The sequence below is a fragment of the Mesoplodon mirus genome, assembly GCF_964341445.2.
Source record: "Mesoplodon mirus genome assembly, contig: HAP1_SCAFFOLD_551, whole genome shotgun sequence".
NCBI classification, from domain to species: Eukaryota; Metazoa; Chordata; class Mammalia; order Artiodactyla; family Ziphiidae; genus Mesoplodon; species Mesoplodon mirus.
The window spans coordinates 165330-235799 of NW_028295459.1; the positions used below are offsets into that span (position 1 = coordinate 165330).

The 70470-nt window shown below is 45.9% G+C and overlaps 7 protein-coding genes across 7 annotated transcripts; all 7 read right to left on the bottom strand.

The window, feature by feature from the left end:
- Positions 1–1365: 1365 nt before the first annotated feature.
- Positions 1366–3371, bottom strand: LOC309797478 (uncharacterized protein C2orf78-like; the record flags this gene model as incomplete). Its single annotated transcript, XM_082645999.1, has 1 exon — positions 1366–3371. The coding sequence occupies exon 1, from the start codon at positions 3256–3258 to the stop codon at positions 1366–1368; it is 1893 nt and encodes a 630-aa protein (XP_082502125.1). The 5' UTR covers positions 3259–3371.
- Positions 3372–3378: 7 nt separating this feature from the next.
- LOC309797479 (uncharacterized protein C2orf78-like) lies at positions 3379–11024 on the bottom strand (the record flags this gene model as incomplete). Its single annotated transcript, XM_082646000.1, has 2 exons — positions 3379–5126; positions 11015–11024. 2 exons carry the CDS (start codon positions 11022–11024, stop codon positions 4354–4356), a joined length of 783 nt encoding a protein of 260 aa, XP_082502126.1. The 3' UTR covers positions 3379–4353.
- Positions 10704–13466, bottom strand: LOC309797454 (uncharacterized protein C2orf78-like). The gene has a single exon (XM_082645978.1). It carries the CDS (start codon positions 13379–13381, stop codon positions 11489–11491), a length of 1893 nt encoding a protein of 630 aa, XP_082502104.1. The 5' UTR covers positions 13382–13466; the 3' UTR covers positions 10704–11488.
- A 602-nt stretch (positions 13467–14068) lies between these two features.
- LOC309797480 (uncharacterized protein C2orf78-like) lies at positions 14069–15274 on the bottom strand (the record flags this gene model as incomplete). The annotated part of the gene is made up of 1 exon (XM_082646001.1): positions 14069–15274. A coding segment is annotated over one exon (798 nt), but the record flags the coding sequence as incomplete, so codon positions are not given.
- A 6332-nt stretch (positions 15275–21606) lies between these two features.
- On the bottom strand, positions 21607–27918 carry LOC309797482 (uncharacterized protein C2orf78-like; the record flags this gene model as incomplete). The annotated part of the gene is made up of 5 exons (XM_082646002.1): positions 21607–23501; positions 24622–25368; positions 26340–26469; positions 27079–27195; positions 27883–27918. The coding sequence occupies 5 exons, from the start codon at positions 27916–27918 to the stop codon at positions 21607–21609; spliced, it is 2925 nt and encodes a 974-aa protein (XP_082502128.1).
- Positions 27919–31179: 3261 nt separating this feature from the next.
- On the bottom strand, positions 31180–33703 carry LOC309797455 (uncharacterized protein C2orf78-like). Its single transcript, XM_082645979.1, has one exon. It carries the CDS (start codon positions 33616–33618, stop codon positions 31726–31728), a length of 1893 nt encoding a protein of 630 aa, XP_082502105.1. The 5' UTR covers positions 33619–33703; the 3' UTR covers positions 31180–31725.
- Positions 33704–34656: 953 nt separating this feature from the next.
- On the bottom strand, positions 34657–35511 carry LOC309797483 (uncharacterized protein C2orf78-like; the record flags this gene model as incomplete). Its single annotated transcript, XM_082646003.1, has 1 exon — positions 34657–35511. A coding segment is annotated over one exon (798 nt), but the record flags the coding sequence as incomplete, so codon positions are not given.
- Positions 35512–70470: the final 34959 nt, after the last annotated feature.

Genomic DNA, 70470 nt, shown 5'->3' on the forward strand with positions numbered 1-70470 from the left:
TGAATTTTATGGCATGTGAATGACATCTCAAAAAAATAATTTTGAAAATGAAAATTGCCAGTTTTCCCATTTTCACTATCCACTATCCACTGCCTCCATCTCTCCCTTCTCCCCACGTCATTCCTTTTGACGCCCACCCCTGCCGCTCTCTCCCAACCTCACTCCCTCGAGCTGCCCCACGAGGCCTCCCAGGGAGCCCCTGAACCGCTGGGCGCCTGCGTCCTGTGGCTGTTGGAGCGGCTGCCCAGTGCGCGTGCCCCCACCGCTCTCACCCGTGAGAGTGGACGCTTCCGTCGGAATTTTCTCGTGCGTTTCAGTTGATGGTGATGTTTACAGAAGGTGGCACACCCCCTGGTCAATGGAGGAAGCCCCTCAAGTTAATACTTAGGCCTGTCCAGAAGTTTGATGTCGTCCAGCAGTAACCTCAGCATGCTGTGCTCTGAAAGCCAGGTTGGACGCCTGCAGGCACTTGCAAATACTGAGGACTTCAGAGGCATTTGGGCCTCAAAGTGAGGCCTTGTACCTCCACATGCGATGTGACCTCAGCCCTTTGCTGCACGTCTCTAAGTGAAGTGGCACAGGAATACTGGCCTTGCCTGTCGTTGCCAGGATTAACTGAATAGTGCATTAGCTGCCCTGGTGCTTAGGTGTTGAGTACATGGTGATTTACATACCAGGCCCTATCCCCTAGGATAACTCTGAGCCCTAGCCACCTCTCTGGTAGATTTCCCTATACCCCCACTATAATCACACCTGCATAAGGCAACTCAAACCTTTCCGAGATGTGTCCTGAACCTCTTGTTTTCTTAAATACCTGTGTGGTGGTTGTGAGACTTAAGGCCAACCTCCCCAAGAGACTTTTTCTATTTCTCCTAGTAAACCTAGACTCACCTTCCGTCATCTTCAACTCTACTCACATTTTGTTCTTTCAGCCCTGACCTCTGACCCTGCTCTTTACTTCTGCCATTTCCTCCTCACTCCTGCTTCCTTTCATAAATCCATAAATCTCTTCTGGCCTTCCTAGCCCTGGGCCACGTTCCTTCCTCTTTCCTCAGTTTTTACCCCTTTCCTCCCCTTTCCTTCATTCTCCCATCCAACTTTCAGTGCTTCCTTTCTCATGCAGACTTTGATTCCAACCCCATCAAAAACAAAACAAAACACAAAAACTTAAAGCACGCCACAGTTAGCAGCATCTCAAAATTCAAAAGGTTTATTACTCGTCTATTAATTCGATGACATTCATTTATTCAGTTTTATTGTTTTAATAAATATACAGAAATAAAAACAGAAATATATAATTAGAGAATAAATAGAGGAATTTATACCTGGTGCCCAAGGTGGCACCAACAATCCTAGCAGCTCTTACTATAAATATCCGTAGTAGTCAGCGATTTCCATTTCCTTTTGCCTCTCAATGAAAACTTGCAGTTTCCCCAAAGAGGTGTATTTGGCGGCATTCTCACGTTCTTGTTGAGCCCGCCTCTTCATGGCCTCCCGCTCTGGTCTCTGCTCTTGTTCGATGGGCTTTGACATGACTGGCTCAGAAACGTTGGGTTCCCTCCATGGTCTTCGTTGCTTGCTGAAGTCTTGGAGTAGAAATGGGGTTTGGAGCTTGGGTGGGGACCGGCACTTAGTCAGAGCAGGGGGAATAGGCCCCCGCTGGAGAAAAGCGAAAGATGAAGTTTTGTAGGGTGCAGGCCTAGGAGCAGCAGGCTGAGGGACACTAGGATGGATATGGGCGGTCCAACCCGGTTGGGTTGGGTTGGTCACAGTTGGCTGAGCTGGTTTGGCAGGACCTGGCAAAGAGGCAGGAGCTGGCTGGGATGAACTGGCTGCAGCAGGTTGAGCTGAGTTAGAAGAAGCAGGCTGGGCACGGTCCGCCACAGCAGGCCGATGTGAGGCCAGAGACTGTGGCCTCCGAGGAGCAGGTCGAGCTTGAGGCTTGTCCCAGGCAGAAAACTTGACCTTCTTAGGTGGAGGCAGCTCATACTGGGATGGAGATGGACACTGTTTTTCAGCACTGCTGTCTGGTTTCTGGGCTTTGACTTGAGTTTTCTCAGGACTCTTACCCTCACGTGGGGTACGCCGCCATGGCTGGATAGCTGGGGGTGGCTGGGGGTCTTTAGGGTTGCTTGAATTTCCCAAGACCCGACAGGAAGAGAGCCCAGTTCTCTTATCATTCTTCTTCCCCAGTGCATGAAAAACCTTCACAGACTCCAGCATGCGCATGCCTAGGGAGGTTCGAGGCTTTTTAATGCTCTCATGGATAAGCTCAGTTTGGTGTTCCTTTCGCTTCGTCTTGGGAATTGTTGGCTTCTCTTCTGCCTTGACTTTGTTCCCTGACTGCTTCTTCTCTTCAGCCTTCTTTCTTCCTCTGGTCCTTGTGGTCTTTTCCTGCCCGTGGCTCTTAGTTTTGCTGATCTTTCTGGATGCAGCTTCCTGAGGGTTGCCTTTAGAATGCTTGGCCGTGTTCACAGGAGCCCTGCCACTGACTGCAGCATTGCATAGAACCACTTCTCCCCCTAACAGGCACTGTGGATTCTTTGGCTGGATTTTGGCCTTGGGAGCACCACTGATAGGCTCAGAGGCTTTATGTTTGTTCTTCCTGGGTTGATCAGAGGGATCCTTTATGACACTTGGCTTTTCCTGCACCTGATTCACTTTAATGACCCTGGTGTCTTTGGCTTTGATCACGTTGGGACCTTTGGATTGATGAAGATCTTTCAATGAATTAAAGAGCTGGGGAAGGTGACTATGCTCCGCCAGTGTAGTAGTGTCTGCAAAACCACTGCTAGATTCCATCCCATTTTCAAGTGTCCCTAGGTCCTCAAGACTCAGGCTGTCCTTTCCCAGATGAGCATTTTCAGAACCAGGCTGCTCCTCTTGGCTGACGGGGTCAGTGCAGCCCGGGAGCTGGTGAATATCAGGGATTTCTGAAGGGAGTAGTGGAAGCTCTTGGTTTTCTCTTGGGATCTGGTAGGCATCCAGAGGCTTTGAAAGCTTGGTTGTACTAGCCTCCAAGTTCTTACTCTCTATTTGTCCCTGCCTTGGAGCTGGAGGCAGGGCCAGGAGACTACTGGCACTCTGGACTGGAGCTGTCCCTGAAATGTCCCCAAGTTCGGGTGGTGGATTTCTCTCAAGTATCTGAATACTTCTGCTCCTGCAGGACTCGGGGAGTTCTTGAGTTTGTGTCACACAAAATGTCTGGATTGGAGGTTGCCATCCCAGGGAAGTTTTCATCACCAGGGAAGTCTCCATCCCTACAAAGGAGTCAAGGTAGAAGTCAGTCCCTCGTAAGTGAGATGCTCCCCCTAAACACCAACACAGCAATCATGTACCTTTCAAGGTATATGATCGCTGTGTTGGTGTATAGGGGCAAGATGGGCAAGGCATTTCTACTAACTCTTCTTAAGGACCATGGACAGTGTTCTATGCTACGAGATAAGTGGTGACTGTTGTAATTCTTACTGGTGATCATTTCCTGTCACTGATTCTTGGTTTTCTTTGTATTTCACAGGATTGTTATAAGTCAATTAGAAAATGAGTCTTATTTTTCAAAAATGAAATGTTTTACAAAGCCTAGCATTCTCATATAGAGTCCGTTCAATTCTCCCCACGTTCCTGAGAGGCTAAGAACACTTCACACCATGAACTAGGAGAGGGAGTAGAGCCCTTCCTGATGAAATAGATAAACAAAGACAGAGTCTTAGCCTGCTTGCTCTGGACAGGATCTCGGACCCTAAGGTCTTAAATCCTGGTATATATTAAGGAAGTGAGGACAGTTAAACTGGCACTATCATAACAAGAGTTCTGAAACACCTTCCAAAGAGACTCTAGCAGTAGATTAGGGAAGGGAGAGATACAGTGTGGTAGTACAGGGGGAATGATCGGCTACAGCGGTGAAAAATGTGGTACCTATTGGTATGCTCTTGGGGTTCTTGTACATGTAGCATAGATGACCTTTACAGTGTCCCTCCCACCTTCCCACCTGCAGTAGGTGTTCTTTTTTAAAAAATTTATACTCATTTATTTATGTTTTGAACTTATTTATTCTGTGTATGTATTTTTTTTGGCTTCACTGGATCTTCTTAGTTGCTGGGCTACTCTTAGTTGCTCCATGGCATGTGGGATCTTCCCAGCCCAGGGCTCGAACCCGTGTCCCCTGCATTGGCAGGCGGATTCTTAACCACTGCACCACCAGGGAAGCCCTAGGTGTTCTTATGTAGAGTCTAAATACAGACAGCCCTGAGCAAAGGTAGTGGTTATTAAAGACTCAGGATCTAAATGCTACCTGTCTATACACCACTTCCCAGCTGTAGATTTGACCCCATTTTTGAATGCTGACCTCATTGTTCAACTTTCTTGCTGTTTGTACTCACCTGGAAAACTTGTTTCTGTGATGTGGTGCGCAGACACAGGGTAGTAGATTCCAGAGGTGGAAGCTGGTGGTAAGATATTGGTGGGCTGAATCTCCTTTAGTACCATTACCATTTCTGGTTGCACAGAGGCCCTACTTCCTGTGTATGACACAGAGCCATAGGACTGCAGGCAGGAGCCAAGTTCTCCATACAGTAAAGACCCCAGTGTGCCGTGGTTATAGTAAGATACCTGGCTTCCTTCCTGGTAGGGAAGTGACAGGCTATGTCCCTGATTTGGAATCTGAGATGGCGTTCCCTGAGCAAGGTTGGCAGAAAGTGATGGATATAGAGGGGCCATGGTATTGGTGTCTGCAGTTTTATCATACTGGGCTGCCAGAAGCATGGAGGAAGCAGCTGTGTGCTGGTCAGTGAGTGCCAGAGTAAAGTCTCCGAGTGAAGAAGAATTCTTTTCAGTGCTTCCTGTGATGCCCCACTCAGAAACACCTGGATAGGATGCAGCTGAAGTGGAGATCTGGCTCTGGTCAGTAACTCCAGATAACATAGTTGTGCTAGAATGTTGGGGAAGGTAGGCACTACCCATGTGTGTCTGGAAAGAGGTGGCCGTAGCTGATGCCGAACTGACGGCAGGAGCAGAGACTCTGGAGAAGTTGCAGACACTTGCTGTTAGGGAAGCTGCATTGCTCACCACAGGAAGAGAGTGCTGCAGAGAATTCAGAGTTCCAAGTACAGATGGATTTTGGCAATTTTCTGTAAGAACAAGGGGGTGACGAAAAAATCAGGGAGACTGATAAATTCTCACTATGCTTGAGGAAGGTTCTTGCTATCAGGACACCTCTACTGTCAATACTTACTGAGAATCCAAAAATCAGACAGTTATGATGGTTGTAAGGACTGAGCAGTTTTACACTCTTCTGTATTAACTGCCTGTGCTCCCATCTTGGGCACAGATGGGCAGAAGACCCAAGTGGTATGGTTCAGACATTGTTCTCTAGGATGGAAGCAACCTTCTCCCTGCCCTATCTTTCCCTTCAGCCTGCACTAGTATTGACTTCTATGCTGTTTCCTAGACTGGAAGCATTTTAGAACTAGGAGGGCCTTAGAGAACTTCTATTTTCCCAGTCTCACTTCATGAGGAAGGAAACGGAGGCTCAGAGAGGTCAGGTTGACTTGTTCAAGTTCTCTCATTATGTTAGTATCCTTACCAGGTTTCAGAACCTAAGTATCCTGACTTCCTTGCCAGGACGCTGCTCTGAGCATGACACTGCCAGAAAGCAGGAGAAATAGAACTTATAATATAGGCATTTTCTTTGTCCGTTAGAAAACAGTATGGCTATTAATTACCCTTGTGATCTTCAGTGTCTCACTTTGCTTGTGCAGTTCCCACGCTCTTACCTAGAGTTCACATATAGCTCAGCCCAAGTGGTAAATTTAAAGAGTCATTTTTACCCTCTTCAAGCCTGGTTTCTCATCCTACCTCAAAAGGATTACCCGAAAGTGAATTTCTGACGTGCTTTTGGAAAGAAACAAGCGATCTGATTCCTTCAGATTGCTCGTCTGTAAAGTGGTTATAGCACCACCACCAATAATGATGGGGACGTCCTCCTGCTTGGCCATCCCTTTCCCGCTCTCTCCCAGGGCCCTCAACACCGTCTGCTCTGTGCTGCAGTTCGGGACACAGCTGGGCGTCGTGGGCGGCACTGGCTGCCCCCGCGCCACACTGACAGTGACTGTGTCCACTGCGGACCCTGAGCTGCGGGACATCATGGAGGTGAGAGCACCCATCACCGCCTTCTTCCGATGGCCTCGCCTGCAGGTGGAGATACGGACCCCCAGAAAGGAGCGCAGGGCCTGCGGGATGGTAGAATGGGGTCTCAGAGACTCTGTGGCAAAGCACAGATGCAGAGTCACTGGGCACTTGTGGGCTGGCCTGCGAGTGGATAGCCGGCCCTAGACAGCTGGGTGACCCGGGCCGGCCACGGGAAGTCGGTGGGCGCGGGGAGCGGGCTGGGGGCAGCTGAGCCCTCCTGGCAGGTGCTGGTCCCCCAGTGCCCGGGGCAGGGCCTACCTAAGTAACTGCCCGTAGAGAACTTGGGTGAGATCGGTCCTTGGAGAGAGAGCTGGGCTCCGAGCATTCTCCTTCAGTTGCCAACACGGCCAAAAGCGAAGTGCGCACCGTTTGGGCTGTTGCCGGTATTTATAGCTCTGCAACCTGTGAGCGAACAATGGGCTTGCGTTTGCGGGACGCAATAGTTTAGGGAGGGGTGGCGCATGCGCAGAGTACACGTCACGCCCTGAGGCGCACAGGTGAGAATGCGAGCCTGGACCGTCTAGCGCTTCTGAATATCCCGGGGTCTGAGGGTTGGAGGTGTTTGCCTTGAGGGTGATGAGCTTCTTGGCAGGACAGCTGGCCCTTCTCCCCTGGCCTGGCCCCAGTGCTGTCGGGGGAACTAACTGTACTGGACGGGGTCCCTGCCCAGCCAAGTGGAGCAAGGTTGCTGGCTGTGCAGCTCCCACAGGAAGCGGCAGCTCTGGCAGCAGCGCCTCTGCGTCCTTCTGCCCTTTCCCCTGGCGGCACTGGAGGGGAGAGCCGCTAAGAGCACAAGTGCCCACACCACCAGGAGCTCGATCGTGCACGCTTCTGTTTAAGGTTTCAGACTTTAAGAGTAATAGAAAAGCGTTGAACTTTTTTTGTTGAAGGTGAGTGTGTGGAACATCCCCAGTTGCATTTTCAACCTATCATTTTGCTACCGCGTGGAGAAGGCACTGCAGGGAGAAAGAGTGGAAGCGAGGAAACAAGTTAGGAGACTTTTGTAGAAATTGGGCATAATGCTGGCTGGGACCAGGGTATGGTGGTCATTGTGGTGGAAAGATGTGGACAGATTCTAGAGGTATGTAGGCAGTATCATTGTTAGCACTGCTGGTGGGTTGAGGATGAGGGCGAGGGAGAAATAGCCGTCAGTGATGGTGATTCCTAAGTTTCTGGCTCCTATGGTTGGTTGGATAGGGTTTTTTAGATATGATGTTCATATTTATCCTAATTTGTCTTTTGTTATTTGTTGGTTCTTGATGAATACTCTGTCCTATTAAGTCTCCTGTTTTTAGCGTACAGAGCATTTTCACCGAAACTGACTGTTGCATGTTAACAGATAACTTTTTACCATCTGCCAGTTTGGTCCTGTATTTTATTCTCTTTCATTTATTAATTAAATTGTTGTATTAATGTAAATAGTTATATTAATAGATTTTCTAAAGTTGCGTTACCCTTGAGTCCTTGGAATAACGCCTTTTGGTAGTCATGGTGTATATCATTCTTTAATAATTATCGATTAGATGTGCTGATGTTTCTTTAGGATTTTTCTACCTATATTTGTAAAGCGAAATTGTACGTTTTTTGCAAAAGCTTGATTTTCTTTCCTTTTTATTTACAAATGACTCGAATTTTGTTGTTTTGTAGTTATTTGATTGATGTAGAAGGCATGTGGCCAGATGATGCAATTGGATATAAGTATAAGGGTTGTCACTACTTTTCCGTTTTTATAAAATTTGAAGGTAGAAGTGTAGGGGAATTTCGCAAATTTTGGAAAAAGAGAAAAGTTTGTAATTCATTTTTTCTGACATAAGATAACTTTTTGCTAAAAGTTTATAAAGGAATGTATCTGGAAATGGTGAGATATAACAACCTGAATAATTAGTCAGTGGATTTCAGCATTTTTTTCTTGTTTAAATTTATTTAATTAATTTATTTATTTTTGATATTATATGCACTGCACAACCAAGGAAGTCCCTTTTTCTTCCTTCCTTCCTTCCTTCCTTCCTTCCTTCCTTTCTTTAAAGCTCCAAGTCGTTTAAAATACATGACTTCTTACTAAAAATCTGCAGTTCATATAACCAAGGGGTTTATAACTTCTCCTCTAAAAGTTATATTCTGGGACTTCCCTGGTGGTCCAGTGGTTAAGACTCTGCGCTTCCAATACAGCAGGCATGGGTTCCATCCCTAGTTGGGGAGCTATGATCCCACATGCTGCAAAGCCAAAGAAATTTTTTTTAAATGTTATATTCCTGTATGATTGAATTTAGTGGTTTAGACTTTCTTTTTCTTTCTTTCTTTTCTTTCTTTCTTTTTTTTTTTTTTTTGTGGTACACGGGCCTCTCACTGTTGTGGCCTCTCCCGTTGAAGAGCACAGGCTCCGGACACACAGGCTCAGCGGCCATGGCTCACAGGCCTAGCCCTCCACGGCATTAGGGATCCTCCCGGACCGGGACACGAACCCGTGTCCCCTGCACCGGCAGGTGGACTCTCAACCACTGTGCCACCAGGGAAGACCTTGACATAATTCTTTTGAATTTGGATAGTGCTGATGGTTGCACAGCACTGTGAATGTACCTAATGTAACTGAAATGTATAATTGAAAATGGTTGAAATACTAAATTTGGTTTTATGTATATTTTACCATAATAAAAAATCAGATGAACGAACAGCATAAACCAGAATTAGGTAAGATGATAGAACTCAGGACAGAATTCAAAATAAAAGAAAAAAAGTTCAGAAAAGCTGACTAAATTTAAAATAATACAAGAGTGGGGACTTCCCTGGTTGAGGAACTGAGATCCCACATGCCGCAGGGCAGCCAAGCCTGCACGCTGCAACTACTGAGCCTATGTGCTGTGGAGCCCACGCGCCACAACTAAAGAGCCCACGAGCTGCAAGAAAGAGCCCACGCACTTCAACGAAGAGACCACGTGCTGCAACTAATACCCGACACTGCCAAACAGAAATAAATTAAATAAAATCATACGAGTGAATGAACATAATGGATAATGCCTTAAGAGAAACAAACAAGAAAAGGAAACAGTTTTTTAAATCAAAAAGAAGATAAAAAGTTTAGAGAAATGGCAAACATAAAAGATAGGCAAAAAAGAGTCAGGACAGCTCTGAAAAGAGTAACATAAGTACGTATAAGAATCTATTATACCATAAAAGTGACATTTCAAATCAGTGGGACAGATTAGTCAATAAATTGTGAAACATACATGTTGAGGTATAAGTAATTCTCTGGAAGATTCCACGGCACGGCAAAAGCAGATGTCTCTGAGGAGGGAAATGTGTGGCTGGGGAATGTGGGGAAAAGGGTGTCTTTTCTTTGAGTGCCCTTGTGTACCTTTTCTAATGTTCTGTCATGTGAATTTATTACCTCTGAAGTTCACCTGAGTTCAAACCCCAGTTCCCCCAATTGCCAGCTCTTAATCTTGGGCAAACTCTTCACACTCTCCAAGCCTCTTTATCTGTGAAATAAGGTCAGTAACTTAGCCTGGTGCTGCCTGGCACAGAATACACTGTCAATAAATGGAGATTATTAGTGTAAAAAACCGAAATGCCCATCGATGGATGAATGGATATTTTAAATGTGGTGTATGTGTGAAATATTACACTGTCATAAAAAGGAATGGAGTACTGACACGTGCTACGACATGGACGAACTTGAAAACATTATGCTAAGTGAAAGAAGCCCCACACAGTGGTCACATTTGTATTATTTCATGAAATGTCCAGAAAAGGTAAAACCATAGTGATAGAAAGGAAATGTGTGGTTGCAGGGACTGAAGGAGGAGGGGATGAAGAGGGCCTGCTGATGGTTATGGGGGCTTCTTTGTGGGGTGATGAAAACGTGATGGGATAGATGATGGTGATGGTTGCATAGGCTTGAGAATGTACGAAATGACACTGAATCTGCGGTCTCAGGTGGTGAATTTTATGGCATGTGAATGACATCTCAAAAAAATAATTTTGAAAATGAAAATTGCCAGTTTTCCCATTTTCACTATCCACTATCCACTGCCTCCATCTCTCCCTTCTCCCCACGTCATTCCTTTTGACGCCCACCCCTGCCGCTCTCTCCCAACCTCACTCCCTCGAGCTGCCCCATGAGGCCTCCCAGGGAGCCCCTGAACCGCTGGGCGCCTGCGTCCTGTGGCTGTTGGAGCGGCTACCCAGTGCGCGTGCCCCCACCGCTCTCACCCGTGAGAGTGGACGCTTCCGTCGGAATTTTCTCGTGCGTTTCAGTTGATGGTGATGTTTACAGAAGGTGGCACACCCCCTGGTCAATGGAGGAAGCCCCTCAAGTTAATACTTAGGCCTGTCCAGAAGTTTGATGTCGTCCAGCAGTAACCTCAGCATGCTGTGCTCTGAAAGCCAGGTTGGACGCCTGCAGGCACTTGCAAATACTGAGGACTTCAGAGGCATTTGGGCCTCAAAGTGAGGCCTTGTACCTCCACATGCGATGTGACCTCAGCCCTTTGCTGCACGTCTCTAAGTGAAGTGGCACAGGAATACTGGCCTTGCCTGTCGTTGCCAGGATTAACTGAATAGTGCATTAGCTGCCCTGGTGCTTAGGTGTTGAGTACATGGTGATTTACATACCAGGCCCTATCCCCTAGGATAACTCTGAGCCCTAGCCACCTCTCTGGTAGATTTCCCTATACCCCCACTATAATCACACCTGCATAAGGCAACTCAAACCTTTCCGAGATGTGTCCTGAACCTCTTGTTTTCTTAAATACCTGTGTGGTGGTTGTGAGACTTAAGGCCAACCTCCCCAAGAGACTTTTTCTATTTCTCCTAGTAAACCTAGACTCACCTTCCGTCATCTTCAACTCTACTCACATTTTGTTCTTTCAGCCCTGACCTCTGACCCTGCTCTTTACTTCTGCCATTTCCTCCTCACTCCTGCTTCCTTTCATAAATCCATAAATCTCTTCTGGCCTTCCTAGCCCTGGGCCACGTTCCTTCCTCTTTCCTCAGTTTTTACCCCTTTCCTCCCCTTTCCTTCATTCTCCCATCCAACTTTCAGTGCTTCCTTTCTCATGCAGACTTTGATTCCAACCCCATCAAAAACAAAACAAAACACAAAAACTTAAAGCACGCCACAGTTAGCAGCATCTCAAAATTCAAAAGGTTTATTACTCGTCTATTAATTCGATGACATTCATTTATTCAGTTTTATTGTTTTAATAAATATACAGAAATAAAAACAGAAATATATAATTAGAGAATAAATAGAGGAATTTATACCTGGTGCCCAAGGTGGCACCAACAATCCTAGCAGCTCTTACTATAAATATCCGTAGTAGTCAGCGATTTCCATTTCCTTTTGCCTCTCAATGAAAACTTGCAGTTTCCCCAAAGAGGTGTATTTGGCAGCATTCTCACGTTCTTGTTGAGCCCGCCTCTTCATGGCCTCCCGCTCTGGTCTCTGCTCTTGTTCGATGGGCTTTGACATGACTGGCTCAGAAACGTTGGGTTCCCTCCATGGTCTTCGTTGCTTGCTGAAGTCTTGGAGTAGAAATGGGGTTTGGAGCTTGGGTGGGGACCGGCGCTTAGTCAGAGCAGGGGGAATAGGCCCCCGCTGGAGAAAAGCAAAAGATGAAGTCTTGTAGGGTGCAGGCCTAGGAGCAGCAGACTGAGGGACACTAGGATGGATATGGGCGGTCCAACCCGGTTGGGTTGGGTTGGTCACAGTTGGCTGAGCTGGTTTGGCAGGACCTGGCAAAGAGGCAGGAGCTGGCTGGGATGAACTGGCTGCAGCAGGTTGAACTGAGTTAGAAGAAGCAGGCTGGGCATGGTCCGCCACAGCAGGCCGATGTGAGGCCAGAGACTGTGGCCTCCGAGGAGCAGGTCGAGCTTGAGGCTTGTCCCAGGCAGAAAACTTGACCTTCTTAGGTGGAGGCAGCTCATACTGGGATGGAGATGGACACTGTTTTTCAGCACTGCTGTCTGGTTTCTGGGCTTTGACTTGAGTTTTCTCAGGACTCTTACCCTCACGTGGGGTACGCCGCCATGGCTGGATAGCTGGGGGTGGCTGGGGGTCTTTAGGGTTGCTTGAATTTCCCAAGACCCGACAGGAAGAGAGCCCAGTTCTCTTATCATTCTTCTTCCCCAGTGCATGAAAAACCTTCACAGACTCCAGCATGCGCATGCCTAGGGAGGTTCGAGGCTTTTTAATGCTCTCATGGATAAGCTCAGTTTGGTGTTCCTTTCGCTTCGTCTTGGGAATTGTTGGCTTCTCTTCTGCCTTGACTTTGTTCCCTGACTGCTTCTTCTCTTCAGCCTTCTTTCTTCCTCTGGTCCTTGTGGTCTTTTCCTGCCCGTGGCTCTTAGTTTTGCTGATCTTTCTGGATGCAGCTTCCTGAGGGTTGCCTTTAGAATGCTTGGCCGTGTTCACAGGAGCCCTGCCACTGACTGCAGCATTGCATAGAACCACTTCTCCCCCTAACAGGCACTGTGGATTCTTTGGCTGGATTTTGGCCTTGGGAGCACCACTGATAGGCTCAGAGGCTTTATGTTTGTTCTTCCTGGGTTGATCAGAGGGATCCTTTATGACACTTGGCTTTTCCTGCACCTGATTCACTTTAATGACCCTGGTGTCTTTGGCTTTGATCACGTTGGGACCTTTGGATTGATGAAGATCTTTCAATGAATTAAAGAGCTGGGGAAGGTGACTATGCTCCGCCAGTGTAGTAGTGTCTGCAAAACCACTGCTAGATTCCATCCCATTTTCAAGTGTCCCTAGGTCCTCAAGACTCAGGCTGTCCTTTCCCAGATGAGCATTTTCAGAACCAGGCTGCTCCTCTTGGCTGACGGGGTCAGTGCAGCCCGGGAGCTGGTGAATATCAGGGATTTCTGAAGGGAGTAGTGGAAGCTCTTGGTTTTCTCTTGGGATCTGGTAGGCATCCAGAGGCTTTGAAAGCTTGGTTGTACTAGCCTCCAAGTTCTTACTCTCTATTTGTCCCTGCCTTGGAGCTGGAGGCAGGGCCAGGAGACTACTGGCACTCTGGACTGGAGCTGTCCCTGAAATGTCCCCAAGTTCGGGTGGTGGATTTCTCTCAAGTATCTGAATACTTCTGCTCCTGCAGGACTCGGGGAGTTCTTGAGTTTGTGTCACACAAAATGTCTGGATTGGAGGTTGCCATCCCAGGGAAGTTTTCATCACCAGGGAAGTCTCCATCCCTACAAAGGAGTCAAGGTAGAAGTCAGTCCCTCGTAAGTGAGATGCTCCCCCTAAACACCAACACAGCAATCATGTACCTTTCAAGGTATATGATCGCTGTGTTGGTGTATAGGGGCAAGATGGGCAAGGCATTTCTACTAACTCTTCTTAAGGACCACGGACAGTGTTCTATGCTACGAGATAAGTGGTGACTGTTGTAATTCTTACTGGTGATCATTTCCTGTCACTGATTCTTGGTTTTCTTTGTATTTCACAGGATTGTTATAAGTCAATTAGAAAATGAGTCTTATTTTTCAAAAATGAAATGTTTTACAAAGCCTAGCATTCTCATATAGAGTCCGTTCAATTCTCCCCACGTTCCTGAGAGGCTAAGAACACTTCACACCATGAACTAGGAGAGGGAGTAGAGCCCTTCCTGATGAAATAGATAAACAAAGACAGAGTCTTAGCCTGCTTGCTCTGGACAGGATCTCGGACCCTAAGGTCTTAAATGCTGGTATATATTACGGAAGTGAGGACAGTTAAACTGGCACTATCATAACAAGAGTTCTGAAACACCTTCCAAAGAGACTCTAGCAGTAGATTAGGGAAGGGAGAGATACAGTGTGGTAGTACAGGGGGAATGATCGGCTACAGCGGTGAAAAATGTGGTACCTATTGGTATGCTCTTGGGGTTCTTGTACATGTAGCATAGATGACCTTTACAGTGTCCCTCCCACCTTCCCACCTGCAGTAGGTGTTCTTTTTTAAAAAATTTATACTCATTTATTTATGTTTTGAACTTATTTATTCTGTGTATGTATTTTTTTTGGCTTCACTGGATCTTCTTAGTTGCTGGGCTACTCTTAGTTGCTCCATGGCATGTGGGATCTTCCCAGCCCAGGGCTCGAACCCGTGTCCCCTGCATTGGCAGGCGGATTCTTAACCACTGCACCACCAGGGAAGCCCTAGGTGTTCTTATGTAGAGTCTAAATACAGACAGCCCTGAGCAAAGGTAGTGGTTATTAAAGACTCAGGATCTAAATGCTACCTGTCTATACACCACTTCCCAGCTGTAGATTTGACCCCATTTTTGAATGCTGACCTCATTGTTCAACTTTCTTGCTGTTTGTACTCACCTGGAAAACTTGTTTCTGTGATGTGGTGCGCAGACACAGGGTAGTAGATTCCAGAGGTGGAAGCTGGTGGTAAGATATTGGTGGGCTGAATCTCCTTTAGTACCATTACCATTTCTGGTTGCACAGAGGCCCTACTTCCTGTGTATGACACAGAGCCATAGGACTGCAGGCAGGAGCCAAGTTCTCCATACAGTAAAGACCCCAGTGTGCCGTGGTTATAGTAAGATACCTGGCTTCCTTCCTGGTAGGGAAGTGACAGGCTATGTCCCTGATTTGGAATCTGAGATGGCGTTCCCTGAGCAAGGCTGGCAGAAAGTGATGGATATAGAGGGGCCATGGTATTGGTGTCTGCAGTTTTATCATACTGGGCTGCCATAAGCATGGAGGAAGCAGCTGTGTGCTGGTCAGTGAGTGCCAGAGTAAAGTCTCCGAGTGAAGAAGAATTCTTTTCAGTGCTTCCTGTGATGCCCCACTCAGAAACACCTGGATAGGATGCAGCTGAAGTGGAGATCTGGCTCTGGTCAGTAACTCCAGATAACATAGTTGTGCTAGAATGTTGGGGAAGGTAGGCACTACCCATGTGTGTCTGGAAAGAGGTGGCCGTAGCTGATGCCGAACTGACGGCAGGAGCAGAGACTCTGGAGAAGTTGCAGACACTTGCTGTTAGGGAAGCTGCATTGCTCACCACAGGAAGAGAGTGCTGCAGAGAATTCAGAGTTCCAAGTACAGATGGATTTTGGCAATTTTCTGTAAGAACAAGGGGGTGACGAAAAAATCAGGGAGACTGATAAATTCTCACTATGCTTGAGGAAGGTTCTTGTTATCAGGACACCTCTACTGTCAATACTTACTGAGAATCCAAAAACCAGACAGTTATGATGGTTGTAAGGACTGAGCAGTTTTACACTCTTCTGTATTAACTGCCTGTGCTCCCATCTTGGGCACAGATGGGCAGAAGACCCAAGTGGTATGGTTCAGACATTGTTCTCTAGGATGGAAGCAACCTTCTCCCTGCCCTATCTTTCCCTTCAGCCTGCACTAGTATTGACTTCTATGCTGTTTCCTAGACTGGAAGCATTTTAGAACTAGGAGGGCCTTAGAGAACTTCTATTTTCCCAGTCTCACTTCATGAGGAAGGAAACGGAGGCTCAGAGAGGTCAGGTTGACTTGTTCAAGTTCTCTCATTATGTTAGTATCCTTACCAGGTTTCAGAACCTAAGTATCCTGACTTCCTTGCCAGGACGCTGCTCTGAGCATGACACTGCCAGAAAGCAGGAGAAATAGAACTTATAATACAGGCATTTTCTTTGTCCGTTAGAAAACAGTACGGCTATTAATTACCCTTGTGATCTTCAGTGTCTCACTTTGCTTGTGCAGTTCCCACGCTCTTACCTAGAGTTCACATAGAGCTCAGCCCAAGTGGTAAATTTAAAGAGTCATTTTTACCCTCTTCAAGCCTGGTTTCTCATCCTACCTCAAAAGGATTACCCGAAAGTGAATTTCTGACGTGCTTTTGGAAAGAAACAAGCGATCTGATTCCTTCAGATTGCTCGTCTGTAAAGTGGTTATAGCACCACCACCAATAATGATGGGGACGTCCTCCTGCTTGGCCATCCCTTTCCCGCTCTCTCCCAGGGCCCTCAACACCGTCTGCTCTGTGCTGCAGCTTGGGACGCAGCTGGGCGTCGTGGGCGGCACTGGCTGCCCCCGCGCCACACTGACAGTGACTGTGTCCACTGCGGACCCTGAGCTGCGGGACATCATGGAGGTGAGAGCACCCATCACCGCCTTCTTCCGATGGCCTCGCCTGCAGATGGAGATACGGACCCCCAGAAAGGAGCGCAGGGCCTGCGGGATGGTAGAATGGGGTCTCAGAGACTCTGTGGCAAAGCACAGATGCAGAGTCACTGGGCACTTGTGGGCTGGCCTGCGAGTGGATAGCCGGCCCTAGACAGCTGGGTGACCCGGGCCGGCCACGGGAAGTCGGTGGGCGCGGGGAGCGGGCTGGGGGCAGCTGAGCCCTCCTGGCAGGTGCTGGTCCCCCAGTGCCCGGGGCAGGGCCTACCTAAGTAACTGCCCGTAGAGAACTTGGGTGAGATCGGTCCTTGGAGAGAGAGCTGGGCTCCGAGCATTCTCCTTCAGTTGCCAACACGGCCAAAAGCGAAGTGCGCACCGTTTGGGCTGTTGCCGGTATTTATAGCTCTGCAACCTGTGAGCGAACAATGGGCTTGCGTTTGCGGGACGCAATAGTTTAGGGAGGGGTGGCGCATGCGCAGAGTACACGTCACGCCCTGAGGCGCACAGGTGAGAATGCGAGCCTGGACCGTCTAGCGCTTCTGAATATCCCGGGGTCTGAGGGTTGGAGGTGTTTGCCTTGAGGGTGATGAGCTTCTTGGCAGGACAGCTGGCCCTTCTCCCCTGGCCTGGCCCCAGTGCTGTCGGGGGAACTAACTGTACTGGACGGGGTCCCTGCCCAGCCAAGTGGAGCAAGGTTGCTGGCTGTGCAGCTCCCACAGGAGGCGGCAGCTCTGGCAGCAGCGCCTCTGCGTCCTTCTGCCCTTTCCCCTGGTGGCACTGGAGGGGAGAGCCGCTAAGAGCACAAGTGCCCACACCACCAGGAGCTCGATCGTGCACGCTTCTGTTTAAGGTTTCAGACTTTAAGAGTAATAGAAAAGCGTTGAACTTTTTTTGTTGAAGGTGAGTGTGTGGAACATCCCCAGTTGCATTTTCAACCTATCATTTTGCTACCGCGTGGAGAAGGCACTGCAGGGAGAAAGAGTGGAAGCGAGGAAACAAGTTAGGAGACTTTTGTAGAAATTGGGCATAATGGTGGCTGGGACCAGGGTATGGTGGTCATTGTGGTGGAAAGATGTGGACAGATTCTAGAGGTATGTAGGCAGTATCATTGTTAGCACTGCTGGTGGGTTGAGGATGAGGGCGAGGGAGAAATAGCCGTCAGTGATGGTGATTCCTAAGTTTCTGGCTCCTATGGTTGGTTGGATAGGGTTTTTTAGATATGATGTTCATATTTATCCTAATTTGTCTTTTGTTATTTGTTGGTTCTTGATGAATACTCTGTCCTATTAAGTCTCCTGTTTTTAGCGTACAGAGCATTTTCACCGAAACTGACTGTTGCATGTTAACAGATAACTTTTTACCATCTGCCAGTTTGGCCCTGTATTTTATTCTCTTTCATTTATTAATTAAATTGTTGTATTAATGTAAATAGTTATATTAATAGATTTTCTAAAGTTGCGTTACCCTTGAGTCCTTGGAATAACGCCTTTTGGTAGTCATGGTGTATATCATTCTTTAATAATTATCGATTAGATGTGCTGATGTTTCTTTAGGATTTTTCTACCTATATTTGTAAAGCGAAATTGTACGTTTTTTGCAAAAACTTGATTTTCTTTCCTTTTTATTTACAAATGACTCGAATTTTGTTGTTTTGTAGTTATTTGATTGATGTAGAAGGCATGTGGCCAGATGATGCAATTGGATATAAGTATAAGGGTTGTCACTACTTTTCCGTTTTTATAAAATTTGAAGGTAGAAGTGTAGGGGAATTTCTCAAATTTTGGAAAAAGAGAAAAGTTTGTAATTCATTTTTTCTGACATAAGATAACTTTTTGTTAAAAGTTTATAAAGGAATGTATCTGGAAATGGTGAGATATAACAGCCTGAATAATTAGTCAGTGGATTTCAGCATTTTTTTCTTTTTAAAATTTATTTAATTTATTTATTTATTTTTGATATTATATGCACTGCACAACCAAGGAAGTCCCTTTTTCTTCCTTCCTTCCTTCCTTCCTTCCTTTCTTTAAAGCTCCAAGTCGTTTAAAATACATGACTTCTTACTAAAAATCTGCAGTTCATATAACCAAGGGGTTTATAACTTCTCCTCTAAAAGTTATATTCTGGGACTTCCCTGGTGGTCCAGTGGTTAAGACTCTGCGCTTCCAATACAGCAGGCATGGGTTCCATCCCTAGTTGGGGAGCTATGATCCCACATGCTGCAAAGCCAAAGAAATTTTTTTTTAATGTTATATTCCTGTATGATTGAATTTAGTGGTTTAGACTTTCTTTTTCTTTCTTTCTTTTCTTTCTTTTTTTTTTTTTTTTTTTTTTTGTGATACACGGGCCTCTTACTGTTGTGGCCTCTCCCGTTGAAGAGCACAGGCTCCGGACACACAGGCTCAGCGGCCATGGCTCACAGGCCTAGCCCTCCACGGCATTAGGGATCCTCCCGGACCGGGACACGAACCCGTGTCCCCTGCACCGGCAGGTGGACTCTCAACCACTGTGCCACCAGGGAAGACCTTGACATAATTCTTTTGAATTTGGATAGTGCTGATGGTTGCACAGCACTGTGAATGTATCTAATGTAACTCAATTGTATAATTGAAAATGGTTGAAATACTAAATTTGGTTTTATGTATATTTTACCATAATAAAAAATCAGATGAACGAACAGCATAAACCAGAATTAGGTAAGATGATAGAACTCAGGACAGAATTCAAAATAAAAGAAAAAAAATTCAGAAAAGCTGACTAAATTTAAAATAATACAAGAGTGGGGACTTCCCTGGTTGAGGAACTGAGATCCCACATGCCGCAGGGCAGCCAAGCCTGCACGCTGCAACTACTGAGCCTATGTGCTGTGGAGCCCACGCGCCACAACTAAAGAGCCCACGAGCTGCAAGAAAGAGCCCACGCACTTCAACGAAGAGACCACGTGCTGCAACTAATACCCGACACTGCCAAACAGAAATAAATTAAATAAAATCATACGAGTGAATGAACATAATGGATAATGCCTTAAGAGAAACAAACAAGAAAAGGAAACAGTTTTTTAAATCAAAAAGAAGATAAAAAGTTTAGAGAAATGGCAAACATAAAAGATAGGCAAAAAAGAGTCAGGACAGCTCTGAAAAGAGTAACATAAGTACGTATAAGAATCTATTATACCATAAAAGTGACATTTCAAATCAGTGGGACAGATTAGTCAATAAATTGTGAAACATACATGTTGAGGTATAAGTAATTCTCTGGAAGATTCCACGGCACGGCAAAAGCAGATGTCTCTGAGGAGGGAAATGTGTGGCTGGGGAATGTGGGGAAAAGGGTGTCTTTTCTTTGAGTGCCCTTGTGTACCTTTTCTAATGTTCTGTCATGTGAATTTATTACCTCTGAAGTTCACCTGAGTTCAAACCCCAGTTCCCCCAATTGCCAGCTCTTAATCTTGGGCAAACTCTTCACACTCTCCAAGCCTCTTTATCTGTGAAATAAGGTCAGTAACTTAGCCTGGTGCTGCCTGGCACAGAATACACTGTCAATAAATGGAGATTATTAGTGTAAAAAACCGAAATGCCCATCGATGGATGAATGGATATTTTAAATGTGGTGTATGTGTGAAATATTACACTGTCATAAAAAGGAATGGAGTACTGACACGTGCTACGACATGGACGAACTTGAAAACATTATGCTAAGTGAAAGAAGCCCCACACAGTGGTCACATTTGTATTATTTCATGAAATGTCCAGAAAAGGTAAAACCATAGTGATAGAAAGGAAATGTGTGGTTGCAGGGACTGAAGGAGGAGGGGATGAAGAGGGCCTGCTGATGGTTATGGGGGCTTCTTTGTGGGGTGATGAAAACGTGATGGGATAGATGATGGTGATGGTTGCATAGGCTTGAGAATGTACGAAATGACACTGAATCTGCGGTCTCAGAAGGTGAATTTTATGGCATGTGAATGACATCTCAAAAAAATAATTTTGAAAATGAAAATTGCCAGTTTTCCCATTTTCACTATCCACTATCCACTGCCTCCATCTCTCCCTTCTCCCCACGTCATTCCTTTTGACGCCCACCCCTGCCGCTCTCTCCCAACCTCACTCCCTCGAGCTGCCCCACGAGGCCTCCCAGGGAGCCCCTGAACCGCTGGGCGCCTGCGTCCTGTGGCTGTTGGAGCGGCTGCCCAGTGCGCGTGCCCCCACCGCTCTCACCCGTGAGAGTGGACGCTTCCGTCGGAATTTTCTCGTGCGTTTCAGTTGATGGTGATGTTTACAGAAGGTGGCACACCCCCTGGTCAATGGAGGAAGCCCCTCAAGTTAATACTTAGGCCTGTCCAGAAGTTTGATGTCGTCCAGCAGTAACCTCAGCATGCTGTGCTCTGAAAGCCAGGTTGGACGCCTGCAGGCACTTGCAAATACTGAGGACTTCAGAGGCATTTGGGCCTCAAAGTGAGGCCTTGTACCTCCACATGCGATGTGACCTCAGCCCTTTGCTGCACGTCTCTAAGTGAAGTGGCACAGGAATACTGGCCTTGCCTGTCGTTGCCAGGATTAACTGAATAGTGCATTAGCTGCCCTGGTGCTTAGGTGTTGAGTACATGGTGATTTACATACCAGGCCCTATCCCCTAGGATAACTCTGAGCCCTAGCCACCTCTCTGGTAGATTTCCCTATACCCCCACTATAATCACACCTGCATAAGGCAACTCAAACCTTTCCGAGATGTGTCCTGAACCTCTTGTTTTCTTAAATACCTGTGTGGTGGTTGTGAGACTTAAGGCCAACCTCCCCAAGAGACTTTTTCTATTTCTCCTAGTAAACCTAGACTCACCTTCCGTCATCTTCAACTCTACTCACATTTTGTTCTTTCAGCCCTGACCTCTGACCCTGCTCTTTACTTCTGCCATTTCCTCCTCACTCCTGCTTCCTTTCATAAATCCATAAATCTCTTCTGGCCTTCCTAGCCCTGGGCCACGTTCCTTCCTCTTTCCTCAGTTTTTACCCCTTTCCTCCCCTTTCCTTCATTCTCCCATCCAACTTTCAGTGCTTCCTTTCTCATGCAGACTTTGATTCCAACCCCATCAAAAACAAAACAAAACACAAAAACTTAAAGCACGCCACAGTTAGCAGCATCTCAAAATTCAAAAGGTTTATTACTCGTCTATTAATTCGATGACATTCATTTATTCAGTTTTATTGTTTTAATAAATATACAGAAATAAAAACAGAAATATATAATTAGAGAATAAATAGAGGAATTTATACCTGGTGCCCAAGGTGGCACCAACAATCCTAGCAGCTCTTACTATAAATATCCGTAGTAGTCAGCGATTTCCATTTCCTTTTGCCTCTCAATGAAAACTTGCAGTTTCCCCAAAGAGGTGTATTTGGCGGCATTCTCACGTTCTTGTTGAGCCCGCCTCTTCATGGCCTCCCGCTCTGGTCTCTGCTCTTGTTCGATGGGCTTTGACATGACTGGCTCAGAAACGTTGGGTTCCCTCCATGGTCTTCGTTGCTTGCTGAAGTCTTGGAGTAGAAATGGGGTTTGGAGCTTGGGTGGGGACCGGCACTTAGTCAGAGCAGGGGGAATAGGCCCCCGCTGGAGAAAAGCGAAAGATGAAGTTTTGTAGGGTGCAGGCCTAGGAGCAGCAGGCTGAGGGACACTAGGATGGATATGGGCGGTCCAACCCGGTTGGGTTGGGTTGGTCACAGTTGGCTGAGCTGGTTTGGCAGGACCTGGCAAAGAGGCAGGAGCTGGCTGGGATGAACTGGCTGCAGCAGGTTGAGCTGAGTTAGAAGAAGCAGGCTGGGCACGGTCCGCCACAGCAGGCCGATGTGAGGCCAGAGACTGTGGCCTCCGAGGAGCAGGTCGAGCTTGAGGCTTGTCCCAGGCAGAAAACTTGACCTTCTTAGGTGGAGGCAGCTCATACTGGGATGGAGATGGACACTGTTTTTCAGCACTGCTGTCTGGTTTCTGGGCTTTGACTTGAGTTTTCTCAGGACTCTTACCCTCACGTGGGGTACGCCGCCATGGCTGGATAGCTGGGGGTGGCTGGGGGTCTTTAGGGTTGCTTGAATTTCCCAAGACCCGACAGGAAGAGAGCCCAGTTCTCTTATCATTCTTCTTCCCCAGTGCATGAAAAACCTTCACAGACTCCAGCATGCGCATGCCTAGGGAGGTTCGAGGCTTTTTAATGCTCTCATGGATAAGCTCAGTTTGGTGTTCCTTTCGCTTCGTCTTGGGAATTGTTGGCTTCTCTTCTGCCTTGACTTTGTTCCCTGACTGCTTCTTCTCTTCAGCCTTCTTTCTTCCTCTGGTCCTTGTGGTCTTTTCCTGCCCGTGGCTCTTAGTTTTGCTGATCTTTCTGGATGCAGCTTCCTGAGGGTTGCCTTTAGAATGCTTGGCCGTGTTCACAGGAGCCCTGCCACTGACTGCAGCATTGCATAGAACCACTTCTCCCCCTAACAGGCACTGTGGATTCTTTGGCTGGATTTTGGCCTTGGGAGCACCACTGATAGGCTCAGAGGCTTTATGTTTGTTCTTCCTGGGTTGATCAGAGGGATCCTTTATGACACTTGGCTTTTCCTGCACCTGATTCACTCTAATGACCCTGGTGTCTTTGGCTTTGATCACGTTGGGACCTTTGGATTGATGAAGATCTTTCAATGAATTAAAGAGCTGGGGAAGGTGACTATGCTCCGCCAGTGTAGTAGTGTCTGCAAAACCACTGCTAGATTCCATCCCATTTTCAAGTGTCCCTAGGTCCTCAAGACTCAGGCTGTCCTTTCCCAGATGAGCATTTTCAGAACCAGGCTGCTCCTCTTGGCTGACGGGGTCAGTGCAGCCCGGGAGCTGGTGAATATCAGGGATTTCTGAAGGGAGTAGTGGAAGCTCTTGGTTTTCTCTTGGGATCTGGTAGGCATCCAGAGGCTTTGAAAGCTTGGTTGTACTAGCCTCCAAGTTCTTACTCTCTGTTTGTCCCTGCCTTGGAGCTGGAGGCAGGGCCAGGAGACTACTGGCACTCTGGACTGGAGCTGTCCCTGAAATGTCCCCAAGTTCGGGTGGTGGATTTCTCTCAAGTATCTGAATACTTCTGCTCCTGCAGGACTCGGGGAGTTCTTGAGTTTGTGTCACACAAAATGTCTGGATTGGAGGTTGCCATCCCAGGGAAGTTTTCATCACCAGGGAAGTCTCCATCCCTACAAAGGAGTCAAGGTAGAAGTCAGTCCCTCGTAAGTGAGATGCTCCCCCTAAACACCAACACAGCAATCATGTACCTTTCAAGGTATATGATCGCTGTGTTGGTGTATAGGGGCAAGATGGGCAAGGCATTTCTACTAACTCTTCTTAAGGACCACGGACAGTGTTCTATGCTACGAGATAAGTGGTGACTGTTGTAATTCTTACTGGTGATCATTTCCTGTCACTGATTCTTGGTTTTCTTTGTATTTCACAGGATTGTTATAAGTCAATTAGAAAATGAGTCTTATTTTTCAAAAATGAAATGTTTTACAAAGCCTAGCATTCTCATATAGAGTCCGTTCAATTCTCCCCACGTTCCTGAGAGGCTAAGAACACTTCACACCATGAACTAGGAGAGGGAGTAGAGCCCTTCCTGATGAAATAGATAAACAAAGACAGAGTCTTAGCCTGCTTGCTCTGGACAGGATCTCGGACCCTAAGGTCTTAAATGCTGGTATATATTAAGGAAGTGAGGACAGTTAAACTGGCACTATCATAACAAGAGTTCTGAAACACCTTCCAAAGAGACTCTAGCAGTAGATTAGGGAAGGGAGAGATACAGTGTGGTAGTACAGGGGGAATGATCGGCTACAGCGGTGAAAAATGTGGTACCTATTGGTATGCTCTTGGGGTTCTTGTACATGTAGCATAGATGACCTTTACAGTGTCCCTCCCACCTTCCCACCTGCAGTAGGTGTTCTTTTTTAAAAAATTTATACTCATTTATTTATGTTTTGAACTTATTTATTCTATGTATGTATTTTTTTTTGGCTTCACTGGATCTTCTTAGTTGCTGGGCTACTCTTAGTTGCTCCGTGGCATGTGGGATCTTCCCAGCCCAGGGCTCGAACCCGTGTCCCCTGCATTGGCAGGCGGATTCTTAACCACTGCACCACCAGGGAAGCCCTAGGTGTTCTTATGTAGAGTCTAAATACAGACAGCCCTGAGCAAAGGTAGTGGTTATTAAAGACTCAGGATCTAAATGCTACCTGTCTATACACCACTTCCCAGCTGTAGATTTGACCCCATTTTTGAATGCTGACCTCATTGTTCAACTTTCTTGCTGTTTGTACTCACCTGGAAAACTTGTTTCTGTGATGTGGTGCGCAGACACAGGGTAGTAGATTCCAGAGGTGGAAGCTGGTGGTAAGATATTGGTGGGCTGAATCTCCTTTAGTACCATTACCATTTCTGGTTGCACAGAGGCCCTACTTCCTGTGTATGACACAGAGCCATAGGACTGCAGGCAGGAGCCAAGTTCTCCATACAGTAAAGACCCCAGTGTGCCGTGGTTATAGTAAGATACCTGGCTTCCTTCCTGGTAGGGAAGTGACAGGCTATGTCCCTGATTTGGAATCTGAGATGGCGTTCCCTGAGCAAGGCTGGCAGAAAGTGATGGATATAGAGGGGCCATGGTATTGGTGTCTGCAGTTTTATCATACTGGGCTGCCATAAGCATGGAGGAAGCAGCTGTGTGCTGGTCAGTGAGTGCCAGAGTAAAGTCTCCGAGTGAAGAAGAATTCTTTTCAGTGCTTCCTGTGATGCCCCACTCAGAAACACCTGGATAGGATGCAGCTGAAGTGGAGATCTGGCTCTGGTCAGTAACTCCAGATAACATAGTTGTGCTAGAATGTTGGGGAAGGTAGGCACTACCCATGTGTGTCTGGAAAGAGGTGGCCGTAGCTGATGCCGAACTGACGGCAGGAGCAGAGACTCTGGAGAAGTTGCAGACACTTGCTGTTAGGGAAGCTGCATTGCTCACCACAGGAAGAGAGTGCTGCAGAGAATTCAGAGTTCCAAGTACAGATGGATTTTGGCAATTTTCTGTAAGAACAAGGGGGTGACGAAAAAATCAGGGAGACTGATAAATTCTCACTATGCTTGAGGAAGGTTCTTGCTATCAGGACACCTCTACTGTCAATACTTACTGAGAATCCAAAAACCAGACAGTTATGATGGTTGTAAGGACTGAGCAGTTTTACACTCTTCTGTATTAACTGCCTGTGCTCCCATCTTGGGCACAGATGGGCAGAAGACCCAAGTGGTATGGTTCAGACATTGTTCTCTAGGATGGAAGCAACCTTCTCCCTGCCCTATCTTTCCCTTCAGCCTGCACTAGTATTGACTTCTATGCTGTTTCCTAGACTGGAAGCATTTTAGAACTAGGAGGGCCTTAGAGAACTTCTATTTTCCCAGTCTCACTTCATGAGGAAGGAAACGGAGGCTCAGAGAGGTCAGGTTGACTTGTTCAAGTTCTCTCATTATGTTAGTATCCTTACCAGGTTTCAGAACCTAAGTATCCTGACTTCCTTGCCAGGACGCTGCTCTGAGCATGACACTGCCAGAAAGCAGGAGAAATAGAACTTATAATACAGGCATTTTCTTTGTCCGTTAGAAAACAGTACGGCTATTAATTACCCTTGTGATCTTCAGTGTCTCACTTTGCTTGTGCAGTTCCCACGCTCTTACCTAGAGTTCACATAGAGCTCAGCCCAAGTGGTAAATTTAAAGAGTCATTTTTACCCTCTTCAAGCCTGGTTTCTCATCCTACCTCAAAAGGATTACCCGAAAGTGAATTTCTGACGTGCTTTTGGAAAGAAACAAGCGATCTGATTCCTTCAGATTGCTCGTCTGTAAAGTGGTTATAGCACCACCACCAATAATGATGGGGACGTCCTCCTGCTTGGCCATCCCTTTCCCGCTCTCTCCCAGGGCCCTCAACACCGTCTGCTCTGTGCTGCAGCTTGGGACGCAGCTGGGCGTCGTGGGCGGCACTGGCTGCCCCCGCGCCACACTGACAGTGACTGTGTCCACTGCGGACCCTGAGCTGCGGGACATCATGGAGGTGAGAGCACCCATCACCGCCTTCTTCCGATGGCCTCGCCTGCAGATGGAGATACGGACCCCCAGAAAGGAGCGCAGGGCCTGCGGGATGGTAGAATGGGGTCTCAGAGACTCTGTGGCAAAGCACAGATGCAGAGTCACTGGGCACTTGTGGGCTGGCCTGCGAGTGGATAGCCGGCCCTAGACAGCTGGGTGACCCGGGCCGGCCACGGGAAGTCGGTGGGCGCGGGGAGCGGGCTGGGGGCAGCTGAGCCCTCCTGGCAGGTGCTGGTCCCCCAGTGCCCGGGGCAGGGCCTACCTAAGTAACTGCCCGTAGAGAACTTGGGTGAGATCGGTCCTTGGAGAGAGAGCTGGGCTCCGAGCATTCTCCTTCAGTTGCCAACACGGCCAAAAGCGAAGTGCGCACCGTTTGGGCTGTTGCCGGTATTTATAGCTCTGCAACCTGTGAGCGAACAATGGGCTTGCGTTTGCGGGACGCAATAGTTTAGGGAGGGGTGGCGCATGCGCAGAGTACACGTCACGCCCTGAGGCGCACAGGTGAGAATGCGAGCCTGGACCGTCTAGCGCTTCTGAATATCCCGGGGTCTGAGGGTTGGAGGTGTTTGCCTTGAGGGTGATGAGCTTCTTGGCAGGACAGCTGGCCCTTCTCCCCTGGCCTGGCCCCAGTGCTGTCGGGGGAACTAACTGTACTGGACGGGGTCCCTGCCCAGCCAAGTGGAGCAAGGTTGCTGGCTGTGCAGCTCCCACAGGAGGCGGCAGCTCTGGCAGCAGCGCCTCTGCGTCCTTCTGCCCTTTCCCCTGGCGGCACTGGAGGGGAGAGCCGCTAAGAGCACAAGTGCCCACACCACCAGGAGCTCGATCGTGCACGCTTCTGTTTAAGGTTTCAGACTTTAAGAGTAATAGAAAAGCGTTGAACTTTTTTTGTTGAAGGTGAGTGTGTGGAACATCCCCAGTTGCATTTTCAACCTATCATTTTGCTACCGCGTGGAGAAGGCACTGCAGGGAGAAAGAGTGGAAGCGAGGAAACAAGTTAGGAGACTTTTGTAGAAATTGGGCATAATGGTGGCTGGGACCAGGGTATGGTGGTCATTGTGGTGGAAAGATGTGGACAGATTCTAGAGGTATGTAGGCAGTATCATTGTTAGCACTGCTGGTGGGTTGAGGATGAGGGCGAGGGAGAAATAGCCGTCAGTGATGGTGATTCCTAAGTTTCTGGCTCCTATGGTTGGTTGGATAGGGTTTTTTAGATATGATGTTCATATTTATCCTAATTTGTCTTTTGTTATTTGTTGGTTCTTGATGAATACTCTGTCCTATTAAGTCTCCTGTTTTTAGCGTACAGAGCATTTTCACCGAAACTGACTGTTGCATGTTAACAGATAACTTTTTACCATCTGCCAGTTTGGCCCTGTATTTTATTCTCTTTCATTTATTAATTAAATTGTTGTATTAATGTAAATAGTTATATTAATAGATTTTCTAAAGTTGCGTTACCCTTGAGTCCTTGGAATAACGCCTTTTGGTAGTCATGGTGTATATCATTCTTTAATAATTATCGATTAGATGTGCTGATGTTTCTTTAGGATTTTTCTACCTATATTTGTAAAGCGAAATTGTACGTTTTTTGCAAAAGCTTGATTTTCTTTCCTTTTTATTTACAAATGACTCGAATTTTGTTGTTTTGTAGTTATTTGATTGATGTAGAAGGCATGTGGCCAGATGATGCAATTGGATATAAGTATAAGGGTTGTCACTACTTTTCCGTTTTTATAAAATTTGAAGGTAGAAGTGTAGGGGAATTTCGCAAATTTTGGAAAAAGAGAAAAGTTTGTAATTCATTTTTTCTGACATAAGATAACTTTTTGTTAAAAGTTTATAAAGGAATGTATCTGGAAATGGTGAGATATAACAGCCTGAATAATTAGTCAGTGGATTTCAGCATTTTTTTCTTTTTAAAATTTATTTAATTAATTTATTTATTTTTGATATTATATGCACTGCACAACCAAGGAAGTCCCTTTTTCTTCCTTCCTTCCTTCCTTCCTTCCTTTCTTTAAAGCTCCAAGTCGTTTAAAATACATGACTTCTTACTAAAAATCTGCAGTTCATATAACCAAGGGGTTTATAACTTCTCCTCTAAAAGTTATATTCTGGGACTTCCCTGGTGGTCCAGTGGTTAAGACTCTGCGCTTCCAATACAGCAGGCATGGGTTCCATCCCTAGTTGGGGAGCTATGATCCCACATGCTGCAAAGCCAAAGAAATTTTTTTTAAATGTTATATTCCTGTATGATTGAATTTAGTGGTTTAGACTTTCTTTTTCTTTCTTTCTTTTCTTTCTTTTTTTTTTTTTTTTTTTTTTTGTGATACACGGGCCTCTTACTGTTGTGGCCTCTCCCGTTGAAGAGCACAGGCTCCGGACACACAGGCTCAGCGGCCATGGCTCACAGGCCTAGCCCTCCACGGCATTAGGGATCCTCCCGGACCGGGACACGAACCCGTGTCCCCTGCACCGGCAGGTGGACTCTCAACCACTGTGCCACCAGGGAAGACCTTGACATAATTCTTTTGAATTTGGATAGTGCTGATGGTTGCACAGCACTGTGAATGTATCTAATGTAACTGAATTGTATAATTGAAAATGGTTGAAATACTAAATTTGGTTTTATGTATATTTTACCATAATAAAAAATCAGATGAACGAACAGCATAAACCAGAATTAGGTAAGATGATAGAACTCAGGACAGAATTCAAAATAAAAGAAAAAAAGTTCAGAAAAGCTGACTAAATTTAAAATAATACAAGAGTGGGGACTTCCCTGGTTGAGGAACTGAGATCCCACATGCCGCAGGGCAGCCAAGCCTGCACGCTGCAACTACTGAGCCTATGTGCTGTGGAGCCCACGTGCCACAACTAAAGAGCCCACGAGCTGCAAGAAAGAGCCCACGCACTTCAACGAAGAGACCACGTGCTGCAACTAATACCCGACACTGCCAAACAGAAATAAATTAAATAAAATCATACGAGTGAATGAACATAATGGATAATGCCTTAAGAGAAACAAACAAGAAAAGGAAACAGTTTTTTAAATCAAAAAGAAGATAAAAAGTTTAGAGAAATGGCAAACATAAAAGATAGGCAAAAAAGAGTCAGGACAGCTCTGAAAAGAGTAACATAAGTACGTATAAGAATCTATTATACCATAAAAGTGACATTTCAAATCAGTGGGACAGATTAGTCAATAAATTGTGAAACATACATGTTGAGGTATACGTAATTCTCTGGAAGATTCCACGGCACGGCAAAAGCAGATGTCTCTGAGGAGGGAAATGTGTGGCTGGGGAATGTGGGGAAAAGGGTGTCTTTTCTTTGAGTGCCCTTGTGTACCTTTTCTAATGTTCTGTCATGTGAATTTATTACCTCTGAAGTTCACCTGAGTTCAAACCCCAGTTCCCCCAATTGCCAGCTCTTAATCTTGGGCAAACTCTTCACACTCTCCAAGCCTCTTTATCTGTGAAATAAGGTCAGTAACTTAGCCTGGTGCTGCCTGGCACAGAATACACTGTCAATAAATGGAGATTATTAGTGTAAAAAACCGAAATGCCCATCGATGGATGAATGGATATTTTAAATGTGGTGTATGTGTGAAATATTACACTGTCATAAAAAGGAATGGAGTACTGACACGTGCTACGACATGGACGCACTTGAAAACATTATGCTAAGTGAAAGAAGCCCCACACAGTGGTCACATTTGTATTATTTTATGAAATGTCCAGAAAAGGCAAAACCATAGCGACAAAAAGGAAATGTGTGGTTGCAGGGACTGAAGGAGGAGGGGATGAAGAGGGCCTGCTGATGGTTATGGGGGCTTCTTTGTGGGGTGATGAAAACGTGATGGGATAGATGATGGTGATGGTTGCATAGGCTTGAGAATGTACGAAATGACACTGAATCTGCGGTCTCAGGTGGTGAATTTTATGGCATGTGAATGACATCTCAAAAAAATAATTTTGAAAATGAAAATTGCCAGTTTTCCCATTTTCACTATCCACTATCCACTGCCTCCATCTCTCCCTTCTCCCCACGTCATTCCTTTTGACGCCCACCCCTGCCGCTCTCTCCCAACCTCACTCCCTCGAGCTGCCCCACGAGGCCTCCCAGGGAGCCCCTGAACCGCTGGGCGCCTGCGTCCTGTGGCTGTTGGAGCGGCTACCCAGTGCGCGTGCACCCACCGCTCTCACCCGTGAGAGTGGACGCTTCCGTCGGAATTTTCTCGTGCGTTTCAGTTGATGGTGATGTTTACAGAAGGTGGCACACCCCCTGGTCAATGGAGGAAGCCCCTCAAGTTAATACTTAGGCCTGTCCAGAAGTTTGATGTCGTCCAGCAGTAACCTCAGCATGCTGTGCTCTGAAAGCCAGGTTGGACGCCTGCAGGCACTTGCAAATACTGAGGACTTCAGAGGCATTTGGGCCTCAAAGTGAGGCCTTGTACCTCCACATGCGATGTGACCTCAGCCCTTTGCTGCACGTCTCTAAGTGAAGTGGCACAGGAATACTGGCCTTGCCTGTCGTTGCCAGGATTAACTGAATAGTGCATTAGCTGCCCTGGTGCTTAGGTGTTGAGTACATGGTGATTTACATACCAGGCCCTATCCCCTAGGATAACTCTGAGCCCTAGCCACCTCTCTGGTAGATTTCCCTATACCCCCACTATAATCACACCTGCATAAGGCAACTCAAACCTTTCAGAGATGTGTCCTGAACCTCTTGTTTTCTTAAATACCTGTGTGGTGGTTGTGAGACTTAAGGCCAACCTCCCCAAGAGACTTTTTCTATTTCTCCTAGTAAACCTAGACTCACCTTCCGTCATCTTCAACTCTACTCACATTTTGTTCTTTCAGCCCTGACCTCTGACCCTGCTCTTTACTTCTGCCATTTCCTCCTCACTCCTGCTTCCTTTCATAAATCCATAAATCTCTTCTGGCCTTCCTAGCCCTGGGCCACGTTCCTTCCTCTTTCCTCAGTTTTTACCCCTTTCCTCCCCTTTCCTTCATTCTCCCATCCAACTTTCAGTGCTTCCTTTCTCATGCAGACTTTGATTCCAACCCCATCAAAAACAAAACAAAACACAAAAACTTAAAGCACGCCACAGTTAGCAGCATCTCAAAATTCAAAAGGTTTATTACTCGTCTATTAATTCGATGACATTCATTTATTCAGTTTTATTGTTTTAATAAATATACAGAAATAAAAACAGAAATATATAATTAGAGAATAAATAGAGGAATTTATACCTGGTGCCCAAGGTGGCACCAACAATCCTAGCAGCTCTTACTATAAATATCCGTAGTAGTCAGCGATTTCCATTTCCTTTTGCCTCTCAATGAAAACTTGCAGTTTCCCCAAAGAGGTGTATTTGGCAGCATTCTCACGTTCTTGTTGAGCCCGCCTCTTCATGGCCTCCCGCTCTGGTCTCTGCTCTTGTTCGATGGGCTTTGACATGACTGGCTCAGAAACGTTGGGTTCCCTCCATGGTCTTCGTTGCTTGCTGAAGTCTTGGAGTAGAAATGGGGTTTGGAGCTTGGGTGGGGACCGGCACTTAGTCAGAGCAGGGGGAATAGGCCCCCGCTGGAGAAAAGCGAAAGATGAAGTTTTGTAGGGTGCAGGCCTAGGAGCAGCAGACTGAGGGACACTAGGATGGATATGGGCGGTCCAACCCGGTTGGGTTGGGTTGGTCACAGTTGGCTGAGCTGGTTTGGCAGGACCTGGCAAAGAGGCAGGAGCTGGCTGGGATGAACTGGCTGCAGCAGGTTGAGCTGAGTTAGAAGAAGCAGGCTGGGCACGGTCCGCCACAGCAGGCCGATGTGAGGCCAGAGACTGTGGCCTCCGAGGAGCAGGTCGAGCTTGAGGCTTGTCCCAGGCAGAAAACTTGACCTTCTTAGGTGGAGGCAGCTCATACTGGGATGGAGATGGACACTGTTTTTCAGCACTGCTGTCTGGTTTCTGGGCTTTGACTTGAGTTTTCTCAGGACTCTTACCCTCACGTGGGGTACGCCGCCATGGCTGGATAGCTGGGGGTGGCTGGGGGTCTTTAGGGTTGCTTGAATTTCCCAAGACCCGACAGGAAGAGAGCCCAGTTCTCTTATCATTCTTCTTCCCCAGTGCATGAAAAACCTTCACAGACTCCAGCATGCGCATGCCTAGGGAGGTTCGAGGCTTTTTAATGCTCTCGTGGATAAGCTCAGTTTGGTGTTCCTTTCGCTTCGTCTTGGGAATTGTTGGCTTCTCTTCTGCCTTGACTTTGTTCCCTGACTGCTTCTTCTCTTCAGCCTTCTTTCTTCCTCTGGTCCTTGTGGTCTTTTCCTGCCCGTGGCTCTTAGTTTTGCTGATCTTTCTGGATGCAGCTTCCTGAGGGTTGCCTTTAGAATGCTTGGCCGTGTTCACAGGAGCCCTGCCACTGACTGCAGCATTGCATAGAACCACTTCTCCCCCTAACAGGCACTGTGGATTCTTTGGCTGGATTTTGGCCTTGGGAGCACCACTGATAGGCTCAGAGGCTTTATGTTTGTTCTTCCTGGGTTGATCAGAGGGATCCTTTATGACACTTGGCTTTTCCTGCACCTGATTCACTTTAATGACCCTGGTGTCTTTGGCTTTGATCACGTTGGGACCTTTGGATTGATGAAGATCTTTCAATGAATTAAAGAGCTGGGGAAGGTGACTATGCTCCGCCAGTGTAGTAGTGTCTGCAAAACCACTGCTAGATTCCATCCCATTTTCAAGTGTCCCTAGGTCCTCAAGACTCAGGCTGTCCTTTCCCAGATGAGCATTTTCAGAACCAGGCTGCTCCTCTTGGCTGACGGGGTCAGTGCAGCCCGGGAGCTGGTGAATATCAGGGATTTCTGAAGGGAGTAGTGGAAGCTCTTGGTTTTCTCTTGGGATCTGGTAGGCATCCAGAGGCTTTGAAAGCTTGGTTGTACTAGCCTCCAAGTTCTTACTCTCTATTTGTCCCTGCCTTGGAGCTGGAGGCAGGGCCAGGAGACTACTGGCACTCTGGACTGGAGCTGTCCCTGAAATGTCCCCAAGTTCGGGTGGTGGATTTCTCTCAAGTATCTGAATACTTCTGCTCCTGCAGGACTCGGGGAGTTCTTGAGTTTGTGTCACACAAAATGTCTGGATTGGAGGTTGCCATCCCAGGGAAGTTTTCATCACCAGGGAAGTCTCCATCCCTACAAAGGAGTCAAGGTAGAAGTCAGTCCCTCGTAAGTGAGATGCTCCCCCTAAACACCAACACAGCAATCATGTACCTTTCAAGGTATATGATCGCTGTGTTGGTGTATAGGGGCAAGATGGGCAAGGCATTTCTACTAACTCTTCTTAAGGACCATGGACAGTGTTCTATGCTACGAGATAAGTGGTGACTGTTGTAATTCTTACTGGTGATCATTTCCTGTCACTGATTCTCGGTTTTCTTTGTATTTCACAGGATTGTTATAAGTCAATTAAAAAATGAGTCTTATTTTTCAAAAATGAAATGTTTTACAAAGCCTAGCATTCTCATATAGAGTCCGTTCATTTCTCCCCACGTTCCTGAGAGGCTAAGAACACTTCACACCATGAACTAGGAGAGGGAGTAGAGCCCTTCCTGATGAAATAGATAAACAAAGACAGAGTCTTAGCCTGCTTGCTCTGGACAGGATCTCGGACCCTAAGGTCTTAAATCCTGGTATATATTAAGGAAGTGAGGACAGTTAAACTGGCACTATCATAACAAGAGTTCTGAAACACCTTCCAAAGAGACTCTAGCAGTAGATTAGGGAAGGGAGAGATACAGTGTGGTAGTACAGGGGGAATGATCGGCTACAGCGGTGAAAAATGTGGTACCTATTGGTATGCTCTTGGGGTTCTTGTACATGTAGCATAGATGACCTTTACAGTGTCCCTCCCACCTTCCCACCTGCCGTAGGTGTTCTTTTTTAAAAAATTTATACTCATTTATTTATGTTTTGAACTTATTTATTCTATGTATGTATTTTTTTTGGCTTCACTGGATCTTCTTAGGTGCTGGGCTACTCTTAGTTGCTCCGTGGCATGTGGGATCTTCCCAGCCCAGGGCTCGAACCCGTGTCCCCTGCATTGGCAGGCGGATTCTTAACCACTGCACCACCAGGGAAGCCCTAGGTGTTCTTATGTAGAGTCTAAATACAGACAGCCCTGAGCAAAGGTAGTGGTTATTAAAGACTCAGGATCTAAATGCTACCTGTCTATACACCACTTCCCAGCTGTAGAGTTGACCCCATTTTTGAATGCTGACCTCATTGTTCAACTTTCTTGCTGTTTGTACTCACCTGGAAAACTTGTTTCTGTGATGTGGTGCGCAGACACAGGGTAGTAGATTCCAGAGGTGGAAGCTGGTGGTAAGATATTGGTGGGCTGAATCTCCTTTAGTACCATTACCATTTCTGGTTGCACAGAGGCCCTACTTCCTGTGTATGACACAGAGCCATAGGACTGCAGGCAGGAGCCAAGTTCTCCATACAGTAAAGACCCCAGTGTGCCGTGGTTATAGTAAGATACCTGGCTTCCTTCCTGGTAGGGAAGTGACAGGCTATGTCCCTGATTTGGAATCTGAGATGGCGTTCCCTGAGCAAGGCTGGCAGAAAGTGATGGATATAGAGGGGCCATGGTATTGGTGTCTGCAGTTTTATCATACTGGGCTGCCATAAGCATGGAGGAAGCAGCTGTGTGCTGGTCAGTGAGTGCCAGAGTAAAGTCTCCGAGTGAAGAAGAATTCTTTTCAGTGCTTCCTGTGATGCCCCACTCAGAAACACCTGGATAGGATGCAGCTGAAGTGGAGATCTGGCTCTGGTCAGTAACTCCAGATAACATAGTTGTGCTAGAATGTTGGGGAAGGTAGGCACTACCCATGTGTGTCTGGAAAGAGGTGGCCGTAGCTGATGCCGAACTGACGGCAGGAGCAGAGACTCTGGAGAAGTTGCAGACACTTGCTGTTAGGGAAGCTGCATTGCTCACCACAGGAAGAGAGTGCTGCAGAGAATTCAGAGTTCCAAGTACAGATGGATTTTGGCAATTTTCTGTAAGAACAAGGGGGTGACGAAAAAATCAGGGAGACTGATAAATTCTCACTATGCTCGAGGAAGGTTCTTGTTATCAGGACACCTCTACTGTCAATACTTACTGAGAATCCAAAAACCAGACAGTTATGATGGTTGTAAGGACTGAGCAGTTTTACACTCTTCTGTATTAACTGCCTGTGCTCCCATCTTGGGCACAGATGGGCAGAAGACCCAAGTGGTATGGTTCAGACATTGTTCTCTAGGATGGAAGCAACCTTCTCCCTGCCCTATCTTTCCCTTCAGCCTGCACTAGTATTGACTTCTATGCTGTTTCCTAGACTGGAAGCATTTTAGAACTAGGAGGGCCTTAGAGAACTTCTATTTTCCCAGTCTCACTTCATGAGGAAGGAAACGGAGGCTCAGAGAGGTCAGGTTGACTTGTTCAAGTTCTCTCATTATGTTAGTATCCTTACCAGGTTTCAGAACCTAAGTATCCTGACTTCCTTGCCAGGACGCTGCTCTGAGCATGACACTGCCAGAAAGCAGGAGAAATAGAACTTATAATACAGGCATTTTCTTTGTCCGTTAGAAAACAGTACGGCTATTAATTACCCTTGTGATCTTCAGTGTCTCACTTTGCTTGTGCAGTTCCCACGCTCTTACCTAGAGTTCACATAGAGCTCAGCCCAAGTGGTAAATTTAAAGAGTCATTTTTACCCTCTTCAAGCCTGGTTTCTCATCCTACCTCAAAAGGATTACCCGAAAGTGAATTTCTGACGTGCTTTTGGAAAGAAACAAGCGATCTGATTCCTTCAGATTGCTCGTCTGTAAAGTGGTTATAGCACCACCACCAATAATGATGGGGACGTCCTCCTGCTTGGCCATCCCTTTCCCGCTCTCTCCCAGGGCCCTCAACACCGTCTGCTCTGTGCTGCAGCTTGGGACGCAGCTGGGCGTCGTGGGCGGCACTGGCTGCCCCCGCGCCACACTGACAGTGACTGTGTCCACTGCGGACCCTGAGCTGCGGGACATCATGGAGGTGAGAGCACCCATCACCGCCTTCTTCCGATGGCCTCGCCTGCAGATGGAGATACGGACCCCCAGAAAGGAGCGCAGGGCCTGCGGGATGGTAGAATGGGGTCTCAGAGACTCTGTGGCAAAGCACAGATGCAGAGTCACTGGGCACTTGTGGGCTGGCCTGCGAGTGGATAGCCGGCCCTAGACAGCTGGGTGACCCGGGCCGGCCACGGGAAGTCGGTGGGCGCGGGGAGCGGGCTGGGGGCAGCTGAGCCCTCCTGGCAGGTGCTGGTCCCCCAGTGCCCGGGGCAGGGCCTACCTAAGTAACTGCCCGTAGAGAACTTGGGTGAGATCGGTCCTTGGAGAGAGAGCTGGGCTCCGAGCATTCTCCTTCAGTTGCCAACACGGCCAAAAGCGAAGTGCGCACCGTTTGGGCTGTTGCCGGTATTTATAGCTCTGCAACCTGTGAGCGAACAATGGGCTTGCGTTTGCGGGACGCAATAGTTTAGGGAGGGGTGGCGCATGCGCAGAGTACACGTCACGCCCTGAGGCGCACAGGTGAGAATGCGAGCCTGGACCGTCTAGCGCTTCTGAATATCCCGGGGTCTGAGGGTTGGAGGTGTTTGCCTTGAGGGTGATGAGCTTCTTGGCAGGACAGCTGGCCCTTCTCCCCTGGCCTGGCCCCAGTGCTGTCGGGGGAACTAACTGTACTGGACGGGGTCCCTGCCCAGCCAAGTGGAGCAAGGTTGCTGGCTGTGCAGCTCCCACAGGAGGCGGCAGCTCTGGCAGCAGCGCCTCTGCGTCCTTCTGCCCTTTCCCCTGGCGGCACTGGAGGGGAGAGCCGCTAAGAGCACAAGTGCCCACACCACCAGGAGCTCGATCGTGCAGGCTTCTGTTTAAGGTTTCAGACTTTAAGAGTAATAGAAAAGCGTTGAACTTTTTTTGTTGAAGGTGAGTGTGTGGAACATCCCCAGTTGCATTTTCAACCTATCATTTTGCTACCGCGTGGAGAAGGCACTGCAGGGAGAAAGAGTGGAAGCGAGGAAACAAGTTAGGAGACTTTTGTAGAAATTGGGCATAATGGTGGCTGGGACCAGGGTATGGTGGTCATTGTGGTGGAAAGATGTGGACAGATTCTAGAGGTATGTAGGCAGTATCATTGTTAGCACTGCTGGTGGGTTGAGGATGAGGGCGAGGGAGAAATAGCCGTCAGTGATGGTGATTCCTAAGTTTCTGGCTCCTATGGTTGGTTGGATAGGGTTTTTTAGATATGATGTTCATATTTATCCTAATTTGTCTTTTGTTATTTGTTGGTTCTTGATGAATACTCTGTCCTATTAAGTCTCCTGTTTTTAGCGTACAGAGCATTTTCACCGAAACTGACTGTTGCATGTTAACAGATAACTTTTTACCATCTGCCAGTTTGGTCCTGTATTTTATTCTCTTTCATTTATTAATTAAATTGTTGTATTAATGTAAATAGTTATATTAATAGATTTTCTAAAGTTGCGTTACCCTTGAGTCCTTGGAATAACGCCTTTTGGTAGTCATGGTGTATATCATTCTTTAATAATTATCGATTAGATGTGCTGATGTTTCTTTAGGATTTTTCTACCTATATTTGTAAAGCGAAATTGTACGTTTTTTGCAAAAGCTTGATTTTCTTTCCTTTTTATTTACAAATGACTCGAATTTTGTTGTTTTGTAGTTATTTGATTGATGTAGAAGGCATGTGGCCAGATGATGCAATTGGATATAGGTATAAGGGTTGTCACTACTTTTCCGTTTTTATAAAATTTGAAGGTAGAAGTGTAGGGGAATTTCGCAAATTTTGGAAAAAGAGAAAAGTTTGTAATTCATTTTTTCTGACATAAGATAACTTTTTGCTAAAAGTTTATAAAGGAATGTATCTGGAAATGGTGAGATATAACAGCCTGAATAATTAGTCAGTGGATTTCAGCATTTTTTTCTTTTTAAAATTTATTTAATTAATTTATTTATTTTTGATATTATATGCACTGCACAACCAAGGAAGTCCCTTTTTCTTCCTTCCTTCCTTTCTTTAAAGCTCCAAGTAATTTAAAATACATGACTTCTTACTAAAAATCTGCAGTTCATATAACCAAGGTGTTTATACCTTCTCCTCTAAAAGTTATATTCCTGGGACTTCCCTGGTGGTCCAGTGGTTAAGACTCTGTGCTTCCAATGCAGCAGGCATGGGTTCAATCCCTAGTTGGGGAGCTACGATCCCACATGCTGCACAGCCAAAGAAATTTTTTTAAATGTTATATTCCTGTATGATTGAATTTAGTGGTTTAGACTTTCTTTTTCTTTCTTTCTTTTCTTTCTTTTTCTTTTTTTTTTTTTTTTTTTGTGATACACGGGCCTCTTACGGTTGTGGCCTCTCCCGTTGAAGAGCACAGGCTCCGGACACACAGGCTCAGCGGCCATGGCTCACAGGCCTAGCCCTCCACGGCATTAGGGATCCTCCCGGACCGGGACACGAACCCGTGTCCCCTGCACCGGCAGGTGGACTCTCAACCACTGTGCCACCAGGGAAGACCTTGACATAATTCTTTTGAATTTGGATAGTGCTGATGGTGTACAGCACTGTGAATGTATCTAATGTAACTGAATTGTATAATTGAAAATGTTTGAAATACTAAATTTGGTTTTATGTATATTTTACCATAATAAAAAATCAGATGAACGAACAGCATAAACCAGAATTAGGTAAGATGATAGAACTCAGGACAGAATTCAAAATAAAAGAAAAAAAAATTCAGAAATGCTGACTAAGTTTAAAATAATACAAGAGTGGGGACTTCCCTGGTTGAGAAACTGAGATCCCACATGCCGCAGGGCAGCCAAGCCTGCACACCGCAACTACTGAGCCTATGTGCTATGGAGCCCACGCGCCACAACTAAAGAGCCCACGAGCCGCAAGAAAGAGCCCACGCACTTCAACGGAGAGACCACGTGCTGCAACTAATACCCGACACTGCCAAACAGAAATAAATTAAATAAAATCATACGAGTGAATGAACATAATGGATAATGCCTTAAGAGAAACAAACAAGAAAAGGAAACAGTTTTTTAAATCAAAAAGAAGATAAAAAGAAGTTTAGAGAAATGGCAAACATAAAAGATAGGCAAAAAAGAGTCAGGACAGCTCTGAAAAGAGTAACATAAGTACGTATAAGAATCTATTATACCATAAAAGTGACATTTCAAATCAGTGGGACAGATTAGACAATAAATTGTGATACATACATGTTGAGGTATAAGTAATTCTCTGGAAGATTCCACGGCACGGCAAAAGCAGATGTCTCTGAGGAGGGAAATGTGTGGCTGGGGAATGTGGGGAAAAGGGTGACTTTTCTTTGAGTGCCCTTGTGTACCTTTTCTAATGTTCTGTCATGTGAATTTATTACCTCTGAAGTTCACCTGAGTTCAAACCCCAGTTCCCCCAATTGCCAGCTCTTAATCTTGGGCAAACTCTTCACACTCTCCAAGCCTCTTTATCTGTGAAATAAGGTCAGTAACTTAGCCTGGTGCTGCCTGGCACAGAATACACTGTCAATAAATGGAGAATATTAGTGTAAAAAACCGAAATACCCATCGATGGATGAATGGATATTTTAAATGTGGTGTATGTGTGAAATATTACACAGTCATAAAAAGCAATGAAGTACTGACACGCGCTACGACACGGACGAACTTGAAAACATTATGCTAAGTGAAAGAAGCCCCACACAGTGGTCACATTTGTATTATTTCATGAAATGTCCAGAAAAGGCAAAACCATAGTGACAGAAAGGAAATGTGTGGTTGCAGGGACTGAAGGAGGAGGGGATGAAGAGGGCCTGCTGATGGTTATGGGGGCTTCTTTGTGGGGTGTTGGAAACGTGATGGGATAGATGATGGTGATGGTTGCATAGGCTTGAGAATGTACGAAATGACACTGAATCTGCGGTCTCAGAAGGTGAATTTTATGGCATGTGAATGACATCTCAAAAAAATAATTTTGAAAATGAAAATTGCCAGTTTTCCCATTTTCACTATCCACTATCCACTGCCTCCATCTCTCCCTTCTCCCCACGTCATTCCTTTTGACGCCCACCCCTGCCGCTCTCTCCCAACCTCACTCCCTCGAGCTGCCCCACGAGGCCTCCCAGGGAGCCCCTGAACCGCTGGGCGCCTGCGTCCTGTGGCTGTTGGAGCGGCTACCCAGTGCGCGTGCACCCACCGCTCTCACCCGTGAGAGTGGACGCTTCCGTCGGAATTTTCTCGTGCGTTTCAGTTGATGGTGATGTTTACAGAAGGTGGCACACCCCCTGGTCAATGGAGGAAGCCCCTCAAGTTAATACTTAGGCCTGTCCAGAAGTTTGATGTCGTCCAGCAGTAACCTCAGCATGCTGTGCTCTGAAAGCCAGGTTGGACGCCTGCAGGCACTTGCAAATACTGAGGACTTCAGAGGCATTTGGGCCTCAAAGTGAGGCCTTGTACCTCCACATGCGATGTGACCTCAGCCCTTTGCTGCACGTCTCTAAGTGAAGTGGCACAGGAATACTGGCCTTGCCTGTCGTTGCCAGGATTAACTGAATAGTGCAATTAGCTGCCCTGGTGCTTAGGTGTTGAGTACATGGTGATTTACATACCAGGCCCTATCCCCTAGGATAACTCTGAGCCCTAGCCACCTCTCTGGTAGATTTCCCTATACCCCCACTATAATCACACCTGCATAAGGCAACTCAAACCTTTCCGAGATGTGTCCTGAACCTCTTGTTTTCTTAAATACCTGTGTGGTGGTTGTGAGACTTAAGGCCAACCTCCCCAAGAGACTTTTTCTATTTCTCCTAGTAAACCTAGACTCACCTTCCGTCATCTTCAACTCTACTCACATTTTGTTCTTTCAGCCCTGACCTCTGACCCTGCTCTTTACTTCTGCCATTTCCTCCTCACTCCTGCTTCCTTTCATAAATCCATAAATCTCTTCTGGCCTTCCAAGCCCTGGGCCACGTTCCTTCCTCTTTCCTCAGTTTTTACCCCTTTCCTCCCCTTTCCTTCATTCTCCCATCCAACTTTCAGTCCTTCCTTTCTCATGCAGACTTTGATTCCAACCCCATCAAAAACAAAACAAAACACAAAAAATTAAAGCACGCCACAGTTAGCAGCATCTCAAAATTCAAAAGGTTTATTACTCATCTATTAATTCGATGACATTCATTTATTCAGTTTTATTGTCTTAAAATATATCAAAATAAATAGAGGAATTTATACCTGGTGCCCAAGGTGGCACCAACAATCCTAGCAGCTCTTACTATAAATATCCGTAGTAGTCAGCGATTTCCATTTCCTTTTGCCTCTCAATGAAAACTTGCAGTTTCCCCAAAGAGGTGTATTTGGCAGCATTCTCACGTTCTTGTTGAGCCCGCCTCTTCATGGCCTCCCGCTCTGGTCTCTGCTCTAGTTCGATGGGCATTGACATGACTGGCTCAGAAACGTTGGGTTCCCTCCATGGTCTTCGTTGCTGCTGAAGTCTTGGAGGAGAAATGGGGTTTGGAGCTTGGGTGGGGACTGGCACTTAGTCAGAGCAGGGGGAAGAGGCTCCTGCTGGAGAGAAGTGAAAGATGAAGTTTTTTAGGGTGCAGTCCTAGGAGCAGCAGACTGAGGGACACTAGGATGGATATGGGAGGTCCAACCCGGTTGGGTTGGGTTGGTCACAGTTGGCTGAGCTGGTTTGGCAGGACCTGGCAAAGAGGCAGGAGCTGGCTGGGATGAACTGGCTGCAGCAGGCTGAGCTGAGTTAGAAGAAGCAGGCTGGGCACGGTCCACCACAGCAGGCCGATGTGAGGCCAGAGACTGTGGCCTCCGAGGAGCAGATCGAGCTTGAGGATTGTCCCAGGCAGAAAAAGGCAGAGGTACCAACTTGACCTTCTCAGGTGGAGGCAGCTCATACTGGGATGGAGATGGACACTGTTTTTCAGCACTGCTGTCTGGTTTCTGGGCTTCGACTTGAGTTTTCTCAGGACTCTTACCCTCACGTGGGGTACGCCGCCATGGCTGGATAGCTGGGGGTGGCTGGGGGTCTTTAGGGTTGCTTGAATTTCCCAAGACCCGACAGGAAGAGAGCCCAGTTTTCTTATCATTCTTCTTCCCCAGTGCATGAAATACCTTCACAGACTGCATCTTGCACATGCCTAGGGAGGTTCGAGGCTTTTTAATGCTCTCGTGGATAAGCTCAGTTTGGTGTTCCTTTCGCTTCGTCTTGGGAATTGTTGGCTTCTCTTCTGCCTGGACTTTGCTCCCTGACTGCTTCTTCTCTTCAGCCTTCTTTCTTCCTCTGGTCCTTGTGGTCTTTTCCTGCCCGTGGCTCTTAGTTTTGCTGATCTTTCTGGATGCAGCTTTCTGAGGGTTGCCTTTAGAATGCTTGGCCGTGTTCACAGGAGCCCTGTCACTGACTGCAGCATTGCATAGAACCACTTCTCCCTCTAGCAGGCACTGTGGATTCTTTGGCTGGATCTTGGCCTTGGGAGCACCACTGGTAGGCTCAGAGGCTTTATGTTTGTTCTTCCTGGTTTGATCAGAGGGAACCTTTATGACACTTGGCTTTTCTTGCACCTGATTCACTTTAATGGCTCTGGTCTTTGGCTTTGATCACGTTGGGACCTTTGGATTGATGAAGATCTTTCAATGAATTAAGGAGCTGGGGAAGGTGAATATGCTCTGCCAGTGTAGTAATGTCTGCAAAACCACTGCTAGATTCCATCCCATTTTCAAGTGTCCCTAGGTCCTCAAGACTCAGGCTGTTCTTTCCCAGATGAGCATTTTCAGAACCAGGCTGCTCCTCTTGGCTGACGGGGTCAGTGCAGCCCGGGAGCTGGTGAATATAGGGATTTCTCAAGGTAGTAGTGGAAGCTCTTGGTTTTCTCTTGGGATCTGGTAGGCATCCAGAGGCTTTGAAAGCTTGGTTGTAATAGCCTCCAAGTTCTTACTCTCTATTTGTCCCTGCCTTGGAGCTGGAGGCAGGGCCAGGAGACTACTGGCACTCTGGACTGGAGCTGTCCCTGAAATGTCCCCAAGTTCGGGTGGTGGATTTCTCTCAAGTATCTGAATACTTCTGCTCCTGCAGGACTCGGGGAGTTCTTGAGTTTGTGTCACACAAAATGTCTGGATTGGAGGTCGCCATCCCAGGGAAGTTTTCATCACCAGGGAAGTCTCCAACCCTACAAAGGAGTCAAGGAAGAAGTCAGTCCCTCGTAAGTGAGATGCTCCCCCTAAACACCAACACAGCAATCATGTACCTTTCAAGGTATATGATCGCTGTGTTGGTGTATAGGGGCAAGATGGGCAAGGCATTTCTACTAACTCTTCTTAAGGATCATGGACAGTGTTCTATGCTACGAGATAAGTGGTGACTGTTGTAATTCTTACTGGTGATCATTTCCTGTCACTGATTCTTGGTTTTCTTTGTATTTCACAGGATTGTTATAAGTCAATTAAAAAATGAGTCTTATTTTTCAAAAATGAAATGTTTTACAAAGCCTAGCATTCTCATATAGAGTCCGTTCAATTCTCCCCACTTTCCTGAGAGGCTAAGAACACTTCACACCATGAACTAGGAGAGGGAGTAGAGCCCTTCCTGATGAAATAGATGAACAAAGACAGAGTCTTAGCCTGCTTGCTCTGGACAGGATCTCGGACCCTACGGTCTTAAACCCTGGTATATATTACGGAAGTGAGGACAGTTAAACAGGCACTATCATAACAAGAGTTCTGAAACACCTTCCAAAGAGACTCTAGCAGTAGATTAGGGAAGGGAGAGATACAGTGTTGTAGTACAGGGGGAATGATCGGCCACAGCAGTGAAAATTGTGGTACCTATTGGTATGCTCTTGGGGTTCTTGTACATGTAGCATAGATGACCTTTACAGTGTCCCTCCCACCTTCCCACCTGCATTAGGTGTTCTTTTTTAAAAATTTATACTCATTTATTTATTTTATGAACTTATTTATTCTATGTATGTATTTTTCTGGCTGCAATGGGTCTTCATTGCTGTGCACGAGCTTTGTCTAGTTGCGGCTTGTGGGGGGTACTCTTGGTTGCAGTGTGCAGGCTTCTCAGTGTAGCGGCTTCCCTTGATGTGCAGCATCGGCTCTAGGCACGTGGGCTTCAGTAGTTGTGGCACACGGGCTCTAGAATGCAGGCTCAGTAGTTGTGGGACATGGGCTTAATTGCTCCACGGCATGTGTTATCTTCCCAGCCCAGGGTTCGAACCCGTGTCCCCTGCATTGGCAGGCGGATTCTTAACCACTGCACCACCAGGGAAGCCCTAGGTGCTCTTATGTAGAATCTAAAAACAGAGAGTCCTGAGCGAAGGTGGTGGTTATTAAGGGCTCAGGATCTAAATTCTACCTGTCTATACACCACTTCCCAGCTGTAGATTTGACCCCATTTTTGAATGCTGACCTCATTGTTCAACTTTCTTGCTGTTTGTACTCACCTGGAAAACTTGTTTCTGTGATGCGGTGAGCAGACACAGGGTAGTAGATTCCAGAGGTGGAAGCTGGTGGTAACATATTGGTGGGCTGAATCTCCTTTAGTACCATTACCATTTCTGGTTGCACAGAGGCCCTACTTCCTGTGTATGACACAGAGCCATAGGACTGCAGGCAGGAGCCAAGTTCTCCATACAGTAAAGACCCCAGTGTGCCGTGGTTATAGTAAGATACCTGGCTTCCTTCCTGGTAGGGAAGTGACAGGCTATGTCCCTGATTTGGAATCTGAGATGGCGTTCCCTGAGCAAGGCTGGCAGAAAGTGATGGATATAGAGGGGCCATGTTATTGGTGTCTGCAGTTTTATCATACTGGGCTGCCATAAGCATGGAGGAAGCAGCTGTGTGCTGGTCAGTGAGTGCCAGAGTAAAGTCTCCGAGTGAAGAAGAATTCTTTTCAGTGCTTCCTGTGATGCCCCACTCAGAAACACCTGGATAGGATGCAGCTGAAGTGGAGATCTGGCTCTGGTCAGTAACTCCAGATAACATAGTTGTGCTAGAATGTTGGGGAAGGTAGGCACTACCCATGTGTGTCTGGAAAGAGGTGGCCGTAGCTGATGCCGAACTGACGGCAGGAGCAGAGACTCTGGAGAAGTTGCAGACACTTGCTGTTAGGGAAGCTGCATTGCTCACCACAGGAAGAGAGTGCTGCAGAGAATTCAGAGTTCCAAGTACAGATGGATTTTGGCAATTTTCTGTAAGAACAAGGGGGTGACGAAAAAATCAGGGAGACTGATAAATTCTCACTATGTTTGAGGAAGGTTCTTGCTTTCAGGACACCTCTACTGTCAATACTTACTGAGAATCCAAAAATCAGACAGTTATGATGGTTGTAAGGACTGAGCAGTTTTACACTCTTCTGTATTAACTGCCTGTGCTCCCATCTTGGGCACAGATGGGCAGAAGACCCAAGTGGTATGGTTCAGACATTGTTCTCTAGGATGGAAGCAACCTTCTCCCTGCCCTATCTTTCCCTTCAGCCTGCACTAGTATTGACTTCTATGCTGTTTCCTAGACTGGAAGCATTTTAGAACTAGGAGGGTCTTAGAGAACTTCTATTTTCACAGTCTCACTTCATGAGGAAGGAAACGGAGGCTCAGAGAGGTCAGGTTGACTTGTTCAAGTTCTCTCATTATGTTAGTATCCTTACCAGGTTTCAGAACCTAAGTATCCTGACTTCCTTGCCAGGACGCTGCTCTGAGCATGACACTGCCAGAAAGCAGGAGAAATAGAACTTATAATATAGGCATTTTCTTTGTCCGTTAGAAAACAGTACGGCTATTAATTACCCTTGTGATCTTCAGTGTCTCACTTTGCCTGTGCAGTTCCCACGCTCTTACCTAGAGTTCACATATAGCTCAGTCCAAGTGGTAAATTTAAAGAGTCATTTTTACCCTCTTCAAGCCTGGTTTCTCATCCTACCTCAAAAGGATTACCCGAAAGTGAATTTCTGACGTGCTTTTGGAAAGAAACAAGCGATCTGATTCCTTCAGATTGCTCGTCTATAAAGTGGTTATGGCACCACCACCAATAATAATGGGGACATCCTCCTGCTTGGTCATCCCTTTCCCGCTCTCTCCCAGGGCCCTCAACACCGTCTGCTCTGTGCTGCAGCTTGGGACACAGCTGGGCGTCGTGGGCGGCACTGGCTGCCCCCGCGCCACACTGACAGTGACTGTGTCCACTGCGGACCCTGAGCTGCGGGACATCATGGAGGTGAGAGCGCCCATCACCGCCTTCTTCCGATGGCCTCGCCTGCAGATGGAGATACGGACCCCCAGAAAGGAGCGCAGGGCCTGCGGGATGGTAGAATGGGGTCTCAGAGACTCTGTGGCAAAGCGCAGATGCAGAGTCACGGGACACTTGTGGGCTGGCCTGCGAGTGGATAGCCGGCCATAGACAGCTGGGTGACCCGGGCCGGCCACGGGAAGTCGGTGGGCGCGGGGAGTGGGCTGGGGGCAGCCGAGCCCTCCTGGCAGGTGCTGGTCCCCTAGTGCCCGGGGCAGGGGTGAGGGGCAGGGCCTACCTAAGTAACTGCCCGTAGAGAACTTGGGTGAGATTGGTCCTTGGAGAGAGAGCTGGGCTCCGAACACTCTCCTTCAGCTGCCACATCGGCCAAAAGCGAAGTGCGCAGTGTTTGGGCTTTTGCTGGTATTTATAGCTCTGCAACCTGTGAGCGAACAATGGGCTTGCGTTTGCGGGACGCAATAGTTTAGGGAGGGGTGGCGCATGCGCAGAGTACACGTCAGGCCCTGGGGCGCACAGGTGAGGATGCGAGCCTGGACCGTCTTGCGCTTCTGAATCTCCCGGGGTCTGACGGTTGGAGGTGTTTGCCTTGAGAGTGATGAGCTTCTTGGCAGGACAGCTGGCATTTCTGGGGTTCCTTATCTCCATCTGCAGGTGAGGCCATCAGAAGAAGGTGGTGATGGGTGCTCTCACCTCCATGATGTCCCGCAGCTCAGTGTCCGCAGTGGTCACAGTCTCTGTCAGTGTGGCGCGGGGGCAGCCAGTGCCGCCCACGACACCCAGCTGTGTCCCGAACTGCAGCACAGAGCAGTCGGTGTTGAGGGCCCTGGGAGAGAGCGGGAAAGGGATGGCCAGCAGGAGCAAGTCCCCACAGTCATAGGGGGGAACGACAACCAGAGAAGTGGCCCCGATGGCACCGGGGATGCACGACCTGCATTTAGGCCCCTGGGGGTCTCTTTCTTCGTGCCCAGACCTGGACCTCTGCAGAGAAACCTCCACGCCAAGAGGGCAGAAGACAGCTGCAACAGGACACTCCACAACACTTGTATGGTCTCTTGCCCCAAACGAAACGCCATCACGAGCTCATATAGCTCCACCCAAGGTTTCCTGCCCGTGAAGAGAATGAGGTGTCCCACCATACTGCAAGGGCTGCCCCAGAAGTCCTCAAAGAATAGGAGCGAGGAGGGCCCTCCATCACCCTCTGCAACTCCGGTGGTTTCCCAGAGAAAAAGCCAGGCTGACAAAGATGCAGAGGCAATAAGAGGGCAGAAACGGCCCTGGAGGGACTGCTCTCCCACACCTGACAGTCCCAGGCCCCGAAAACGCAGGTTTCCTCTGCGCCGCACAGGCAAGGGGAGACTCTGAGGCTGCCCTCACCCCCTCAGCTGGGTTTCCGGGTCACCGACGAAGACCTAGACTCAGAGAAGGAAGCAGTGCTCCGTCGCATCAACAGTGCGCTGCGGGGTGAGACCTAGGCCATCGGGGGCCTGGGCGCCACGCAGCCTTCCTGTCCCTTCCCGCTGCCTGCTGCAGGGGCAGCTTCTCCGTAGAAAATGTTTCTTAGTTATTTCTATTTTAATACGATCATGGTACATTAAAATGTGTTAGTGCTTGCCTGTGAACACTAAGGTCACTTGATTTGTAATTTTCTAGATTGTTCTATATTTTTGTGACTAAAGGCATTACTTGGGGGAATTAAAAGAATATCTTGAAGCGATTTGGGCTTTTGATCTGCCACTAGTTCCTATTTAACCTTAATTCAGAGGTCGGATTCTTTGACCCAAGGAAACAGAATAGTATAAAAAGAAAGACTGTGAGTGTCAGATGGTGGCAGTGATTAAGTATAGCAAGAGATGCCTTTGCAAGTGACTGTGGGTCCCAGAAGACTCTCACTTAGCTGTGTGATCCTGGGCAAGTCACTTCACCTAAATCTCTGAATTATAGGGCTGTGGTGATGACTTAAAAGTGACTGGGCATGGTGGACACTCGGAAATCCTGGGTTCTCAATAAAGCCACTGCCCTGCTCCTTGGTCCTTTGGAATTACTATATTAGTAAAATTGATACTTGACAGTAATGTTAGCTTAAAGTTTATTTTGTCTATTTCATCTCAGCCTTTTGGCTAAGCCTTTTGCTTTACAGTGGTGTGTTAGTTTCTGCTGTAGAACAAAGTGAATCAGCTATACATATACATACATCCCCATATCCCCTCCCTCTTCGTCTCCCTCCCACCGTCCCTATCCCACCCCTCTAGGTGGTCACAGAGCACCCAGGTGATCTCCCTGTGCTGTGGAGGTGGTGGGGGTGATGGGGGTGATGGGGGGTCCAGGGCAGAGCCAGACTTCCCAGGGGCCCCTCCAGGAGGGTGGATCCATCCCTCCTGACCCTCAGCCCCGCCTCCTACCTGGTGAGGGGGTGGGATGTGGTGGGGTTGGGGGAGGAGGTTGGGAGGGTACTCATTGTTACTTAACAGGATTCAGTGATGCAGATGGGTGGAGCTGGGGGTGTCAGGAGCCAGCGCAATGCTAAGAAAGTGGGGGAGGAAGGCTGCAGGGAGATCGTGTAGATTTTACAGCCTATCCCAGGACCTCAAGTGCCTGGACAAGACCAGGTCCTTCTGGATGAGAATCATAAAAAGGGGGAAGGAGGGGATGGGGAAGAGCTACAAAGAGGAGCTCATGAATAAGAGAAAGAGAATTTAAAGAGGCAGAAAGAGGAATAAATCACATGTAGATTGTCGCTCTCTCTTTAGGAGTCTTCAAAATCCACCAAGTAATGCTCTGCATGGAGAATTGCCAGAATGGCGGTGGGGTGACCTTGGAAAAGGAAAGGGGAGGGTGGGGAGGGTCAGGGTCTAGGTGAGGACTCAGGGTCCTGCTGTGCCTGGTGGGATAAAGCCTGACCTTTGAACCTTTTCTGTCCCCATCTCTACGTTCTCGCCTAGGTCCTCCATCGTGTCACTTCGGCAATGTGGGGGTGGGTCTCTGATCTCCAACATCATTTCCCAGCCCTCAAACTCTATAACTGTGGCCAGAGATGAATGCCTGTGTCATCCTGTTTCTCCAAAAAGACAGTCACTGTCCCCGTGTCACTGCATAAATTGCTTTCCATCTCTCCCCCTCCCTTCAGGACTTAACTTCCCTGCCTGTTTTCTCTCTTGAGTAAAAGCCCATTTCCTGTCTCTTTGTCAACCTCCATCCATCACTGTTCTCCAACATGGGAACGTGGAAGGAATAATCATGGGTATTCCACCACCGTATCCTATCCTGGGAACCCCTACCATGATCCCGTGGTTGTGCTGGGCTCTGTGGGAGAGACTGACAACCAGATCCACGTAGTGAGTGACTGTCCTGTCCTGGGGTGACCTTAGGTTCTTGGGAGACATTTGAACCTTATAGCAACCCCATACATGCTCTGAAGATGAACACAAGCTTAGAGGTAAAGAAACTTGTCCAAATTCTCTTGTTCTGCCAGTGATGCAACAAGGGTTCTCCAGCAGGAGGATATATGCCCACATGAGTAAACAGTACCTGCTAGATTGTCCCGGAGTCCTGGAAGGACTGGGGAGGAGGGGGCCTGGGCCAGCCTGGGGGAAGGGCACAGAGTGGGCATGGCTGGGGTATGGGGGAGCAGGGGCAGTGCTGCCTGGCTGCAGCAGTGGGTTCTGAGAGGAGAAGTGACTCCCTGGCCCTGCCTTCCAGACGCTCTGTCCTGGGGCAGGTCAGTCCCAGAGGACAAGGTCAGCAGGGCTATGAGGACAAGTGTGTGGGGCCAGCCCGACAACCCTTCACAGCCTCCTCGAGAATTCCTGCCAGCCATGGAGGGGCTCGGGGGGCAGCTGAACATAGGCCTCATTCCTGGTCCCAGGATTTGGGTTGTGGGTGAGCAGTGGAGGCGAGAAATGTGCTCCAGGGTGTGCTTCCCCCTCACCTCTCCAGGAGGACCCAGGAACCCGTACAGGAAGCTGGGAGGACATCATGTCTAACCTCCCCACCCCTGGGAGCGCCCTTAAACCAGGAGTAAACCTGAGGACAGGACATGATGGTGCTGCCACAAGACCTGAATGTGCAGAGGGAGCGCGTCTGCTTCTCACCCAGCACCGGGATCGCACACGGAGAACTGTGTCCAGGTTCAAGTGTTCGTGAGGGAGTCGTGTCCCACCAGATGGCCTCATCCCAGCTCAACCCCCAAACCCCAAACCAATAACGCTTGTGCTTTATTCCCAAGAGATGCCAACCAAATGCAAGCAAAGGCTTTACTTTGGCAAAGGCAGAAAAGACCAGTTCTTATGGGAAAGATAATCTTAAATAGCAAAAGACATTTGAACGCCATAGGCTTAGTATCTCCCACTCTTATGTCATTAATACATGCAAAGAGCAAAACAAGCCCTCACACATATTTCCTTCTCCTTTCTTATTTCATATCCCTCTTCCTCAGTCTCCACAGGGGCATGTGTATCCTGATTGCTGCTGGGGACCCTCGCCCATTGGATCCTACCTGAGCATTTGTCCCTACCTGGAGAGTCTTTGTCCTCACTTGAGTCGTGTATGCTCTCCACACGCCATTCTTTAGAGACACAAACATGAGCAATAAAGTTATTAGAGAAAGTGGCTCACCCGTGCCTCCCCTTCCAGTGGAGGCCATGCTGGCTCACTCAGCATCATCTGGCTCCTTCCTCTGGGTTCTCAGCCTCCCCTGGGCTCCCTGGAGCCAGAGCCCTTCACCAAGACATTGATCACAGTTGCAAACCTTCACCGAGAGGATTCGCCTTCAACTCGTCACTTCCCCGTTTCCACCAGATCCTTCTAGCTCTAGCCTCCAGTCTGATTAGCCTGCAAATCCAACCGTGATGCACATGCTTTGGGTTAAATGACTTCAAGGAACAGATCCAGTGGTGGGCAGCTGCCCAAAAGAATGTTCTGTGAGGATGGAAGTGTTCTCTATTGATTGGGCCCTTGAAACGGGGCTAGTGTGATGGGGGACTGAATGTTTCATTTGATTTGCTTTCATTAATTTAAATATGAGCAGACACCTCTGACTCGTGGCCACCATGGGACAGTGCAGTACTAGAGATCAGAAGATGAGGAAGACATAAGCTCCCCTCCCCTTGTTGCTCCTTGCTTTGGAGTAGTTAGATGGCCTGATCTGACCATGCATTTGTAAGTTCTTCCTGGCCTCACATACACGTGCCAGGCCCTAAGTGAGGCCCTGGGGACACAGACAGTAAGGTCAACACCCAGGTCCTAGAGGATTCCCAGCAGGGGACCCACCTGTCAGCAGAGATGAAGAGCAAGGCCGGGCACACCTGTCCTAGATGTAATCAGAACAGCAGGGTCAGGGGTGAGGGAGGGATGCTTCAGGAGCCCACCCGTCTCATCCCTGATCTGGATTAGAACCTGGGCAGGCCCCTGGCTTGGTGTGGACCCAGCAGGCCTGGACAAGCTGAGGAGGGACCCTCTCCACTCCTGAACTGGATCCCAGTCTGGGGTGGGGGGATGTACATTAGACATTTATGGGGCCTAAGACGGGTTGTCTAGGGCTGACCACTGGGGTGAGAATTGATGAGGAAGATACAGGCAGTGCCCTTGCAGTGGTCACCTACGTCCGAGTTTCCTGCCCCCACAAGTGGGAGGACACAGAATTTGGGCCTGAGAATTCCAAGACAATTTTGAAGAAACTCTCAAATTGATGACTCTCGGTCATAGAGAAGAGTAGGAAGGACCACCTCGACTCTGGGATCAGCCCCCATCTCTTTCCTGAACTCCACTGTGGTCCATGCCTGTCTCATCTCCTTTGCAACTAGAATGTCCTACAGCTGCCCTGGCCACACAGTGTGAAGGCTCTTCAGTTTAAAAGTGTTTCTGAGCCAGACAACACTTGGCCAACAGTGTGTGGACAAGGACTGGTTGTCAGGCAACTTCCAGAAACAGGTGAAAACTAGAAACTTGTCCTTCCTGGCCCCAGGCGGAAGAGGCCTGGGAAATTCCGTGTCTCTGGCCTGTATTCTGACCCATCCCTGTGGACTCATCTCCTGGCCAATCCCAGCTGGAACCTGGTTGAGGCCAGCTCTGCCCACGAAAGCCAGCACGTTTTTTTTTCCTCAGAAAGTGAGTGATTCCAGACTACGTCCCACTTTCCCTTGTTCCTGACACCACCTGCAATTGCAAAGAAAACACGATGAGGACCTGTTCACACAGCTCTCCGTTCTGTTCTCTTGGTGACTTTAGGAAACCAGATGGGAAGCTGTGGTCAGGTCAAAGGTCCCCAAAACAAGGGTAGAGGACACCTTTGGAAAAGGCACAAGCTTTCCTGAAAGGTGTGTCTCTCGAGTCCAGTTTGGTCGGCGATGCCAAAGTTCTTCATCCAAGGAGGGATACTACTGCCAAGCGAAACTTCCCCCGCCGTGTAGTTTATGACTGATGCCGTCATTTGTAAATGCCCCCTTGGATCAGTTATCAGTCGGTAAAAGACTCTCACTCAATACTCCCCTTCCCTGCCCGCCATGGAAATGGTATATATCATCCCTGATGTACCTGGTCAGCTTTCAAATTTGACTGAAAAGGAAAGAAACCAAGAAAGCAGCATTTCTATCAAAGAGAGGCGAGCTTACCTTGACCTTCCTCTGCTCTGTCACTGGGAAGATCCTTTAACAGGTCCTGCGTTGAGTTGGGGGGGTCTAAGAGAACCCACAGTGACCAACAGGACATTGGTGGCACCTCTCAGAAATTACTCAGGGGGCTTTGCTAGATGTGGACCCAGGGTGAGGGGTCGTGGATATGGTTGGATAACAAGGATGGACCAAGGTGCTGCTGGGCCATTCTTCTTGGTGAATTGAAGGAAGTCAAAGGAGAGGAACATGAAAGAAATGAGAAACAGAGCCCTTGGTTTGGCTTTGTTGCTCAAGGTGACCTAAAGCAATGCGAAGGAATCAGCCTACGAGTGGTCCTGACCTGCAGGCTGTGATTCAGTGACGTGGTCCCCATCGCCCCTCCTGCCCGTTCTGAAGCTCATCTCGAATGCCACTGTCTTCCTGATCTATTCCAAGACCATTTCAGTCTCCACGATGCAATGATGGTGCAACGACATCGGCCATCAGTGGCATGGGATCTCACACTTGTTTAAAAGACTTTTCTTAGTGGGAGAGATTTAACTGTAGGCAGTGCATTCTACTGTTCTTGAGAATCCTCTGCCATGAAGACACTCAAATTCAGAAGATATGAGAACACTGACATATTGCCACTTAAAAATAACCCATGGGACTTCCCTGGTAGCACAGTGGTTAAGACTCTGGGCTCCCAATGCAGGGGGACCCGGGTTTGATCCCTGGTCAGGTAACTGGATCCCACATGCATGTCCCAACTAAGAGTTCAAATGCCACAACTAAGGAGCCTGCGAGCTGCAACTAAGGAGCCTGCCTGCCGCAACTAAGAACCGGCGCAACCAAATAAATAAATAAATATTTTTTAAAAACAAAAATAAAAATAACCCTTAGTAGCCATATGTTATTTTTACCTCCAGTCTTCCTTTTCTTTGTCACATGTGTGTATTCATTGAGAGAGGTGGCTATCCTTGCTCGGGTAGCAGTCTGGAGGTGGACTAGTCCACTCTGGAGGGGAGATGGGGGTGAGTAGCAATGCTCTGCAACATGGCTGTGCCAGAGAGCTGTGGCAAGGGGGATGAGCACCAGGCACCCTGAGTTCTTATTTGTCACTGTCCCCAGGGTGCATAGCTCAAGGATTTCAGGATTTCTAGGGCTCCTGGCGATAATGCTGCCAAATGCACTAAACTTATGTGCGTTGGGCTGGCTTCTAAGGAGTGATGACCCAGAACTGGCAGAAGGTGACCCAGTTGTCCTAGGTGCTGCCTTCCGTGCTCAGCATCTATGAGCTGACCAGAAGCATGTGGACTCTCTGCGTGCTTTTCACACTAACGATGATGCCCAAGCCTGCGTAAGACGCATCTGTAGTGACTGTTGGGAAAGCACCACTGAAAGACCCACAGCCTCTCTGGGATTGCGGGCTTGGTGCACTGGGACTGGAACAGTCCCCCCTGTGTCGCTTGGCCCTACATTCTTCTTCCGTATTAGGAGAACCTCTCCCTGGTCTCCTTGGTTACACTGCTGCCTTGCTGGACCTCTCTGCTGGGGACTGTGCTCTTTCGGCATCTTGCTTAGGGCCATACATGGATTCACTGCAGGGACGCAATAGCTGCCGGGCCTACCCCGTCATTGCTCCAAGACTTCAGCTCCGTGCTGTTAACTTTCCCCCAAACCATGACTGTCTTCATCCTGGTCTCAGCACCCAGCCATCCCCGCCGCGCAAGATGCTCATCAGCACAGCTGCTGGGAGCACTGCAGGCAAATACCGCACATCTTTCCACAGGTCACAGAATATCATCCTCGCGCCACCTCGTGGACATACTGTGCATTTGCCCATTAGTGCGGTCATCAGGGTCCTCCTATTCCCTACAAGTTACATCTACAGGATTAATAAACAGGGGACTTCCCTGGCGGTCCAGTGGTTAAGAGTCCACGCTCACAATGCAGGAGTCATGGGTTCGATCCCTGGTCAGGGAACTAAGATCCCCCATGCAGCGTAGCGGGGCCAAAAGGTAAAAAACAAAAAACCAGCCTATGTTGTTTTCACTCTTCCAGCGACATCCACATGCCCTCCTTTCAGCCCAGAGATGAGCGTGTTTGGCTCCACGAAAACTGAAAGCCCAGCTCACGGTTTGCATGCTGTATAAACTTGTTCTTATCTTGAGATAAATTATTTCCACTGTCTTTTGTTTTTACACTTGAAATTTAGCCTCACAGAACACGGATCACAGTTTTCAGCTACATGCATCTTTTTCAGTTTTTCTTAATTAGATAATACCGGAGCGCTGGGCTCTGTCTTTACAATGACCAAAGAATCCAGCAAAAAGCAAACACCGGGTGATTACTTTCTAGATGCAATACAATTTAATCCAACCATTTAGAATTAACCTGGCCCCTCACAGACCATCTCCCCGAGTCTTTATTCCCATTGCTAAAACATTGAATCTGTAAGAGTCATCTAATCACGTGATTTCTTTTTGATGTTTAAAAAACATTTTTTTTTAATTTTGTTGAAGTATAGTTGATTTACAATGTGGTGTTAATTTCTACTGTATGGAAAAGTGGTTCATATATATATATATATATACATATCTATATATACATTCTTTTTCATATTCTTTTCCTTTATGGTTTATCACACGATATTGAATATAGTTCCCTGTGCTATACAGTAGGACCTTGTTTCTCCATCCTATGTATAATAGTTTGCATCTGCTAATCCCAAGCTCCCAGTCCATCCCTCCTTTACCCCCCTACCCCTTGGCAACCACAAGTCTGTTCTCTGTGTCTGCTAATCACATGATAAATCATTATCAAATAGGACCAAAATTCAGTCTTACAAAAAATGTATACAAAGAAAGAAAAGATACCTAATTTATGATACATTTTAAGGTGGGGAAAAACAGTAAGATTATGTTCAAGTTGATTGTGATTTGAAAACAAAACTGTTATATCACAAATTAAGCACAATTTAATCAGTCAAATTAATCAGACCAGTTTCTTCCATGATATCGGGAGATTCATTGTTCCTCTTTACCTTGCTTAAGGCCTCACGTCCCACATAGTATGGAAAATACTCTTCCATTTAGTTCCACATCCTCCTTCTGTCCATGGATACCTCCTGGTGTCCAGCAATGGTACCTCTGTCCCCATATTGCCATCTGCAGAGATATCCCATCTCCCACAAACTACAGAGTATTGCTAAACCAAAATACAGAAGACACAAATAAATGGAAAGATATCCTGTGTTCACAGAGTGGAAGACTTTGTGATACATTATTTAAGAAGACTTCGCAGGTTTTGCTTCCAGTAAAATTGTGATCTGAACCTACAGAGGTCCTGCCTGACTCTGTCACATGAAGGTGTTGCAAACCAATGACCTGTCAGGACCACAAAGAAAACTGAGTTGTTTACAAACAGGGAAAACAAAAGCCTGGAGTCAGGCCTTAGATTGCTCCTGCACTCGGAGTAGCAAAACGTGGAAACAGAAAATTGTGTTTGAACATTGCTAACTTACATGGTCTTAATTATCCTGAGAGCTGGGGACTTGGGGGCAGCGGAGGCAATGCCCTTAACTGGACACGGGGCAGGTGGAGCAGAACATGGAAGATGAGCCTCTGAGCCCACAGGACCCAGAGACCCAGCACCCAGAGAGGCCTGGGGAGGGGGAAGGGGGAGTTTTGCATTAGTACGTGGGGCTCAGGCATGTGATTAAGTTAAGGATCTTGAGATGGGTGGATTATCCTAGATTATCCTGGTGGCCTGGTGGACTCGATGTAATTACAAGCGTCCTTATTAGAGGAAGACAGTCAGCTAAGTACTTTCTAACTGATATGTCATTTAGTTCTCCAGAATCACCCAACCCTGAATGCTCAAATGTCAACATATTAGGCCTGACTGCAACAGCACAAAACTAGTGGGCTGCCATTTGATTTATTTGGTCCTGCGAACATATCTATGGTGTTGGGCAGATGTTGCCTCCATTAGCTGGAACCCTCTCCTTCCACTATGAACATGACCTGTAGCCCCTGGAGAATGAGAATCAGAGTTTCAAGCAGCAGTTTCAGGTGCCGGACCCACTTTCATCACTGCTTCCATTTATTCCTAGAGAGCTGGAAAATTCCTTTGCACACTGATAAACCAAATAACTATCTCTTTATCAAATATTTATAGAGCAGCACTATAGGGCCACAAACTGGTAAATTCAAAGGAGTGTCTAATACAATGGTTTTCAACACTGGTACATTAGAATCACCCAAGGAACTTCAAAAAAACGCTCATCCTATGCCAGACTATTTAAATAAGAACTTCTAGGGTACATCAACATTTTAAAATATGCTCCCCAGGGTTGAGAACTGTTGGCCTTGTGAGAAAGACAGACAAGAAATCAATGCTTACAGGAATGTGAGGCTGGAAAGACTCTAATTGAGTGGATATACATTTTTTGGTACATTCTCAGTCAGGAGTTATAAGAGGCACAAATGTTATTAGATACCATTCATCACAGTTTTTATACATGCAGAGGCCAGTGCAACAGGTGTGCTTTCGGAGAAAAAAAAAAAAAAACATCCAGGGAGTTTTATTCTACAATTGAAAGAATGATCACTCCAAGAATGAGAATGTTTGCTTTATCAGGCAAGGCAAACCACAGGGAAAACCATGTTACTGTGTGTTGAAGACTGGATTCTCTAGAAGTGATGATGAGACAGAATTTAGGGAGCAAGATGTTTATAAGGGATCAACACCTGAGTAAGGAAGGGGAGGAAGCAAGATTGGGTGGAGGAAAAACTGAGATGTAAGTTCTACAAAGCCTTGGCCAATCCAGCAGAGTTCTGAAGCAAGTATTGCCTGTCAGAATGGCCGAGCCTTTACACCTCTTCTTCATTCAGTCACAGGATGCAGGCTGCCCCAGCGAGGGCATGACCTCAGCCAATGTGATTCTGTACAGATGAGATAGATCCTGAAGTTGGTGACAGCTAGAGGCTGTCTGTGGACTACACTCCCTATCGCTAAGTAACGAGTCCTTCCTTCAAGGGGGACCTAGGCAGCTTATCTCAGTGTTTATCGTTCGGTACTATAACAATGGACACCATGGGCCAAGAGGTAATTTTTCTTCTCAGGAATTTTTTCTAACCCAGGCCTCTCTCTCTCTCTCTCTCTCTCTCTCTCTCTCTCTCTCTCGGAACACAAGAAAGAAAAATTAGGACTATTTGTTGACAATATTTAAGCAACAAAACCCCTTGAAGTTTAGTAAGACCATAGGATGACTGTCCCTTGTCCTTATGTTTTGGATTGAACTAGTGGTTTGTCCAAGGTCTCAGCAAAGGCATCCAGCTGAGGCAGGATGCATCCCACATGCAGCCACTGATGTTCCCTACTTAAAGGATATGTGGGGAGCAAATTGAGGTTGAAAGGAAAGGAACTATATCCTATTTGAACACACCTCCTCCTCCCCAGGTGTCTTTCAACTTCATTGTTTCTAAGAAACCTCTTGATTCAAAGCCTAGAGATTCAGGATTTTATTGGTCATCTATAATTGTATAACAAATTACCTCAAACTCAGAGGCTTAAAATAATAAACATTTGTTATCTCACAGTTTCTGGAATTGGGGAGTGGTTTAGCTTGGTGGTTCTGACTCAGGTTCTCTCATGAGGTTGCAGCCAAGCTGTTGGTCGGGACTGCAGTCATCTCAAGGCTCTACTGGAGAAGAACCTGCTTTCAACATGGCTGTTAACAGGTCTCAGAATACCTGCTTCCAAGCTCATTCACATGGTTGCTGGCAGTCCTCAGTTCCTAACCATATGGCTTCTCCATAGCCTACCTGAATGTCCTCATGACATGGCAGCTAGCTTTCCTTTTCCTAGAGCTGTGTCATAATGCAGCAGCTGACTTCCCCAGAGTAAGTGATTCAAGAGACAGCAAGAGAGCATGAGTGGGCACCAAAGACAGAAGCTGCAGTCTTTTTATAACCTAATTTTGGCAGTGACATCCCATCACTTCTACCACGCTCTGTTCACTACAAGCAAGTTCCTAAGTCCAGCTCATGCTCAAGGGGAGTTTTCTTCAGAGGAAATGTATCAAAGAATTTATAAATATATCTTTAAAATTACAACAAAATTAACACAGAAGAGAAAGGTTTGGAGTTCAGTTAGGTTTGTTTTTGCAATCGGGTAAGAAAGAAAGAAACAATCCAACAAAAGCCATTAGCCATGTCCACTGCAGAAAGTGTTTTAATTTAGCAAGAGTAAAGACTCTCCCCAGCTGCAATACTCCCCAGCAGGCATCTATGCCTACTAAACCAGGAACGCCACTTCCCAAAAGCAAAAGCAAAGTCAAATGCAGTAAATCCCCTACATGCGGATGAGTTCCATTCCAAGGGCATAGAGATTTGTCATTTTTAGGAAGATGACAAATTCATAAGTCCAATTTGTTCAAGTCCAACAAAGTTAGCCTAGGTACCCAACTAACACAATTGGCTATATAGTACTGTACTGTAACAGGCTTATAATACTTTTCACACAAATAATACATAAAAAACAAAGAAAACTTTTAAAATCTTACAGTACAGTACCTTGAAAAGTACAGTAGTGCAGTACAACAGCTGGTGTACAGGGGCTGGCATCGAGTGAACAGGCAAGAAGTTACTGACTGGAGGAGGGAGAGGAGGTGGTGGTGGAGCTGAAGGATCATCAGCAACAGGAGACAGAGGGCAAGCTGCAACTTCACTCACGCCTGACGTAGATGGAATGCACGTTCACATCTTTGAAAGTCCGAAACTTGAAGGTTCATATGAAGGGGACTTACTGTACAGAAATGTCTTCATTCACTGGACTGTATCTTTAGAAATAACACGACCCTGAATCCTCCTCACTTTAGGTCCTTAGGCTTAATCTCCAAGGTAGTACATGTTTTTCTTGTTTTTAATACTTTTTAAATTGGAGGGCTTCCCTGGTGGCGCAGTGGTTGAGAGTCTGCCTGCCGATGCGGGGGACGCAGGTTCGTGCCCCGGTCCGGGAGGATCCCACATGCCGCGGAGCGGCTGGGCCCGTGAGCCATGGCCGCTGAGCCTGCGCGTCCGGAGCCTGTGATCCGCAATGGGAGAGGCCACAGCAGTGAGAGGCCCGCGTACCGCAAAAAAAAAAAAAAAAAAAAAAAAAAAAAAAAAAAAAAATTGGAGGAAAATTTAAAATACAGAAAAGTACAAAGAAAAAAATAATCATCATCCATACTTTCACCTTCCAGAGTTAACTGTTACTGTCTCAGCAGAGATGTTTTATTTGTTTTTTTTTGTTTCTGTTTTAACATAAATATCCCATTTGTTTGATGACTACCGTGGCTTCTCTATCATTAAATTCTTTATTTTGATCGAATTCTTGGCTGCCTTCATTGTCAAGAAGTTTTATTTTTCCCCCCCAAGTAGGACTCATAGGTGCCACATTCTTGATTCCTTTCATGTTTGAGAATGTCTTCCCATTATTGCTTTTATATTTGAATGATACCTTCATTATTAATAATATTCATGTGTTCCACTTTCTTTTTCTGAAAATACAGATTGTGTTCCTCTGGTATGCAATGTAGTGAAGAGCTTGGGGATAAGCTTAATTTTTACTCTCATGTAAGTGGTTAGCTTTTTGTCTCTGGACGCTTGAAGAACTCTTCCCGTTGCGGAGCACAGGCTCCAGACGCGCAGGCTCAGCGGCCATGGCTCAGTGGCCATGGCTCACCGGCCCAGCTGCTCCGCGGCATGTGGGATCTTCCCAGACCGGGGCATGAACCCGTGTCCCCTGCATCAGCAGGCGGACTCTCAACCACTGCGCCACCAGGGAAGCCCTTGAAGAGCTCTTTATCTAGGGATAAGTTTAGTAAGTTTACTAGGATACAACTGGCCAAATTTTCATAGAACACAATAACAATATACTCTCAAAATCTGTATATTTTTCACTTGATTCAGAAAATTTTATTATATCTTATTTTTAATTAAAAAATTAAAATTTAAGTTAAATATACACATAAAGAGGTAAATAGTCTCTCAAGGTTTACAATGAAAAATTTCAGTCTTCCATTCCCTTTCTTTCCCATTTTCTGTCCCCCAGAAGCACACCATTTCAATTCTTTTAGTGAATCCATTTAGTATTTCTACTCATATTTCTTTTTTTTTTTTGCAGTACACGGGCCTCTCACTGTTGTGGCCTCTCCCATTGCGGAGCACAGGCTCCGGACGCGCAGGCTCAGCGGCCATGGCTCACGGGCCCAGCCTCTCCGCGGCATGTGGGATCCTCCCGGACCGGGGCACGAACCCGCGTCCCCTGCATCAGCAGGCGGACTCTCCACCACTGCGCCACCAAGGAAGCCCTCTACTCATATTTCTAATAACATTCTAATAGTGATATTTCTTGGTTTTCCAATTCAGATATTATCTGTTGATTTACCACTATGGAAGATGAGGATTTAGCTTCCGTTCATCACCAGCCTGTCCCCACTACATACACCTGTACTTCTTGTATTCTCTATCTTTCTAATATAATTGTTTCATTATTTTGGTTAGCTTAATAATCAATGTTTAAGTTATTATGACTTCAGCTTTAGGTATTAGCTATTAACTATGAAAGAGGAAGTTTATCTCTCTTTTCTTCCCTCATACTTCCAACAGACTAACCTTCCCTCCCATTATTCCAAAGTAATTATATCATAATTTTGGCTAGTCAGTGATTACATTATTATGCATATATAACATTAGTTACACCCGAGCCATTTAGCAACTAATGTTTTTTTGTTCCTGAACTTTTTTTTTTCTTTTCTTTTCTTTTTCTTTTTTTTTTATTTTGGCTGCGCCATGCAGCTTGCAGGATCTTAGTTCCCCGACCAGGGATGATTGAACCTGTGTCCCCTGCAGTGGAAGCTCAGAGTCCTAACCACTGGACCACCAGGGAAGTCCCTCCTGCACATTTTTATTGTTTGCCTTGGCATTACTTGTCTTTTCATTTCTTAGTTTTCTAGATACTTATCAATAATTCAACTCCAAACTAAGTGCTCAAAACTCCTTTCAAAATGTTGACGCACATCAAGTATTCTATCATTTTCATCAGAAGAACTATGAACATTTTGAAGAAAATTTTCTCAAATCTTTCTGACCTATTCCAATCTGGTCTGGTTGCCATCTATCCCAGATACACAGGTGTTATCCTGGAATCTCCCTTCATCATTATCCTAGGGATTCTTTTTCCTATATCTTATGTCTTTCTCTAAGTGTATGCCAGGGTTTTGGTGTTCTATATCCTCTTGTAGCTTCCTAAAACAGATGCATGGAAAGCAAATGCCTGAAAGGTTCTTACTCTACTCTCATACTTGATAGTTTGACTAGATATAGATTTAAGAATTCTGAAAGCATTCTTCCCTTATTTTATAGTTTCTAGTGTTGCTGTTAAGAAATTGAAAGGTATTTTAATTCCTTTATATATGATATCCCCCCTCTTCTCTGGAAGCTTGCAGGGTTTTCTCTTTGGTATCAGGGTTATAACATTTCACAGTGATAACTTGCTATGTTTCTTTTCATGCATTTTGCTGCACACTTTCCTTTCAGTCTAGAAACCCAGCTTCTTTCATTCTGAGAAATGTTTTTTGTAACAGTTCACTGGTGATTTCTTCCCTCTTCATTTTCTCTGTTTTTTCCTTCTGGAACTCCTAATATTCAAATATTGGACCTCCTTGGCTGCTCCTTTAATCATCTTATCACTTCTCTATTTTCCATCAATTTGTTGTTTTATTCTGCTTGGTGAAAAATTCTTCCAAAAAACTTTCCTAACTTTTCTATTAAATTTTTCATTTTAATATCAGCACTACGTGTTCTCTAAATGTTCCTTTTTAAATATAGCATCCTGCTTTTGGGTTCATGAATGCAATATTCTCTCATCTCTCAATGAGGGCAAGGATGTTAGTGTGCTTTGTTCACTGCTGTGTCCCTAGCTCCTATAACAGTGGCACTCAGATGCTCAAATATGAATAATAAATGTTACCTTTTTGAAGTTTTTTTCTCTCTGCATAATTTCTGTTTCCTTCAAGTTGACTTTTTTCCTATTATTGTTTTTTTTCCCCACCTGTTTATTTGTTCCGGCCTCTAAATCTGGTAATCCTTGCTTTTTGGGGGTCCAACTTCTAAGACTGGCACAATAAATATGTGATTGGGAGCACTGAACATGTGGTGGACTTTGTCAACTTTGAAATTCAATGTAGTTAGATCCAAGAAGTATATTATCTGCTGGGAACTCCCTGATGATTATATCTTTAGGTCTCTCCTTTTGGACTCTGCTACCACAGAGGAGAATCTTCTAATGTGCTTGTTTGACATGTGTAAGCCTGGCTGCTAGTATTTAGGAGCCAAGTGGAAGAAGGAAGCTGAGGACCTCAGAACACACATTCACTTAATCCCCACTTTCCACATGGTACCTCCAACCTCATCTATGCCTGGTGCCCCAATCCAGAGATCCTCTATTTTACCCTCTTCTAAGAATAAATCTCCAGTCTCTTACTAGAGTTGTGAGGTCTGGGGGAGGAAATCTAAGGATCTACTTTTTAGACAAACTTTGAAGTAATCCTGTTTTTAGCTTCACTACTTGATGTACTTGGTGAAATAATATGAAGCTGGAGACTGTCCTTCCATAGGAATGGGGTAACCCCTTACGTATGTGGAATGAAACAAGAATATTTAACAGGATGTCAGGAAAGAGAAATAATTGGACAACGACTCTACAGTACCTTGGTGAGTTCCCTATACCCTTTCCATCCCTCCCACTCACATCATTCCCTGAAGCCATAGAAAAGTACACAGAACATAGTAGAAGTACACAGAACACAAAATAACCAGCACTCACATGGTAGCCAGTCTCTTTTGAGAGTTTTATAGTGCAAATCAGTTTTTAACTCTTTTGAGAGTTTTACAGTGCAAATCAGCTTGCATCTCAGCTTTCCTTTCCCCACTTCTGGCTTAGCATTCAGCTTTCTCAGGTATGCTAAATTGTCCTGGTTTTCTGCTTCCCAATTTCTGGTGTTGCTATTTCCTTTTTCATTTTCTTTAGCCTTCTGGATTTACACCCTTCTAAAATCCCTTTACTGTTGTCTTATTTACCCAGTCCTTACAGCTTTATACTAAAATCCTTAAATTAAATTACTTTACCAAGAATCCCTTATATCTTTGAATGCATCTTTTGGTCACATGTTCAGCTCTCTATTTCAGAGACGTTAACTATACTGATTCATCTTTGTCTTTGATTTCTGTTAGATTCTAATTTCAATTATTTTCATCTAAATTACTGAATATCTTAAACTTTTCCTCTATGTATATAATTTGATTTTCAGTGGTGTCAATTCTCTTTGCTATTTTTAAATTAATTAATTAATTAATTCTGTAATTAAGTTATTTGGTCCTCAATTTATTTTCTTAGTCCTATAATATCTTCTTTTATCTCATTTTGTTGTTTTATCATCTCATCACTGAACTCTTATTTATGAAATTCATATTCTACCGAGTTGTTTTGCAGTGGTAGAATTGTATATTTGTAAGGAAATTCTTTCTATTCATTGAGTTATGTTTTTCTCAGGGCAGGTTTTTGTTTTTTTGCAGGGCATTTTTCTTGCTTTCATTTTTGCTATACATTTGCACAGTTGACACACTGATTCTTTTGGTCTTGTTCATGATTGTTTTATTTATTTTGATGTATTATAGATGAATTCTTATCTCTCATCCTCATGTATCTGAGACTGGCTACCATGTGAGTGCTGGTTATTTTGTGTTCTGTGTACTTTTCTATGGCTTCAGGGAATGATGTGAGTGGGAGGGATGGAAAGCGTATAGGGAACTCACCAAGGTACTGTAGAGTCGTTGTCCAATTATTTCTCTTTCCTGAGATTCTGTTAAATAGTCTTGTTTCATTCCACATACGTAAGGGGTTACCCCATTCCTATGGAAGGACAGTCTCCAGCTTCATATTATTTCACCTATTCATTTTCTTAGGATTAGATCTTTTGTTTCTGTTAAAGAGTCAACCTCACTGTTCATTTTCCCTGCTGCATCATTTACTCCCCAGCAGTTGTTCCCATTGCTTCTCAGTCAGAAGAAGATAAATGTACAGATATGTACTCAGTTTGCTTCTTTCCAGATCTGGAGCTATTAGTGAGAATTTGCAGGGTTTCATTAACATATCAGTATGGCTTCTGGGGAGTGGTGATAGGGTGGAGTTGGGAGCCTAGTGTTATTCCTTTCTGTTCCTCACCAGAATCTTGTTTCTTTCCTTGGCCACCAATTTTTAAGCTCTATTATGTTTGATTACCTTACTGTGTTTGCTACTGTTGAAATTTCTGTCATTTTTAAAATTAATTTATTTTTCACATTTAATTAGAAACTAGTAGTAGGAAGCTCTGTGATGCAATCTGAAGCATCCACTTTAATCCACAAGTGTTTCTATGTAAGGCTCTAATATAGAACTCTTATCCATAGGGGTAATTGGGCCAACTGAACCTAGAGTTTAATTTCATTTTCATTAAAATATATACTCTGAAATATGTCTCCTACCTCTGTTGTGCTGGATAGCAAAACAAACAAACAAACAAACAAACAGGAAAAAACCCACCAACCAGTAAGACATTTTTCTTTCCCAATTTACTCCTCTTACATTCATTTCATCCAGGCTCCAAACATTTAGTAAGCATTCCTATGTATTGGCATCAGGCAGTAAAGCTCTGAGTATAGTGGCTTCTGAGCAAGCAGTCAATAAAATGCTGATTGAAGAAAATGTGACGAGGTTGCCTAGGTGCAGCCATTAGGATGGCTACTATCAAAAATATAGAAAATAGGGCCTCCCTGGTGGCGCAGTGGTTGAGAGTCCGCCTGCCGATGCAGGGGATACGGGTTCGTGCCCCGGTCTGGGAGGATCCCATATGCCGTGGAGCGGCTGGGCCCGTGAGCCATGGCCGCTGGGCCTGTGCATCCGGAGCCTGTGCTCCGCAACGGGAGAGGCCACAATGGTGAGAGGCCCGCGTACCGCAAAAAGAAAAAAAAAAAAAAAAATATATATATATATATATATATATTATATAGAAAATAACAAGCTTTGATGAGGATATGAAGAAATTATATCCTCATCATGGTTGGTGTGATTGTAAAATGGAAAAAAGTATGGAGGTTCCTCAAAAAAAAAAAAAGGAACTATCAAATTATCCAGCAATCCCACCTCTGGATATATATCCAGAAGAATTCAAAGCAGGATCTCAAAGGGATATCTGCACATCCATGTTCACTGCAGCATTATTCACAATAGCCAAGAGGTGGAAGCAACCCAAACGTCCATTGATTGATGAACAGATAGAGAAAATGTGGTGTATACACACAATGGAATTTATGCAGCCTTAAAAGGAAGAAAATTCTGACACATGCTACAATGTGGATAAACCTTGAGGATATTATACTAATTAAGTGAAATAAGCCAGTGACAAAAAGACAAATAGTGCATGATTCCACTTATAAATGGTACTTCAAGTAGTCAAATTCAGAAAAACAGAAAGTCAAATGGTGGTCACCAGGGCCTGGGGAGAGCAGATAAGGGAGAGTTGTTGTTTAATGGATACAGAGCTTCAGGTTTGCAAGATGAAAAAGTTCTGGAGATCTGCTTAACAACAATGTCAACATACTTTTAACACTACTGAACTGTACACTTAAATATGGTTAAGGTGGTAAATTTTATGTTGTGTGTTTATCACAATTAAAAAAAAAAAAAAAAGAGGAAGTTCTATAACACTGTCGGAAAGACAGTCCGGTTCCCTGTTCTCTCCACAGCTGCTCTGCCCCGCTCCTATGCAGGATTTGATTCTACCTTGGCAGGAAAAGACACAGGGAAAAGCTAAGCTTGTGTGGTGAAGAAGAGCCTCCATCCTATCTCATGGGAAAACATTCACATACTTTTGTCAATTTCACACTGTTTAATCTAGTTTTCATTCCCTCTTTCCCATCCACTGGGTGGTTTTATTTTGTTTTAAGACAAGGAGAATTGCCCAAAAGAAAAACCCCAGGGCTTACTTCTGCAGGACGGATCCCTTAATGACCAGCTCCTCATCCAAGTCTGCTTCATTAGCCATGAAGAGCAGCCTCTTTCCTGTGCTGTCCACTCCAATGAAGTCACGCTCCTCCACTGAATCACACACAAAAAAGGAAAATCAAACAAAGCCGTTTGCCCCACCTGTATGACTAAGTCAGGGGAGAGGGCACCTGCTCACATTGTTTTTAGAACCAAATACAGGAGTGAGTGCTATGGAACACATACTCACCACAATGTTTAAAACATGGGCAGTCAAATTTTTTTTGTATTGCTCTAAAGGATATTATTAGGTTAACTGGTGAAGCCTGAATAAAGTCTGTAGATTAAAGTATGGTACCAATGTAATTTTCTGTTTTAAGAGACTGTGGGGGTGTGGGGGAAAGATACACATTGATGTATTAAAGGCAAAGGGAATCATATCTGCAATTTATCCTCATAAATAGCTCAGAAAAATAATAATTACATATATAATATATTGTATATTCATTAGATATACATTGAATATATATTATAAGAGGGAAAGCGGGAGAATACTAGAGCAAATGTTAACATTTGGGGAATCTGGGTAAAGGATATCTGCGATCTTTATACTACTCCTGTAACCTTCTGTAAATGTAAAATTGTGTCAAAAATTAAAAGTTAAGGAGGTGATGGATATGTTAATTAGTTTGATTGTGGTAATCATTTCACAACATCTACATATGATGTCAAAACATCATGTTGTATACCTTAAATACAGAATTTTTATTTGTCAAAACTAAACAAGTAGGGGACTTCCCTGGTGGCGCAGTGGTTAAGAATCCGCCTGCCAATGCAGGAGGCATGGTTTCAAGCCCTGGTCACTTGGCAAGCAGAGCAAGAACATTAGAATGTCCATCCTAAGAGAAAGATTATACAAATAAGGTTAAGAAGGCAGTCAAAACTATGAACTTCCATCTTTAAAAATTCTGTCATAATCAACTATTCATATATTTTTCCAGTTGTTTTTTACTTCTCTGTCTCCTCTACAGTCATTTACTTATTCATTCATTCATTCAACTAATAAATATATTTGTGCACCACCCCAGTGACAGGCATTATGTTTGGAGTGGGGAATTCCATCTCATTTTATGAGGCCAGCATGATTCTGATGCTAAAACCAGACAAAGGTATGACAAAGGAAAATTACAGGCAAAACAAAACATTAGCAAATCAAAACTAACAGTCTATGTAGTAGATTTAAAAGGGTTACAAATTTGTTGTAGCTTTGCCCATCAAGATATAGGGTCAAGAATGTAAGATGGTAGCCACTGTGGAAAACAGTATGGTGGTTCCTCAAAAAATTAAAAACAGAATTACCATATGATCCAACAATTCCACTTCTGGGTATATAACCAAAATAATTGAAAGCAAGGTCTTGACAAGATATTTTTACACCCATGTCCTTAGCAACATTACTCAAAATAGCTAAAATGTAGAAGCAACCCAAATGTCCATCTATGAATTAAATAGATAAGCAAAATGTGGTATATACACATAAGAGAATATTATTCAGCCTTAAAAAGGAAGGAAATCCTGAAATACGCTACAACATAGGTAAACCTTGAGGACACTATACTAAGTGAAACACACCAGTGACAGAAAGACAAATACTGTATGATTCTACTTATATAAGGTACTGAAAGTAGCCAAAACCATACAGACAGAAAACAGATGGTATTTGCCAGGGGCTGGGAGGAGGGGGAAATGGGGATTTATATTTAATCGTTATAAAGTTTCAGTTTTTACAAGATGAGAAGAGTTATGGAGATGGGTGCACAAAATTATAAATGTATTTATTACCACTGAACTATGTTTAAAAAGAGATGGTAAATGTTATGTTATGTGTTTTTTACCACAACAAAAAAATTTGAAGAAAAAAAAAGTGCCCACAGGAAAAAAAAAAGAAGTAAGGTTAGTAAGGTTAGTTCCCTATCCTTTATATCTAGGCTGGCCTAGCGACTAGCTTTGACTAACACGAGTGCAGAGGAAGTGACACGGTGTGAGTTCTGAGTTTAGGCCTCAAGAGACCTTGTAGCTTCTTTCTTATTCTCTTAGAACCTGCTGCTGCTGCTGCCATGTGAACAAGTCTGGGCTAGCCTCCTGTATGATAAGAGACTAAATGGAAAGAGAAACTCAGCTGTCACAGCTAAGGCCCTAGACATCCTAGTGAGTTCAGCTGTGGCAGGCTGGCTCTAAGAATGATAACTGCTTCCTGGCATGCAACCCTTCTGTATTCCCTCCCCTTGAGTATGGGCTGGCCTGGCTACTTGCTTCTACCAACAAAAAGTGGCAAAAGTAATCAGATGTTACTTTTGTGATTAGGTTACATACGTTCATAACTTATGTGTCGCTAGAAGAGTCTCACCCTTTCTCCTTGGAGAAAGGAGAGTCTATTTAATAAATGGAGGAAGGAAAAAGAGACATCTATATGGAAAACAAGATTAAACTGGATGCCAACCTCACACCATATACAAGGCACAATTCTATTTGGATCAAGAAATTATGTGTCAAGCATAAATCTTTAAAATTCTTATTAGAAAATATGTTAAGGACTTCCCTGGTGGCACAGTGGTTAAGAATCCACCTGCCAATGCAGGGGACATGGGTTCGAGCCCTGGTCCAGGAAGATCCCACATGCTGCGGAGCAACTAAGCCCATATGCCACAACTATGGAGGCCTGCGCTCTAGAGCCCGCAAGCCACAATTACTGAGTCCACGTGCCACAACTACTGAAGCCTGCGCACCTAGAGCCCATGCTCTGCAACAAGAGAAGCCACCGCAATGAGAAGCCCGTGCACCACAACAAAGACCCAATGCAGCCAAAAATAAAGAAAGAAAAATAAAGAAAAAAGAAAATATAAGTTAACACTGTTCAGAACTTGCAGTAAGGAGTTCAAGACACAAAAGATGCTTTTAAAATTTTGGTAAATTTGATTATATTAAACTTAAGAATTTTTGTTCATAAGACGTTTTAAAGA

Coding starts and splice junctions, on each gene's coding strand:
- LOC309797454 (XM_082645978.1), bottom strand. CDS start 13,381: ATGGAGACTTCCCTGGTGATGAAAACTTCCCTGGGATGGCAACCTCCA.
- LOC309797455 (XM_082645979.1), bottom strand. CDS start 33,618: ATGGAGACTTCCCTGGTGATGAAAACTTCCCTGGGATGGCAACCTCCA.